The following is a 72,089-nucleotide window of genomic DNA, read 5'->3' as shown; positions in this document are numbered from 1 at the left end:
AGTGACATATAGTTATATAACAACAACGTAATATGTTATTATTGAATAAATTGATATATTTAATTAATGTGTGATATGTATTAGATAGAATAATAAGTGAATCATTGGTGTGTATATATATATAATTTTATTTAAATTTTAAATCATAAATTCTTAACCAAATTATTCTCTTTAAATTTAAATTTTAAATGAAATAATATTCAAAATTATCGATGAATCTTAATTAATTTTATTCTAACTTACAAATAAATAAAAGTAATGGGTTTATTTAGACAGGAAAGATATATTAACAAGTAACACATTAATTGCTATTTTTAATTTATCTACAAAATATTAAAATAATTATTAAATGAAAGTAGTGCTAATATAGGAATAGTATCGTTTCTCTCATTCATTACCTTACGAATAGTTTTCTTATCCTAATGAAATACTCAATACAAATCTTTATATCTTACTTTTTCAAGTCATCTTTTATTTAAAAAATAATTACAAAAAATCTCGCTATTAAGGAAAAAAACCGCAATTTGACCCAACATTTATAACTTCAAAATTGGATTCTAGGAAACATATCTATTAATTAATGAACTCATCAATAAAAACACAACAATTTTGAATTCAATAAAAATATATAATAAATGCATTCATCACACAAACACACACATAAAAACGCGTAAAAATAAATAAATAAAATGCATGAATAAATAATAAATGTGGTGATAGTTTCATAAAAAACATTAATGAGTAAACTTAGAAATTTTTTTATAAAAGGAGATTGAACCAAAACTAAACACATTATCATAAACCATGAAGTCTACAATATCCCTCACTCCCTCTTTCTTCCTTCTTTTCACTTCCAACTTTCTTCCATTAGCATTCTCTAGGGTTTCTGAACAAGTCCGTGACTCAAATGGTTTACCCATTTCTCCTTCTGTTCAATACCGTCTTTCAGATCTTAATCGTCATGGTCCACAAGGTGGTGGAGTAACGTCAGATTTTGGTCGGAACTCAGTATGCAACGTTGCTGTTACAAGTGAATTTGATCTTGGGGTCAATCTGAGATTCAACATAGAAGGAAGAAGCTCAGGTGTCATACTGACAGAGACACCATTAGAGATTAGATTTGGTTTTATTCCTTATTGTGCTGAATCCTCAGAGTGGGTGGTAGTTGATGATTTTCCTAAAAAATGGATTGCTATAGGTAAGAATGGAGACCATCTAGGGAAGCAGATCTTAAGTGGAACGTTTATGTTTAAAAAATATGGTGAGGGATATAACTTTGCATTCTGCAGCAACAACACTAACCACAACACTTGTTTTAGTATTGGGAGAACTAATGATCATGAAGGAAGGCATCTTGTTTTGATGGATGATTCTCACACTAACGTTCCCTTTAATTTTCAACTTATTAATATTGGTTGAAGAACCTTCACAAGGTTTAATAAAATGTTCCTATTAAATATTAGATATATGAGTGTTGTGGTAGAACTATTTCGAAGTTATTTTTTTATATATATAAATTCGTTTATTAAGAAGTGTATTTGAAGTTTGATTCAATTTTCTAAAGTCTGTTTCATTACGATAAACTTTGAAGGACTCTGATATATTATGAAGTATATTTTAAGTTTAACTCAATTTTATACAAACCACTAGTGGATTCTTTAAAATTAAAAAATTATTTTCTAATAGTATATTGATTAGGTAAACTCAAGCTTCTTACCACTAAAGAAATTTTGGATGTATAAAAATCTCTCTTAATTTTAAAAATTCATCATAAAAAATAAAGAAAATTTTAACCATGGGTTTGTGCTGTTTTATTTCTTTCGAAAGTTATGATATCTCTATTGTTTTTATTATTTATGAGTATCCTTTAATTATTAAATAGTTAATTAAATGATGAAATACTACTTTGGTATGATATTGTGTATTCTTTAATTATTTTTTTATGGAATATGTTTCTTATTATTTAGATAACTTTTTCATATATGGATGCGTATTTTTTAGGTATTAAAAGTTTTGAAGGAATATTTCAATTAAGTTCAAGTTATTGACATGTAGAAGATGTTCTTTTCATATACCATTGAAAATATAATAAAAAATTAATATATATATATATATATGTGCGCGCTAATCTAATTATTTTCACTACAATGAAAAATTAATACATAGTTAATTTAAGAAATTTGTAGATAAAACTTAATAATCTCTGATATACCAATGAAAAAGAATTTGTAAGTAAAATACTTGAGGATTTCTAATGTGTAGGTAACTACATGTGATTTTATTCGCATATATAATTGGTTACATATAAATTCATAATATAATTATCTACATTTAAATTTATATATTATTAGATGTGGATGGATCTATACAGGTAATTACATATAAGGATCTTATAATAAAAGGGACGTTGCATAGGTTTTGTTTGAAAATTACAAATCAACTACAGATAATAACATTTTATAGTATGTAAGTGAGTGCAAACTTCACTTTATAAACCGATTATATAAGGTTGAGTTAGACATAAAGTGTATTTCTTAATAGTTTCATTGAAGTTGTATAGAATATCCTAAAGTGGTCCTATGTGGGTCTAATACTCTTTGAAGGAAGACTGTGGTTCATGGAAGCATTTTCCAATTAAAAAATTTAAATGTGTTTCTAAAGACTAAAGGAAATTCACTAAATATTTTGAGAGATGAAGTCTAGTTTGCCACGAATACTAAAACGCTAATGAAAACAAAAGAAAAATAACTCCACCTAAGTCTACAGTAATACCTCTCGGATGTTAACATATTTAGTTTTTCTGTTTTATGTTATTGGGCTTTGTTTGGGCTTTGTTTGTTTGACCTAACTTTCCTTCTCTGTTTCAGCTAAGTCTTAGTCTTTTTCTTATATATACACCATGTATTTTATTCTCATATGCACAAGTAAATAAGAATTTCTTTTGTATTTTCTTTTCTCTATTTTTTCTCTTTTATGCTTAAGTCATTGTCTCTTTTTCATTTGCAATTAGGGTTCATGAGAACCTACCTTTCTTCATTGCGGTTACGTGCGATTACGTGTGCTCCATTTGATGCACCACATCAGATAAGGAATATTCATCTTCATTGAGTGTAATATGGTATCAGAGCTCTTCGAATGAAGAGTTCTGTTGCGCTTTTCTCTTATCTTTATTTCCTCATTTGTTGTTCTTAGGTATCTTTTCTATTCTCTTTCAAAATCTTGATTGTGATTCAAAATCTCTTAGAAAATGTCTAATGAAAACCCTAGTCTTTGTAGTTTTAATAGTAGTCACACTATTACATGCAATTTTTATGGTAAATACGGTCATATTGAGGCTATTTGTTTTCGCAAAGTGGGTTTTGCTTTTGGTAATGTTAAAACCTCAAAGTTTTCTTCTACTAGAAAAGTCTGCACTTTTTGTAATAGTCTTGGCCACACCGTCGACACCTGTTATAAAAAGCATGGGTTCCCTCCTGGCTACAAATTCACCAATTGGAGATCCCAAGCCAATAATATGATTACTACTGACACTTTTTCTGAGCTTTTTCCTAGAGAACAGAATGTAAAGGGAATTCAACTTAGATCACATCAGTGTCAATTCCTGACCAACATTTTGCGTCAACAAAACCTTGAGAATCCTTCCCCTCACACTCAAATTAATCAAGCCGGCACCTTCTCTGCGGATGAAATCCCCAATACTGAGCAATCTTCAATAGGTAAGTTTCTCTCTTCACTATCTGCTATAAAAGAATCTTGGATTATTGATTCTGGTGCCACAGATCATGTTTGCAACAATTTGAACGTTTTTACTACTTATACAAAAATTAAACATGTTTTAATTAGTCTTCCAAATAGTCAAACTATTTATGCCACATATTCTAGTTTAATACGTTTTTCTGATAAGTTTTATTTGTCTGATGTGTTATATTTGCCTCATTTTCAATTAAAGTTAATATTTGTTTCTAAACTCACACACCAACTTAAATTCACTTTAACATTAACTTTCACTTCAACCCACTGCATTATACATGACAATCTCACCCAAGAGAGGATTGGTACGGTTAAAACCACTGCTGACTTGTACCTTGTCAGTACCTTGCCTACTTCTAGCTGTTCTAAACCGCATTATTTTGCTCCTTTTATTAATTGTAATATCACGGACAAAACATTGTGGCATTATAGACTAGAACACCCTTCACTTGAAATATTACATGTCTTAAGGAAACAATACTATTTTATTACGGTTGATACTCATCATGTATGTGACACTCGTAGTCGTGCAAAACAGAGAAAACTTCCTTTCACTTTAAGCAATACTGTTACTTCTTCCATTTTTGATCTTGTACACTTTGATATTTGGGGACCATGTTCCATAATTTCTATGCAAGGTTTTCATTATTTCTTGACTATTGTTGATGATTACTCATGTTATACTTGGAGCATTATGTTGCATAACAAATCTGAAGTGCGTCTAGCACATCACTAACTTCACTATTTTCATTCAAAATCATTTTAAAACTAATATCAAAACGATTCGTACTGAAAATGATGTTGAGTTTGCTATGTCAAATATTTAACCACGGGTTTGATGCTGTTTCATTTCTTTCGAAAGTGATGATATCTCTATTGTTTTTATTATTATTGTGTATCCCTTAATTATTAAATGGTTAATTAAAGGATGAAATACTACTTTAATACGATATTGTGTATTCTTGAATTATTTTTTTATGGAACTTTACGTTTCTTAATATTTTATAATTACGTTAAGATAATTTTTTTCATCTCCATTATATGGATATGTAATTTTTTTTGGTATTAAAAGTTTGGAAGGAATATTTCAATTAGGTTCCAATATATATTAACATCTTATTGACATGTAGAAGAAGTTGTTTTCATATACCATTGATAATAAGAAAAACATATGTTTTAATCTTATTAGTTTCACAACAATGAAAAATTAATACATAGTTAATATAAGAAATTTGTAGATAAAACTTGTAATGAATTACCAATGAAAAAGAATTTGTAAGTAAAATACTTGAGGATTTCTAAATGTATGGGTAAGTTCATGTGATTTTATTTGCAAATATAATTGCTTATACAGATAAATTGATAATATAATTACTTACATATAAATTCATATATAATTACATGTAGTTGGATCTATAGGTAATTACTGTTAGAATATATGGCCTTAAACGAGAGGGGGGGTGAATTGTTTAAGAAGGATTTTTGAAAACTTTTAAACTTAGAATGAAACTTCTTTGATAGAATCTTGATTAAGGATTCAGTTTTTCCAAAACAAATAGCAAAAGCACAAAGCTGGAAAAACAATCGGTTGTTTTAGCGAAACAATAGGTTGTTTATACCAGTTCCAAAATATTAAAATTGAATGAAAGAGATAGCGATAGAGAAATTGTACACAGTTGTTTATATTGGTTCACTCCAATCCAGAGCTACATCCAGTCTTCTCAGAAACCCTGAGGAAATCCACTAAGCAATCACCACTTGATCACTTACACTACAACCAAGAGAATGACCTTGAACACCTCAAGAAACACACTCTCATTGGCCAACACTAAGATTGCTGATCTTGAACACCTCAAGAACACACAGCCAATCTCAGCAACACACACAAACGAATTGTTCAGCAGTTTACAAAGATTACACTTGTTACAGATGAATTTCTTAAATCAATACAAGTAGAATCCTATTAAGCACCTTGATCAATCTCTCAACTCTTTTGCAATCTTAGAACTCTTTGAAAAACTCTTAGATCAAAACTTTGTTTCAAGATACTTAAAACTCCAAAAACAGTTTTTCAGAATATATCTAAGAATATAGTTTGTTATCAAATCTTAACAAACTCTTAATTGCATTTAAAATAGATTGGTCAAAACATTTAATGACTGGAGCGTATTCTGTTAAAGCATTTAAAGCTCAGTCAAAGAAAACAGTTTTTCTGTTATGGTTTCAAAACAAACAATCGATTGTTTCCTCGAATCAATCGATTGTTTTGTTACTTAACAAAATTCACCATTCAAAAACAGTTTTCAAACTTTCACAAAACACCCAAGTGTAAACAATCGGTTGTTTCGACAAAACAATCGGTTGTTTCAACTTAGTTTAAAAAACATTTTGCTTTGTTAAAATTGAGATGCTAATTGCTTTGAGATTTAATCTAAATGTTGATGACAACATTAAACTACCCCAGAACAAGGCTTAAACCAACACAGCAGCATCAAGCAAAGCAGAGGCTTCATCATCCTTCAAAGAATTTGGATTCTTAAAAACATTGAACACCACTTCGTTCAACAATCTCCCCCTATTTGATGAAGACAAATCCCTGGTGCTTGTGTTGTACTGATTAAATCTGAAGCAGTTCCTGCAGAGAAAGCATTCATACTATCCAAAGCTTCTTACAGCAGCAAGTTAGATTTCAACTTATTAAGCATAATAAACAATCGGTTGTTTACACGAAAAAATCGGTTGTTTCTATCAGCAGCAACAGAAAGCAATTTTATATTCAGAGATTTAAACATTTTATGCATATAAGACATAGATATACAGGAACCAATAATTCTCCCCCTATTTGTCTTCACAAATAGACTTTAACATGTATCAAAGACAGATTTAAGAAAGATTATTAAGATCAATAATACCTAACTCATTTCTCAAGAAGAAAAACCTTTCTTTTGGCAAGGGCTTTGTGAAGATGTCAGTTAGCTACAGTTTGGTCTCCACAAACTTCACTTCACTGTTCCCATTTTGCACATGATCTATGATGAAATGATGTCTTATTTCAATATGTTTGGTCCTTGAGTGCTGGATTTGATTTTTGGTAAGATTTATTGCACTTGTGTTATCACACATCAAAGGAACTTTGCTGATTTGTAAATCAAAATCTGCAAGTTGTTGTTTGAGCCATAGAATCTGTGCACAGCAGCTACCTGCAGCTATATATTCTGCCTCAGCAGTAGAGAGAGCAACACATGCTTGCTTCTTGCTATGCCATGAGATTAGGCTTGAGCCAAGAAGGTGACAAGTGCCACTTGTGCTCTTTCTATCTAGCTTGCAACTTGCAAAGTCAGAATCTAAATAACCAATTAAATGTATTGGAGAATGAGAAGGATACCATAGTCCTACAGAAGATGTTCCTTTGAGATATTTCAGAATTCTTTTTGCAGATGTACCGTCCCGTACCCGGGCCTTGACGAAGTTAAGGTCAAAGTCAGCGTCGAGGTCAAAGTCAACATGAGGCGTCGCCTAGGTGAGGCGACGCCAAGTACAAGCATCGCCAAGGCAAGGCGTCGGCACGAGGCAGCGTCGCCAAGTTAAGACGTCGCCTAGAGCGGGCGTCGCCAAGGTAGGGCGTCGCCGAGGCAAACGTCACAAAAGCAAGACAACCACAGTGTTGCTCCCCGATACCCATGGGTAGGAAAGACCATGCAGGGAGTGACGCCATGGGAAGGCCTCAAACCCGATAACCCGGGGTAGCGATAAAGAGAAGAGAAAGGTGGCTTCAAGGCCATAGTGATAGCGCTAGCGGAGAGCAATCTGACTCGTGAAGTGCCCATGTCGCCCCAGAGAATCCCTTGGGATAGTTACGACTAATGAAAAGGGTCATGCCCAGGGGTAGCCAGGTGCAGGGTACGAGAGGAAGATAAATACGCTCTCAAAGCGAGTGACTAGAGGTTTGGGGGCATGAGTTGGCACCCAAAAGGTCACCCCTTGCACCTAATGCACTCCAAGAAAGGAGGACTCACGCGACGAAAATACCCCTAAGTTGGGTCGCCGTGCTGTGAGGCCCTCCACGTGTGATAGCAGCCAAGTCAGAATAGAAACATCAATTGGTCAGGTACATGGTAATTAAAGCTATTGAAGTTAAGGTTTCTGTTTCGAGCGTTTAAGGTACTTTAAATGCTCCAAGCGGTTTAAATGTCTTAAAGGCGCTGAACGTTTCATAACCTTAAATGCGCTTTAAGACGCTTTAAATGCTAGAATCGTTTAAATAGAACCTTGGATGTTGGAAACGGGGTTGGAACTTTTGGCGAATTTCCTGAGAGGATACTCTAGTTGTTTGCTCAAGTCTTGAGACTACGGACAGGGGACTAGAGAAAGGTTGTTTGCCAGAAGGAGAAAAAGATACACAATACACAATTTCGTTCACCACCTTCAGAGTGCCACTCACGGTGCTCAGATACGAAGGTGCAAAGTTTTTGGTGTTTCTTGCTAGCTGACTTGAGCGTCAGAGTGCAAACGGTCGCTAGTGCGCCCTTTTGTCCTTCTTTGTAGATCCACAGGTAGCCAGAGGGAAGGTGTCCCTAGCTGACGGGCAAAGGTTGCGCACCAAGACGTCCCAGGTCAACCGGCCGGAACATTTGGCGCCCACCGTGGGGCCCAATTTAAAACATCAGCCCCATTACAGTTCAGAGGATCTATCGGAGCTACCATAACGTCAGCAAAAGTTTGAAGGAAACAGTGAAGAATGAGGGGCACTAGAAGAGGTTCCGCACGCCCTGCGAATGAGGAAATGTCCATGCAGCGGGTCATGGAAATGATGCGGGGGCTGCAGGATGAGATGGCGGAATCGAGGATGGAACAAGAACGCATGAAGGCGGATCTCGCAGCCTCGCATGCGAGAAACGAAGAGCTCCATCGTATTAATAAAGAGTTGCACCGGGGTACGGGCAATAACCAAGGGCAGACGCACGCCGACACTCTTGAAAACCACCTGGTAGAAATAGAAGAAGGGGACCCCCTCGTTGGCCCGTTCGTCCCCGCACACCGGCTCCCCTAAAGCGCAAGGAAGCATGATGATGTCGTCATCATGCCTCTTCGCGAAGGCACAATGATCGTAGGAGCACGGATCCCCTTTGTGCTCCCTTATGGCCCTGGTAGACAGTAAGCATGAGCACTCGTCAAGGAGCTCACGCGAGGCCCATGTATAAAGGTCCTTGGGATTGACTCTAGCGGGAGGGGGATGGGCAGGCATGTTGGAACAGTATCTGGGGAGGGGTTGGAAGGTCGAAGGAGAATAACGCGCTAGAAATGTGGAAGTAAAACACTGACTAGAAGGAACGCAGGAAGAACTCTTTGTGAGGAAGAAGAGCGGTGCAAGGAGGTTGTGAAAATGATGAGTGCAGGTGTAAGATTTCAAAGACCCAAATGTTATAGTTGGAGCGCCAAACGACGCAAAGGGGAACACCGTCCGATCATGCCACGTGTCAGGGGATGAGAGGATGACCCTGGCGTCACTGGCTAACAGTCAGAAAAACGTCACATCGACAGAATGCCCAAGGGTACGATGCGCCATCAAGATGGGAGCATCTTGTCAAAAGCTCAGAAAATGTCAAGATCAAAACACGGAAGGGAACATCCCATCAGCCATAGGGGAAATGCCACGTGGATGGTGCTGGGAAACCTTAAACTTTCCACTACGGCAATGACCTCGCCTTCAGGCGTCGACCGGAGTCGAAGTCAAAGTCAATGCCAAGGTCAAAGTCAACAGGTTGGTCGCACTAGGCATCGCCAAGACGCTGAAGGCGTCGCCAGTATAAGACGCTGAAGGCGTCGCCAGACGCTGAATGCGTCGCCAGTATAAGGCATCAGCAGCGTCGCCTCCCCGATACCCACAGGTAGGAAAGACTGTGAAGGGAGGCGAAATCGCTAGAAGTCAAAACAAGTCACCAGCGACGTCGCCTCCCCGATACCCACAGGTAGGAAAGACTGTGGAGGGAGACGAGATCGCCAGGAGCCGAGTGAGCCACCGGCAGGGTTGCTCCCCGATACCCATGGGAAGGAAAGACCATGGAGGGAACGACCCCATGGGGGGCTTCAAGCCTTCCCGGGGCTTGGCGTCTCTAGACACCCTGAGGACGATACGGTGCTGCTGTAGCAGACCTCTCCTTAGGCGTGAGCGCCAAACACCCAGAATTAGGGGGCAGATCGCCTTCGTGTTTAAGACACTCCATGGACGATACGACACTGTTAGATAGGCCTCTCTATGGGCGTGGTCTCGACTTTTGCGTTTGCAACAATAGCGGTGTGGCCAGCGCCTCCACGAGGCAGAGACCTCATAGATACGAAGGCGGAACGGGTTTTGAAGGGCGCGTTGGAAGTGAGGCGCTGCATGTACGGGATCACCCAACACAGCGAAAGAAACAGGTAAAGGTACAGGTAAAGCAATTGAAGCATACAAAATAAAGAACGGAGGTGAAGCCAACCAAACAGTGCTCAACGCCTCAGAAGTATGCCATCGTTATACAAAACCCGTTGTTCAAACAAAGTGCAAATGGTTCAAAATGTTTACAAGTTTATCAAAGGTTAGCAAGAACGAATAAAAAGCACAAAAGGTAAAGGAGGCAGTTGAGAGTTGGTGTTTCAATCATCCAATTCGAGAGGCACGACTTGTCCTTCGACGACATGGTGGGTGGGATCGCAGTTAGAAACATTGATCCCCGGGTTCTCGCAGGCGGCCTGGGCCAAAGCCTCCTTGAATCCCTCCTCGAAGGTGTCGGCCATGTCATCGATGAGTGCCTTCTTGACCTTCTCCAACTCCTCGATTGTAGAGTCCCCGGAGGCCACCTGCTTCTCCAGAGCCTCCTTCTCAACTCGGAGCCTGTTGACCTCAGTTTGCAGCTTGCCATGGTCAACCTGGAGAAGGCCCAATGCCTCAGCCTTGGTAGCCATTTCCTCCTCCATCCACTCTAGTCTTTCCGCCTGCCCGTAGCACTGATCCTGGAAGTCCTTCTGAAGCTCTTCGGAGGCCTCAGCCATGTCTCGGAGACCCGTTATTTGAACTTGGAGAGACACTTCCCGGACGTAGATATCTCCCTGAAGTTCCAACGCCTCACCAAGTTGCCTGTCAACCTCCTCTTTGGCCTCTTGGGCCAACTTCAGAGAGGCTTGATAGGCCTCATTTTGGCGTTCCAAAGCTTCTTTCTCCTCCTTCAGAGCGGCCACTTCCTCTTTCAGAGCCTGGAGGGCTTGTGTGTTCGAAGCGGCGTTTCTAGCTTGGGCGCGCCAGTCAAGGGCCACGACCAAGAAGGCCCCCAAGTAGAAAGGCATTCCCTCTTTCCTGTCGGAGCTTTCTGGCATCAATCCTCCGTTGAAGCCCCTCATCAGATGCATGATTGGAGGAGGAATGACAATAAGCTCGGGGGCAGCAGAAACGGAGGCGGGAACAGCAGAGACCTTGCTGGTGGTGGAGGTGGAGCAGACTTGGCCCCTTCGCCTTTTTCCTCTTGGACTATTGTGGGTTGGGGAGAGGTAGCGCTAGGGGGATTGTCCCTGAAGGACACCCCTCTCTGGGAGGATGTTGCTGGTAGGATGGGAACCCTAGCAGCCTTTCTCCTCTTGAGGACTACCCCACCGTCAGAGTCTTCGTCATCGGAGAGAACCTCCAACACCTTTTTCCCTTTGTCAAGGGGAGCTGGAGCGGGTGATGAGGCCACAACCAGTGGGACTGCGGCGATGGGCGGAGGTGAATGGGGTGTTTGAAGTGTTTGGGGGCTACGAGGGGGTGGTGAAGATGGGCCTAGTGGAATTTCAGTGGTGGTTGGCGTTGGTGAGGGTGAGGATAATGGGGGGTTTGGGTTAGCAGCGGGGGTGGCGGAGGCGCCAGCCTTGGAGGCACGAGCGACCTTCAGTGCTCTCGCCAAGACCATCCTTTTAGACGAATCCATCACTGATCCTGCATTCAGACAAACCAAAGAACAGAAGTTAAAAGCCACACCAGACCAAGCACAAGGCGTCAGTTACACACAAAGCACAGAATGCCAATCCCCCCGCCAACGCAGTTACACGGATCCCCAAGGCACGCAGGTAAATGAAATATAAAGAGTAAAAATGAACACTTAGCAACGAGGGAAATAGGTGGAGAAGGCCAACAGTACAAGCATGATGTAATAAAGCACAGATAAGAAAGGAAGGACAAAGGGCAATAAGGAATGAGCCTCCCTACCAAAATAGCTGGACAGGGTGTGTGCGTTGTACTCACACGCTATGAGCTTCAGCGTGTCAAAAACAATCCCCAGGCCAGCCAAGGCCTCACATACCCCCCTATCAACGGAAGACAGTTCATCTAGGGCCTTAGGCTTGAGCAGCTTGGGGTGCTCCGTCCAGTATAAGCGAAAGCCATCCAAGGCTGTGGGGTCCTGTTTGGCACAGCACACCCTAAAGAACTTCCCTTTCCAGCCTTTGTATGAGTTCTGGAAGAGGGAGAGGATGATCCTACCGGCGATCCCAGAAAAGCTCACCCAGAGGCTTTTCCCTTGCTTCTTCACCTCGAAGAAATGTAGAAAGACGTCCACAGAAGGAAGAACGCCCAGATATCCACGGAGAATTTGAAAGGCCCGAACGAAGGCCCAGCTATTAAGGTGTAGCTGGGCGGGGGCCGTGTTGATCTCCGTGAGGAGTTCCCTCTCGAAGGGTGTAAATGGAAGGCGCACACCAACGCGTTTGAATACAGTTTGGTACATGAAGAAAAAGGGGGCCCTACCACTAGGTCTATCATCCACACAAACGGGTTCCCCCGGTGTGCCATGGCGGACGGAGATGTGGGCGTCGTGGGTGCGACAGAAGGCGTTGAAGTTGTATAAATGAGGGTCACCCTGATGGTTCTCCACATCCTCGATGGTTGTCAAGGTGGTGCATTCATTTAAGAGATCGTCAGAAGCCCATTTATAGAAGGCCTTGTAGTCGATCTTGGGGGGAGAACTGGACTTCGGTTTCGAGCGCACCATGATGCAAATAAACAGATGAAGAAAGAAGAAAGGAAAAGGGTTTTAACAAGCGATGCCAAGGCAGAAAGGGGAAGAGAAACCCTAGAAAATGCCACCCACGCGAAGAAACCCAGAAAGGGGAAGAAGAGAGCGTAGAAGCACGAGGAGAGAAAGAAATGTGGAAATACAGAAGCACAGACAGTCCCAGGCAGTTCATACACAGCAATGCAACGCAATGAAGAAGAAGAGCCATGGAGGTAGAAAAATCATACCTTTGAACGTGTGGGTCGGTGGTTGTTGGGAAGCGCCAAGGGAGCAGCGGTCGCTGGGATTTAAGAGAAAGAGAGATGAACAGTAGCGCACAATGCGAAAGAGTGAATAGAACAGTGTTTGGGGCGCGGGATTTCGAAGTCTTAAACGTTACATTTGCAGCCCAAAAGGCGCTAATTTGGGACCGCGCGATTGAGCCACGTGTCGAAGGATTAGGCACTCGCTGGGAGCGTAAGAGGCTTGTGAGGCTAACCGCGTGATGAACCACGTGGCAAGCGATTAAGCGTGGCCCCAAAAAGTGTTGCTCTCCCCGTTTCAGAGGATGTCCAATCAGCCATTAAGAGCACCCCAATGGTTTAGAGAATGTGACGTCAATAGTTTGAGGAGTGTCACGTCAGCAAGAATGACATGTCACCAGGATGCCACGTGGATGGCGTGGGCGAGGCCTTAGTCTTTTCGCTGAAAACAAGTCATCAACTTAAGACTGGGGGGCTTGTGTACCGTCCCGTACCCGGGCGTTGACGAAGTCAAGGTCAAAGTCAGCGTCGAGGTCAAAGTCAACATGAGGCGTCGCCTAGGTGAGGCGACGCCAAGTACAAGCATCGCCAAGGCAAGGCGTCGGCAAGAGGCAGCATTCCCAAGTTAAGACGTCGCCTAGAGCGGGCGTCGCCAAGGTAGGGCGTCGCCGAGGCAAACGTCACAAAAGCAAGACAACCACAGTGTTGCTCCCCGATACCCATGGGTAGGAAAGACCATGCAGGGAGTGACGCCATGGGAAGGCCTCAAACCCCGATAACCCGGGGTAGCGATAAAGAGAAGAGAAAGGTGGCTTCAAGGCCATAGTGATAGCGCCAACGGAGAGCAATCTAACTCCTGAAGTGCCCATGTCGCCCCAGAGAATCCCTTGGGATAGCTACGACTCATGAGAAGGGTCATGCCCAAGGGTAGCCAGGTGCAGGGTACGAGAGGAAGATAGATACGCTCTTAAAGCGAGTGACTAAAGGTTTGGGGGCATGAGTTGGCACCCAAAAGGTCACCCCTTGCGCCAGATGCACTCCAAGGAAGGAGGACTCACGCGACGAAAATACCCCTAAGTTGGGTCGCCGTGCTGTGAGGCCCTCCACGTGTGATAGCAGCCAAGTCAGAATAGAAACATCAATTGGTCAGGTACAAGGTAATTAAAGCTATTTAAGTTAAGGTTTCTGTACCGCCCTGGTAGTCGGAAGTGTTGACGTGGCATCGAGCTATTATAAAGGCGTGTTAAACGGGACACCTGGCTAGCAGAAGGGAAGGAAGTCGGGGGGGCTCGTGTAGTCGCCAGTTATTAAGTTGGCGTGCTCCGATCTCCAGCATACCTAAACCGGCGGTCACCGGTTTGAAGATGAAGTCGCCAGATGTGAACCCAGGCAACCAAGTGATTAGAGATCGCCGAAGATGAAGGCAGATAGTCATTTCCCAGCTGGCCAGAGGATGAGCTCGGGAGACAGCTTACTTGAACATACACGGGGAAGCAGGTAGGGCAGATCATGAAGACGGTCGGCGAGACCACAGGGAAGGTGTGTACGAAGGCACCCGAACTCGCCACCCAGAAGAGATCACGCTCCAAGGCATCTATGCACTGAGTATATCATGCATAAGTAACTTAGCCAAAAAACCTGAAGAGTAAGAAGTAGCGCCCAAGTCAAGGATGCTCCAGATGATGGCACGTGTACAGCTGGATACGAGCCACGTGTCCAGATGTGTAACTGCCAGGAGAGAGAAAGTGCCCAGGTATATAAGAGTTTCTAACGAACTTCTGAGGTACGCACGTTCAGATTGTTTCTCTACACTTGCGAGTCTTGAGTACGCTGAGAGAGAATTTGTGCACGATTCCTTAGAGTTCTTGAGTTTTTTCTTAGTATTTGGTGGTTCAGTCGCTGACTTGGACGTCGGAGCGTGATCGACCGCAGCGGCGCCGTTCTGTCTTTTGCAGGTTCTTGAGGTGGATCGCGGTGAAAGACGGAGGCTAACACGGCGCTGAAGTCGATCCAGGTTTGATGAGGCAAGGCTCCAGCGTTTTGGTCAACAGGCAGGATCATCAGGCGCCCACCGTGGGGCCGTGTAAAACCTGTTCCCATCCACAGCGTGAGTTCTTGGAAGTTTCTGCGGTTTCTGTGTGGTTGTGTGCTGGTGCAACCATTTTCCGCTGTTCATCTAAGTTTTGTTCGGTAGTTTCGCGTTTTCCACCGTTCGTTTGAGTTCTTGTTCGGTGAGGTGAGGTTCTTCGCTGCTTACGCGAATTTCAATCGGTGAAGATCTAAGTTTCGCCGCTCGTATAGATTTTCGCGGAGGAAGCGTTGGTTCGTGGTGGAGTCGCGAATTTCTGTGAAGGTTTTGCTGTCGAAGTTGTGTTCTTGAAGTTCTTCAGAGTTTAGCGAAGTTCTGACCGATTGTTCGTCGAATCGATCGTCGCTGAGGAAGGCGTTGTTCGTCGCTCTTTGTGATCTGTCAAGTTTTCATGAGAAAGATGAGAAGCAACCGACCAAGTCCAGTCGCGCCCGTTGCTGCTGAAGGCGCCATGACTATGGCGCAGATGGTGGAAATCATGCGTTCGCTGCAGGCGAATGTGGAAGCCTCGCGTATAGAGGAGGCGAGGATGCACGAGGACCTGGTGCCTCTCAGGCCAGGAATGAAGAGCTTAGCAGAGTGACTGAGGAACTGCGTCAAGCTCTTCAGGAGCAGCGAGGGCGTCCAGTCGCTGAAGAGGCTGGGCCGTCAACGCCGCCCCGCGTTTTCCCTATGCCTTTCGCTCAGGCGATTACAGACACGCCAATCCCTGCGAGTGTGGTACCCGTGAAGGCTGTTTTTACCGGCGTGGAGGATCCTGAGGCACATCTCACCACGTTCCACACACAGATGATGCTATCAGGGGGATCGGACGCCGTGTACTGCAAGATGTTTGTGAGCACACTCCAGGGAACGGCGCTGGAATGGTTTGTGAGCCTGCCTACAGGTCACATAACCAACTTCCAACAGTTTTCGAAGATCTTCGTCGAGCAGTATATAGTGAACAAGGCGCCGCCTAGGGTGTCTTATGACCTGTTCGACATAAGGCAGTACCAGGGAGAATCCCTCAGGGACTACTTGAATCGTTTTGGGGCGCAGATGGTCCGCTCGCCAGCCAAAGACGAAGAGATGCTGGTTTACGCGTTCAAGAAGGGCGTGCTGCCGGGACCCTTCTGTGAGGCGTTGATTAGGGCTCACCCCGCCACGTTTGCTGAGGTTCGGCGACTTGCGGTGGCCCACATCGCCGATGAAAGTGAGGTCGCTGAGAAGAGGGGAAGCGTGGCCCCCGCTAGGATCCAGCCACAGAGGGTGCTGGAGACAGCGGCGGCCAAGAGGGATCAGAGGACTCGCCATCCTTATGATCCAAGGAAGAACAAGGGTAGGGGCCCAGGGCGTTCTGAACCAGCACGTCGGGAGTACAATCGCCCACCAAAGCATAAGTTTGTCATGGGGTTGGCGGATTTGATCGCCATTCCCAATATATCAGCTAGGCTGAAGGCACCCGAGAAGGTGGGCGACAAGGTGTTGGGACCAAAGCCAGACGCCTGGTGTGAGTTCCACCAGGGCTTTGGCCACACCGTGGACTCATGTTTGGCTTTAGGATACCAGCTCGACGACCTGGTCAAGAGCGGGTTCCTAAACGACTACTTGCTGGATAGAAGGACGGGGGGCGCGTCGAGCTCCCAGCCCGCAGGTGGTGAGGCTCAGCAGCACGAGATGCCCACTCACGGAGAGATCCACACCATTGCAGGAGGTTTCTCGAGTGGTGGATGCATCGCGTCACAGAGGAAGAAGTATGCGAGGTCTGTGATGACGGTGGACATGTTCGAGGACCACTCGCCGGATGTGGACATTACGTTCACAAAGCAAGATCTTCGGGACGTTGTGCCTCATGACAACGACCCCATAGTCATCTCGCTGATTACGGCAGGAAGGAAGGTCCACAGGGTGCTGGTGGACCAAGGAAGCTCGGCAGACGTGATGTTCTGGCCGACTTTCACGCAGTTGGAGCTACCCCTTGACCAGCTGAGGCCCTATGGAGGGTGTTTGTATGGTTTCGCTGGCGACCAGGTGGAGGTCAGGGGGTACATTGAGTTAAGGACTACGTTTACAGATGAGGCGGGCTCGAGAACAGAGAAAATCAAGTACCTCGTCGTGAACGCTCCTTCAGCATACAACATTCTGTTGGGAAGACCCACGCTCAACAGAATAGGCGCTATACCTTCGACCCGGCACATGAAGGTGAAGCTGCCATCTATGGAGGGGGTGGTGATCACCATCAAATCCGACCAGAAAGAAGCAAAGAAGTGCTATGAGAATAGCCTGAAGAACAAGAGGTCCGTGAGTTACGTGACAACCACCCCGCCTCCCGGTGTGAAGCCCAGGCCAACAGTAATAGAGGAGACCGCCGGAAGCGACGTGGTGATGGTGGATGCTGAGTTGGGGGAGGAGAACGCCGGTCTAGAGGAAGAAGAGGTGAGGAATCGCCCTGAGGAAGCGAGGGAGCTGGGAATCGCCAGAGCGGTGATCGCCAGAGAAACCAGACCAAAACCCGTCGAGTAGTGGCTCGAAAGGGAGATCGGGGGAAAAATATTCAAGCTGGGAAGATCCCTGGAGGTTGAGCTCCAGGACCAGATCGCCAAGGTGATAGAGCGGCATCTGGATGCGTTCGCATGGTCCGCTTCGGACATGCCCGGGATCGATCCCGACTTCTTGTGCCATCATTTGGCGATGGACAACCAGGTCAGACCGGTACGACAGAGGAGAAGGAAGTTCAACGAGGAGAGGAGGCAGGCGATTAGAGACGAAACCCAGAAGCTCCTCGCTGTAGGCCATATCAGGGAGGTGCAGTACCCTGAGTGGCTGGCCAATGTCGTGCTGGTAAAGAAGAGCAATGGGAAGTGGCGCATGTGCGTTGACTTCACTGATCTGAACAAGGCCTACCCAAAGGATTCATATCCTTTGCCAAGTATAGATGCCCTGGTCGACAATGCTGCGGGGTGTAAGTTGCTGAGCTTCCTGGATGCCTTCTCGGGGTACAACCAGATAAAGATGCATCCTAGGGATGAAGAGAAGACCGCCTTCATGACCGAGAGATCGTGCTACTGTTACAAGGTGATGCCATTTGGGCTAAAGAACGCGGGGGCCACGTACCAGAGGTTGATGGATCGGGTACTTGCACCAATGCTGGGAAGGAATGTGCAGGCCTACGTGGATGACATGGTCGTAACCTCGCCAGAGAAGAGCAAGCACGTTGCAGACTTGGAAGAGTTGTTTACTACGATCGCCAAGTTCAGGTTAAAGCTGAATCCCGAGAAGTGCATCTTTGGCGTGGAAGCTGGGAAGTTCTTGGGGTTCCTCTTAACTGAGAGAGGAATAGAAGCCAACCCTGATAAGTGTGCAGCCATCTTGGCGATGAGGAGCCCGACAACTGTGAAGGAGGTGCAGCAGCTCACGGGTCGGATGGCCGCCCTGTCTCGTTTCGTGTCGGCTAGTGGAGAGAATGGCCATCCGTATTTCTAGTGTTTAAGGCGGAATAACAAGTTTTCCTGGACGAAGGAGTGTGAAGCAGCCTTCGTCAAGCTTAAAGAGTACCTGGCGAGCCCGCCGGTTTTGTGCAAACCGCTGATGGGGACCCCTCTCAGGTTGTATTTTGCTGTAACTGAGAGAGCGGTGAGTGCGGTGCTCGCCCAAGACCAAGATCAGGCTCAAAAGCCTATTTATTTTGTCAGCAAGGTGCTGCAGGGCCCAGAGGTGAGATATTAGGCATTGGAGAAAGCTGCACTGGCAGTGGTTTTTTCGGCGAGAAGGTTACGCCACTATTTCCACAGTTTCACGATCCTGGTGATGACCGACTTGCCCATCCAGAAGGTTCTGAAGAAGCCCGACGTAGCTGGGAGGATGGTGAAGTGGGCGGTGGAGCTGTCGGAGTTCGACATCAAGTATGAGCCCCGAGGTCCGATTAAGGGACAGATCTTTGCAGATTTCGTGGTCGAGCTCTCGTCAGAAGCCACACGAGTTGAGGGGGATGACTTTCGTTGGGTGCTTTCGGTGGATGGATCGTCAAACCAGCAGGGCAGTGGTGCTGGAGTCATCTTGGAGGGGCCCAACGGCGTGCTGATCGAGCAGTCCCTGAGGTTTGCCTTCAAAGCCAGCAACAACCAAGCAGAGTATGAGGCGCTGATCGCCAGAATCTTGCTGGCCAAGGAGATGGGAGCTAGGGTGTTAATGGCTAAGAGTGACTCGCTGTTGGTCACGGGACAAGTAACAGGCGAGTTCCAGGCTAAAGATCCACAAATGGCGGCTTACCTGGAGTATGTGCAGGAGTTGAAGAGTTCCTTTGTCTCCTTCGAGGTAGTGCATGTGCCCAGAGAGCAGAATGCCCGAGCTGACTTGCTAGCTAAGCTCGCCAGTTCAGGCAAGGGGGGTAGGCAGAGGACGGTGATTCAAGAAACTCTGAAGACGCCTAGAGCATTTGTGGCAGATCACCTGGTTCTTCAGATAAGCAAATCGACGGAGAAAGCGGCGAGGAGTCACAGGTCTTTGACTCAGGAGACCTTGAGGTCGCCCAGAATAAGAGCATGTCGGGGAGAGAAGGTGAACGTGGCACAGGTCTGCGCTACCCATGAGCCAGACACCTGGGTAACACAGTACAAGTGATGCCTGGCGGATGGCCTTCTCCCGCTGGATCCGACGGAGGCTAGGAAGATAAAGAAGAATTCTAGCAAGTTCACAATGATTGATGGCGAGCTGTATAGGTTTGGGTTCACTCACCCACTCCTGGAATGTGTGCACGGGGAAAAATGTATAAGAATCATGGCCGAGCTCCATGAAGGGATATGCGGAAGCCACGTCGGGGGTCGAGCTCTGGTCGCAAGGACTCTCCGTGCAGGTTACTACTGGCCAACAATGAGAGAAGACTGCAAGAAGTATGCGCAGTGCTGCAAGCAATGTCAGCAGCACGCCGATTGGCACAAGGCGCCTCCCGAGGAGTTGAAGTCGATTTACAGCCCTTGGCCGTTTCATACATGGGGGATCGACATCCTGGGACCATTCCCGCTGGCGATCAGGCAAATGAAGTACTTGGTGGTGGCGATTGAATATTTCACCAAGTGGATCGAAGCAGAACCAGTGGCCCAGATTACCGCACACAAGATCGAGAGTTTCGTGTGGAAGAACATTGTGTGCCGGTTTGGTGTGCCCAAGCGCCTGGTGTCGGACAACGGGACTCAGTTCGCAAGTCACCTGTTGAAGAAGCTGTGCGAAGGGGTGGGAATTCAACAAGTATTTGCATCTGTCGAGCACCCTCAGACGAATGGCCAAGTAGAGTCAGCCAATCGGGTGTTACTAAGAGGTTTGAAGAGAAGGCTAGAGAAAGCCAAAGGAAGTTGGGCTGAGGAGGTACCCCGTATAGTCTGGGCGTACCACACCACCGAGCAGTCAGGAACCCATGAGACCCCGTTCAGCCTGGTCTATGGATGCGACGCAATGATTCCAGTGGAAATCCAAGAGAGCTCGCCGAGATTCCAGAACTTTGTAGCGGAAGACTCGAATGAGGAAAGAAGGCTGAATCTGGATTTGCTGGATGAGGTTAGGGAGGAGGCAAGAGTGAAGGCTGAGGCAGTGAAAAGAAGGATTGAACGAAGGTATAACTCGAAGGTGATGCCAAGACAGTTCAGAGAAGGCGACCTGGTGATGAGAAAGGCCCACCAGTACGAGATGGAGAACAAGCTGTCGCCGAAGTGGACGGGACCGTTCAGGATAACCGAGGCGCTCGGGAACGGCGCCTACCGCTTAGAAACGTTGGAAGGAGGGGCGATTCCTCGCACTTGGAACGCCACGCACCTCAAGTTATATTACAGTTAAAAAGCTTTGTAAGTAAAAACAAACACGAAGAGTTTGCAAGTTTTCTGTTAAAACAGTTTGAAGGGGACACTCTTTTTTTCCTAAGGAGGGTTTTTAATGAGGCCACCCAATAAAGAAGAGTTTTCGAAGTTTAAAGTTGTTTAGATTGCATGCTTGTCGTTATTGCGAAAGTTTTGAAGAAAAAACCTTGTCACTCGAACGTGATCTAGGGCAAGTTTTGAAGTTATGTTGCATGCTTTCTAAAAAGTTTCTAAGTCCCCATCGTTTTTCGGCGATTGGCGGCATCAGTTAAAGTTTAAAGTCCTCATCGTTTTTAGGCGATCGGAGGCACCAGTTAAAAGACCTCAACGCCCTCGCGCGTCCTGAGGCGAGAAAGAGATAAAGACCTCCTCGCCGTCGAGCGAGTGCAGGCGAGTTAGAGTAAAAAGTCCTCAGTGCTTCCAGGGGAGAGAAGATGTAACCTCTGGGGCAATGTAGAGGCACCAGTGAAAAGTCCTCAGTGTTTCTAGGGGAGAGAAGATGTAGCCCCTGGGGCAATGTAGAGGCACGAGTTAAAGACCTTCTCGCCGATGAGCTAGTTCAGGCGAGTTAAAGACCTTCTCGCCGTCGAGCGAGTTCAGGCAAGATAAAATCCTTCTCGTCTCGAACGAGTTCAGGTATGGTGTAAAGGGTGGAAGAAGTTCAGAGGGTGGCTAAGGTAGGTTCGAAGAGAGCGCCCAGCCACCCGGTTCCTTGTTCTGAAGCTCAGGGAGGTAGAGAAGGATCCGAAAGGCGCCTCTACCCCCAGATGAGGGAACAATGGCCAAGTTATGAGGGCAAGAGGAGGCCTACATCGCCAAGACCCTCTGGCGATCAGATTCGGGCGGTGGCACGAGCAAAGGCCCATTTGATGGAGCAGATGAGGTAAGCTACGCCTTAAGCCGTCAGTTGAAGTGAAACTTGCTGTTTAGTGAGTATCTTTACGACGAAGTTCGCTGCTTTTAAAAGTTCATGAGTTATTAGAATGTTGTTATTAGAAAGTTGATAGTTTGAGCAGCAAGAAAACAAGTTGTGCCCGCAGAATTGCTAAGTTAATTTCGTTTGAAGCGAATTGTACAAGGAGAGATAAGGCAAACAGAGAAGTTGTAGGAAGAGGCATAGAAAAACTTGATAATAAAGGGGTATCAGTTCAGAATACATATACAAAAGAGGAAAGTTATTACAAGAAGTTTGCGCAAAGAGAAAACAGATGAATAAGTGAATGGAGGGAATCAGCTAGTCTTCAGAAGGAACGATCTTCCCATCCACCACTTCGTTGTTTAAAGACACCATAGAGAGGTCCAGATCAGGGTATTGGCAGGCGAACTGCTCCAAGGCGGCGTCAAACCCAGCAGCGAGGATTTGGGCAGAGCTCAGCTCGAGTTCTTCAATCTGCTTCTTGAGCCCCTCGTTCTGCTATTTTAGTTCTCCAGCCCTCTCCCGAGCTTGAAAAAGGTCTTCAGTAACCCTCTTATTCTCCGCCTGTGCTTGGACCAGATCTGCGGCGATCCCTTCGTTTTCCTTTTTGGCCTCAGCGAGCTTAGCCATGGTGTCATCTCTCTCTTTTTCAGTTTTCCCCAAGAGGACCTCCCGATCTACGGACCTCTTCTCAAGGTTTTCTACCTTGGCGGCATCTGCTTTAATCGACGCCTCCAGGCCAGCCACCTTGAGACGATAGGGGACCAACTTGCTCTCCAGCTCGATCTTCTCTTGAGCTAAGAGGTGCACCCTATGGCGTAGATCGGTGGCCTCCTTGCGCGCCACCCGCAGCTCGGTGCTCATAGCATCCTCCACTCGCGAATGATCGATCTCCGCCAGCATAAGGTTGCAGGACAACTTCTCCGCCTCGATCCTTATTAGGCGATTCTCCTCTTGGAGCACGGAGATGTCATCCTGGAGTTTCTTGCTGGAACTCTCCATAGCTTTTGATATGATGGAGGGGAAATCCTCTGCCATCATCTTGAGTTTTGCTGAGAAGGGTTCCCACACCCTTTTGACCTCGAGGGAAAGGTTTGCTCGTGGAAGCACTGGGGGAGCCTGTTGCTGGTTCTCGCCACCACCTTCTTGAATTGGCTGGTGAGTTGGAGCTTCTTGGCGTGGTGGTGACGAGGGGGACTCGGTGATGATGATGGGTGAGTTGTGAGCCCCTTCATCCCCGCCTGGTGCAGCTCCCGCAGTTGAGGCTGTTGAAGGAGGACCCCCTCCAGCAGATACAAATGGCGTGGAGGCGCTCGGGGGGTTCTCCGTGAAGTTAGGCTCAGTAGCCTCAATCACGGGGAGTGCAGCCTCCAAGGGAACTGCTTGAACCGGCGGTGTCGCAGCTGGCGGAGAAGTCGGTATCGGAGTGGGAGCTGGTGGTGGGGACGGTGTTGATGTTGGAGGAGGAGGTGGAACAGGTGGTGAAGAAGGCGCCACCCTTCTTCTCTTGGTGATGAGGCCGTCCTCAGTCGCCTCATCATCTTCTTCTTCATCCTCATGGACCACCTGAGGGGTTTTCCTCTTTGGCTTCCTAAGGATGAGTTTCTTACGTTGTGGGGCGGGCAGGGCCTCTGAAGGAGCTGGGCCTTTAGGGGGCGATCTGCCCTGGGCAGCGGCGATCTCCACCACCGAGTTGGGCACAGTCTGGGAGCCCGACGCCAACCCATGGGCTCGGGCGAGCGCCCTCAATTCAGCCAGTTTTCCTTTGCCCAACATGAGATCTGCATAATACAAAGGTGTACAGGTCAGCTCAAAGAGAAAGATAAACACATGAGTAGATATGCAAATGAGGCGAACAAGTGATGCAGAAAATAAAAACCAAGTCTTGTGCACAACAGACAAGACGCCCAGCAACAGTTAACAGAGGTACAGCACGGGGCAATGACTTAGATGTTAAGGTAAGCACTAACCTATGCGAGCCTCGAGTTGGCCCTCGAAGAACTCAAAGGAGATGATTGCAGAGGTAAGAAAGGTAATGTTCGCGGCTGCCACACTCTTCCAGAAGAGGCACAGGTCTTTGTCCAAAGCGCCCATGTGGTCGGGGCTTCTTGGCTTCCTGAAGCTTCCCTTGGAGTCTTTGTTTCCCTTGTTTACCCAGTACAAGGGAAAGCCGTCGAGCAGCGAAGCGTCCTGGTCGTTTTGGCACACTTGGACAAATTTGCCCTTCCAATCCTTGTAGGACTGCTGGAAGATAGAGAGGATCGACCTCCCAGCAATCCCGTTCAGGCTCACCCAAAGGCGATCCCCAGGGTTCTTGGCCTCGAACAGAAAGAGGAACACGTCTACTGAGGCCGGTAGTCCCAAGTGCGCGCATATAATCTGAAACGCCCGCACGAATGCCCAGCTGTTGGGATGGAGCTGGGCGGCGGTGATGTCGAGCTCGGTTAGTAGCTCCCTTTCGAAACGAGTAAAGGGAAACCTAAGTTTCACCTTCTTGAACAAGGTGGTGTATACAAAGCAGAACAACTCGCCGTTGTTCCCTTTGTCGTCTGCACAGACTGGCACGTCGGGGGGGCTAGGTAGCACCATCAGCTTGTCGTCATGCTCCTTGTGGAATGAAAGGTTGGGCTCGTCCCCTTTCTTCAATCGAAGCACCGCCAGGGGAGAGTTTACTGAAGAAGTCTCCTTCAGAAGAGTCGAGGTGGCCCATGGGTATAGCTTCTTGTAGTTTGGGGAAGGAATGGAGGCACCTCCGGCGATGGGTGGAGTTGCCTGAGCAAGGTTGGGATGAGAGGTTGCAGGCCTCTCAGCCTGGGAGGAGGAAGCACCAGGTGCTCGCGGTGGGTTATGAGCTTGAGATGGAGGGTTTCGTGACGAGGGAGGAGGATTCGGGGTGATCTTTGACCGAGCCATCGCGGAAACTGCAAAGGAAAAAGAAAGGGAAAGGTGAGCGAAGGTTGCGGAGGCTGACTCGATTGTGAAAGAAGGATGAAAAACGAACGAACGGAAGTTCGTTGTAATGGAGACGAAGCCCTAAGTTACGAGAAGGGAGAAACAGAGGAAAACAACCCACAGCGTATGCACCAGGCAGTTAATGGATGATGCGAATCGGTTAAAATGCAGAAAAACTCAACAGAAGAAGTAAAGGGAGTACCTTTCGATGATCAGAAGAACGCTGAAGGAAGTTGAGGATTCAGAAGGTTGAAGAGCGTCGTGGGTCTTTGCAGAAGAAACTCAGAGCGTTTGAGGAGGCAAAGAGGTGATGGAACAGTAGAAGTGAAATGGGTTTAAGGGTTTTTCAAATGATTTTTGGAAGCGCAAACGACAACTAAAGACAACCGTTGATGAAGCCACGTGTCGGACGATTGGGAGAGTATTTGGTGGAGCGTCAGGAAAGCAGAAAGTACAAACGTTTGGAATTCTGCGCCAGCACCACGTAGATCGGTAGTGACGTGACTCCTTTAGTCTTTTCGCTGGACAAGTCTTCGCTTAAGACTGGGGGGCTTGTGTACCGCCCTGGTAGTCGGAAGTGTTGACGTGGCATCGAGCTATTATAAAGGCGTGTTAAACGGGACACCTGGCTAGCAGAAGGGAAGGAAGTCAGGGGGGCTCGTGTAGTCGCCAGTTATTAAGTTGGCGTGCTCCGATCTCCAGCATACCTAAACCGGCGGTCACCGGTTTGAAGATGAAGTCGCCAGATGTGAACCCAGGCAACCAAGTGATTAGAGATCGCCGAAGATGAAGGCAGATAGTCATTTCCCAGCTGGCCAGAGGATGAGCTCGGGAGACAGCTTACTTGAACATACACAGGGAAGCAGGTAGGGCAGATCATGAAGACGGCCGGCGAGACCACAGGGAAGGTGTGTACGAAGGCACCCGAACTCGCCACCCAGAAGAGATCACGCTCCAAGGCATCTATGCACTGAGTATATCATGCATAAGTAACTTAGCCAAAAACCCTGAATAGTAAGAAGTAGCGCCCAAGTCAAGGATGCTCCAGATGATGGCACGTGTACAGCTGGATACGAGCCACGTGTCCAGATGTGTAACTGCCAGGAGAGAGAAAGTGCCCAGGTATATAAGAGTTTCTAACGAACTTCTGAGGTACGCACGTTCAGATTGTTTCTCTACACTTCCGAGTCTTGAGTACGCTGAGAGAGAATTTGTGCACGGTTCCTTAGAGTTCATGAGTTTTCTCTTAGTATTTGGTGGTTCAGTCGCTGACTTGGGCGTCGGAGCGTAATCGGCCGCAGCGGCGCCGTTCTGTCTTTTGCAGGTTCTTGAGGTGGATCGCGGTGAAAGACGGAGGCTAACACGACGCTGAAGTCGATCCAGGTTTGACGAGGCAAGGCTCCAGCGTTTTGGTCAACAGGCAGGATCAGTTTCTGTTTCGAGCGTTTAAGGTACTTTAAATGCTCCAAGCGGTTTAAATGTCTTAGAGGCGCTGAACGTTTCATATCCTTAAATGCGCTTTAAGACTCTTTAAATGCTAGAGTCGTTTAAATAGAAGCTTGGACGTTGGAAACGGGGTTGGAACTTTTGGCGAATTTCCTGAGAGGATACTCTAGTTGTTTGCTCGATTCTTGAGACTACAGACAGGGGACTAGAGAAAGGTTGTTTGCCAAAAGGAGAAAAAGACACACAATACACAATTTCGTTCACCACCTTCAGAGTGCCACTCACGGTGCTCAGATACGAAGGTGCAAAGTTTTTGGTGTTTCTTGCTAGCTGACTTGAGCATCGGAGTGCAAACGGCCGCTAGGGCGCCCTTTTGTCCTTCTTTGCAGATCCACAGGTAGCCAGAGGGAAGGTTTCCCTAGCTGACGGGCAAAGGCTGCGCACCAAGACGTCCCAGGTCAACCGGCCGGAACAGCAGCTTTGAAGTGTGACTCTTTAGGATTTGCTTGATATCTTGCACATAGACACACCACAAACATGATGTCCGGCCTACTTGCTGTTAGATAAAGCAATGATCCAATCAAACCTATGTATTTTGTTTGATCTATACTCTTTCCAGCAGCATCTGCATCCATGTAGCAGCTTGATGGCATTGGAGTGGTTGCCTCTTTGCAATTCTCCATTTCAAACTTTTTGAGAATTTCCTTGCAATACTTTGATTGACTTAGGAAGATTCCATCCTTTGTTTGTTTAACCTGCAATCCAAGAAAGAAAGATAGTTCTCTCATCATAGACATTTCAAACTCACCTTTCACTGCAGCCACAAATTCTTCACACAACCTATCTTGTGTAGCACCAAAGATGTTGTCATCAACATAGATTTGTACAAGAATTATTTCTGCATTTGACTTCTTGATGAAGAGAGTCTTGTCTACCATTCCTCTTTCATAACTATGAGATAGCAGAAAGTTGCTAAGCCTCTCATACCACTGCCTTGGAGCTTCTTTCAGTCCATACAAAGCTTTCTTCAACTTGAAGACATGGTTGGGATACTTGTGATCTTCAAAACCCGGTGGTTGATCTACATAGACTTCCTCATTGATGTAGCCATTCAAGAAGGCACTCTTTACATCCATTTGGAAGAGTTTAAAACCACTCATACAAGCAAAGGCCAGCATCAGCCTCACAACCTCCAATCTAGCCACAGGAGCAAAGGTTTCACCATAGTCTATGCCCTCTTCTTGATTGTAGCCTTTGGCAACTAGCCTTGCTTTGTTTCTAGTGATCACTCCATCCTCATCTAGCTTGTTCCTGAAAACCCATTTTGAACCAATAATATTTATTTCATTAGTTTTAGGGACAAGAAACCATACCTCATTTCTTTCAAATTGGTTTAGCTCTTCATGCATAGCTTCAACCCATTTCTCATCTTTGAGAGCTTCTTCAATTGACTTTGGTTCAATTTGAGAAACAAAAGTTGTGTGCCTGCAGTAGTTTGAGATGGAGCTACGTGTGGAGACACCTTCCTTTATCTGCCCTATGATGTTATCCACTGACAGATCTTTAGGAATCCTCCACTCTTTGGGCAGCTCACTCTGTTGCAGAATTTCAATCGGTTGTTTCTGCGAATCAACCGATTGTTTTTCTGCACAGATATCTAGCTTTTCCAAACTGATGCTCTGTTCGTCTTCCTCAGCACTGATCAGTGGGTTCTCACTGGTTCTGCGATCTACCTCATCAAAGACTACATGAACTGATTCTTCTACAGTCATCAACCTTTTGTTGTAGACTCTATAAGCATGGCTTGTGAGTGAATAACCAATGAAAATGCCAAGATCAGCTTTTTCATCAAACTTTCCCAAGCTTTCCTTTCCATTGTTGAGAACGAAACAGCTACAACCAAAGACTTTGAGGTGACTGATGTTAGGCTTCCTTCCATTGAAAAGTTCATATGGAGTTTTCTTCAAAATGGGCCTTATAAGCACTCTATTCATTACATAACAAGAGGTGCTCACTGCATCTGCCCAAAAATACTTAGGAAGTGATGACTCACTAAGCATTGTCTTTGCAAGCTCTTCAAGAGATCTGTTCTTCCTCTCAACAACTCCATTTTGCTGTGGTGTTCTTGGAGCAGAGAAATTATGTAGAATCCCCAACTTCTCACGCAACTTTGCAAACTTCTCATTTTGGAATTCTCCTCCATGGTCACTCCTTATGGAGCCTATGTTGTTGTTCTTTGTGTTTTGAAGCCTTCTTGCTAGCTTTTTGAATGCAGCAAAGGCATCACTCTTTAATTCCAAGAACAAAGTCCAAGTGTACCTAGATAAATCATCAACAATAACAAGAGCATAATAGTTTCCACCAAGACTCATAGTTCTAGAGGGTCCAAAGAGATCCATGTGAAGGAGTTCAAGAGGTCTCAATGAAGAGACAAGATTTTTGGTTTTAAAAGAACTTTTCACTTGTTTCCCCTTTTGGCAAGCTTCACAAATGTGATCCCTCTCAAACTTGAGTTTTGGCAGCCCAATCACAAGATCTTTTGATATTAGCTTGTTCAAATGATTCATGTGAATAGGTTATCAAGCATTGAACACAGCAACATTTAATACACAGTAGCATCAAGCAAAGTAGAGGTTTCATCATCCTTCAAAGGATTTGGATTCTTCAAAACATTGAACACCACTTGGTTCAACAATTACATACATATGGATAGGTTATAAGCGCATTTTATTGGCTGACACAAGTGAGGATCCTAGAATAAAAGGGACATTGTATAGGTTCATTGATAGTATGAGGGGTGTGCTTAGGGAGAATTTTTGTATACGGATTAAGGTTTTCCTTAAATATCTCATATTTATTCATTTGTTTTTTTTTTTTTGATAAAAAAATATTTAATTCATTTTTTGTTGTGAGTTCTTTTAATGCATTGATTTGATCATATGTCTAGTTAGAAAACATTCTAAAGAAGTATTGGACTTTTGAATTTTCGAGTAATGTTTTACTAGATTAAAATACGTTTTTAATATGATAAAATATTTTTGTTTTGCTGGAAAAACTTCAAGAAACGTGATCATGCTCTAAATCTTTATATCTCTCATTTAAAAATCAAATTGTTTGAAATCAATTGCATTATTTTTAAATTAATTTACATGTTAAGAGGGACTAAGACTCGAATAAAACATTGTGTTTTATTCATCTTATTATTTGAACTCTTTTATATCATTACCTTGCCACAATAAGAACATTTTGAGTAATCACCTAAGTATGTAGTTATTTTATTATATTTTATTTTTTCTCTAGGTGATTGTATTTTTGTATTGATTTGTTTTTCTAATAAAAGTTTAAAATTAGACAAGATTTCCAAGTTGTTCTTACAGTCTTTTTCATCTCAACTTTTAGGATTGACATTTAGACTTATTTATGAAATTCGCAAGGAAGGAAGGTACAACAGGTAGGATCTTCCGATACATCCTTGGAATTTAAATTAAGGTGGAACAATTATTTCCTCAGATATAAAACTAGTTTTGGTTGGAAATTTTGTATAAGAGTTAAAACACCTCTAAATTTTTTATTTTATTTGATTAATTCATTATTAATAAAAAAATATCAACTAATAAGATGTCATAAGAGGCTCAAGTATTGTATGACAATAATTCTTGGATTTCTTTCTTATTTTTTTATTGCTAGTACAACTTAAAAGTAATAGTAAATAAAATTAACTAAAGTAATTGAAAAATACTATATGTATCCTTGGTGTTCTTTTTCCTCTTAATCTTCTTTACTTGATATATTGTTAATTCCCTTGTTCTTTTGAATTTATTTTTCTCTCCACGTATAATGTGATCTATTGATATCTCGTTCAAAAAATTTGACCAAAACTTTTGTTTTTCACTTTTGAAAATTGGTAAAAGTTCAATTACCATTCTCTCTTTCTAGTTGAACTCAATCCTATAATTTTAAATTAAAGACCCTTCAAAAACATTTCAGATTCCTATAACATAATTGATACTTCCACTGACTAATTATATTTGGAATTAGAATATTCTTATTATTATACTTGGTATTATAGTTTAGGCTCATAATTTTTCTAGTTTTACTTTAAATTATTTTTAAGGTTGCGTTTGAATTGAGCAGTCAAAGTATGAATATTTGAGGGAATGAATGTGTTAGATTTAAGAGAAAAGTGTGAAAGAAGTGATTGTGTTTGGATTGATGTAAAGAATTGATTGAGATTTTTTAGTAATGTAATGATTGATAGAATATTTCTAATTTTTTTAAAGATATAATATAAATTTACAATTTTACCTTTGTAATAAAAAAAATTATAAATAATAAAATATGAGTGATTTATGTGTATAAATAATAGTTAATTAAAATTTTTAAATTATTGTGTTTCCATTAAATTGTGAAATTTAAAATTGAATATTCAATTAACACAATATATTTAAAAATTGAAAAACATTCCAGTAAGTAATTCACGTTTAAAGAAATAGTCACTACAAATATTTTTATCTTATTTTTCTATTCATCTTTTATTTAAAAAATGTTACAAAAAATATCGCTATTAAGGATAAAAACGCAATTTGAACCAACATTTATAACTTTAAAATTGGATTCTGTGAAACATATCTATTAATTAATGCATTCATCAATAAAAACACATCAGTTTTGAATTCAATAAAAAATATATAATAAATGCACATTCATCACACAAACACATATACACAAACTCGTAACAAATGAAAATAAAATGCATGAATAAATAAGAAATGTGGTGATAGTTTCATAAAAATCATTAACACATTATCTTAAACCATAAATCATAAAGTGCTTTTTGCTGAGGGATCTTCTGTCAATAGACCACCTATGTTCAATGTAATGAATTATGCTTTTTGGAAAATTAGAATGAAGATTTTCATGGAATCTATTGACGCGTTAATTTGGTAGGCTATGGTCCATGGACCCTATGTGCCAATGCAGGTTGTCAAGGATGAAGAAGTGGCAAAGCCAAGATCTGAATGGAATGAGATTGAAAGGAAGAAGGCTCAATATGATCTTGTAGCCAAGAACATCATAACCTCCTCATTAACAATGGATGGGTTCTTCAGGATATCCCAATGCAGTTTAGCTAAGGAGATGTGGGAGGGCTTGGAAGTCACTCATGAGGGTACTGAAGATGTGAAGAGATCAAGAAAACATTCTCTCATCCAAGAATATGAATTGTTTAGAATGCAACCCGAGGAGAGCATTGCTGATGTGCAGAAAAAGTTCACTCATATTGTGAATCACCTTACTGGTTTGGGGAAGGAATTTGACAGAGAGGAACTCAACATAAAAGTGTTGAAGTGCCTCAACAGAAGCTGGCAACCCAAGGTGACTGCCATATCAGAAAGTTGTGATCTGTCAAAGCTGTCAACTGCTGCACTCTTTGGGAAATTAATGGAGCATGAGCTGGAGCTCAAGAGACTCAAAGAGCAGGAAAACCCAAAGGACTTGCACTGAAAGCAAGTGAACAAAATGAGATCAATGAGGAAAAAGAACATGCTGAACATGATGAAACAATCAGCCCACTTACAAAGAGGTTCAACAAATTCCTCTAACTACACTTGCTTTGGCTGTGGCAAAACAGGGCACATCAAAATGGATTGTCCAAACAATCAATCAAAGGACAAATCTACCAGCAAGAAGGTTGAAAGGAGCAAGGAGAGAAGAGCTTACATTTCGTTGGAAGAAAATGAAGTATCTTCAACCAGCAGCTCTTCAACTGAGAGTGAGGAAAACAATTTGTGCTTCATGGTGAAGGATGAATGGTCAATCTCTGATTCAGTAAGTGAATTCTCTATAGAATCTTATAACTATGATCAATTGCTTGCTGCTTTCAAAGAAACACATGATGAAGCAAATAGGCTAGTTGAAATATGCCGTAAGTTGCAAAAGGTAAATAATGTGCTTGGACCTAAAGTAAAAACACTTGAGGAAGAACTGCATAAGGCCAAAACAGATATAGCAAGCCTTGAACTAACATGTTGCATGTCTCTATTAAAACCTGTGAAAACTGCAAAAAATTGGAAAAAAAAGTAGAGTATTTGCTAAAAACCCTTTCCAATTTCACCAAGGGAAGAGAGAACCTTGAGTCTCTCCTTGGATCAGAGAATGTTTTCAACAAGAATGGTATTGGTTATAACCCTGGAAATGTAACCAATGAAAAAAAGCTTTCAAGTGTTTTTGTTCCAGCAAAATCTGGTTTCTCAGCTTTTAACAGTGGCAAAAAGGCATCTCATGTAACCTGTTTTTACTGCATGAAATCTGGTCATATCTCTAGGTCATGCATTGGTAGAAAGCATCTTGTTCCTAAGAACTTAGCAAAATGGTTACCAAAGGGAAGGTTTTCAGCCCCTAGGACACCCCAACAAAACGGTGTAGTTGAAAGGAAAAACAGATCATTAGAGGAACTAGCTAGAACCATGTTAAATGAATCTAAGCTTCCTAAGTATTTTTAGGCAGATGCAGTCTATATTGCAGCTTATGTGTTAAACAAAACCTTAATTAGACCCATTCTTAAGAAAACTTCATATGAATTGTATAAGGGCAGAAAACCTAGTGTGAGTCACCTTAGAGTGTTTGGGTGTAAATGCTTTGTATTGAATAATGGCAAACAAAATTTGGGTAAGTTTGATGTTAAATCTGATGAAGGTGTGCACATTGGTTATGCTTTGAATGGTCATGCATATAAAGTCTTCAATAAAAGATTGCTCATAGTAGAAGAATCAATGCATGTTGTATTTGATGAAGCTGATCAGAGCATATCTAAAAATATTGCAGATGACCTTGACTGTAATGAATTTAAATCTTTTTTAAATCAAAATGAATCAATTCATATTGATATTGCTGACTCACATGCTATCCAAGAACCTACTGTGTCTGCAGGTTTTCCAAAAGAATGGAAAACCCCAAGAGACCTAACCCTTGATAATGTCATTGGGAACATTGAGAAGGGAGTTTCAACTAGGAAATCCCTGAATAACTTCTGTGAAACAATGGCCTTTGTATCTCAAGTGGAACCCAAAAATCTGAATGAAGCCATCAAGGACAGTAACTGGATTCTGGCCATGCAAGAGGAACTAAATCAATTTGCTCTCAATGAGGTCTGGACTCTTGTTCCTAGAATACCTGAAATGAATATCACTGGAAAAAAATGGGTATTCAGAAACAAGATGGATGAGCATGGGGTGATTACCAGAAATAAGGCTAGATTAGTGGCTAAAGGGTATAATCAAGAAGAAGGAATAAACTATGATGAGACATATGCACCAGTGGCTCGGCTAGAAGTTGTTAGATTACTACTTGCCTTCTCCTGCATCAAATGGTTCAAGCTATTCCAAATGGAAGTGAAGAGTGTTTTCTTGAATGGTTATATAAATGAAGAGGTATTTGTTTCACAACCACTAGGTTTTGAAGACCATTAGCATCCAGGACACGTGTTCAAACTCAAAAAGGCTCTCTATGAGCTCAAGCAAGCTCTTAGGCAATGGTATGAGAGGCTAAGTGATTTCCTCACCTCACAAGGCTATGACAGAGGCACATCATATAAGACCTTGTTCATTAAGAAGAAAGGAGATGACACAATTCTAGTACAAGTATATGTGGATGACATCATTTTTGGATCAAACAATGGAGAATTGTGTGAAACTTTTGTGGAAATCATGAAGAGTGAGTTTGAAATGTCAATGATGGGTGAGTTGACTATTTTCTAGGCTTGTAGGTCAAACAACTCAAGGAAAGGCATATTCTTGAATGAAGCCAAGTATTGCAAGGATCTGTTGAGAAAATTTGAAATGGACAAGTGCAAACCAATCAGCACACCCTTCTTAACTAGTTGTCACTTGGATCATGATGAAGCTGGAATTCCTGTTGATGAAACTAAATACAGAGGACTCATAGGATCTCTACTGTATCTAACTGCCAGCAGGACTGACATAATGTTTGCAGTGTGTATGTGTGCTCGGTTTCAATCTACTCATAAAGAATCACACTTCAATGCTGTCAAAAGGATTTTGAAATATTTGCAAGGAACTAAAGAAGTTGGCTTGTGGTATCCAGGTAACATTTTGATCCTGCCTGTTGACCAGAACATTGGAACTTGCCTCGCCAAACTTGGATCGACGTGCGCACCGCTTCAACCTCCGTCCTTCGTCACGATCCACCTCAAGAACCTGCAAAAGAACAGAGCGGCGCCGCTGTGGCCGATCGCACTCCAACGCCCAAGTCAGTGACTGAACCACCAAATACTTCAAGAGCAAACACTCAAGAACTCTCAAGGAACCGTGCAATGTTCTCTCTCACAGTATGCTCAAGAACTCGCAAGCGTAAAGAATACAATCTGAACGTGCGTACCTCGAAAGTTCGTTGGGAAACCCTTTTATACCTGGTCACTTTCTCTCTCCTGGCAGTTACGCAGCTGGACACGTGGCTCGCATCCAGTCGTACACGTGCCATCATCTGGAGCCTCCTTGACTTGGGCGCTGCTTCTGACTCTCTTTTGGCTAAGTTACTTATGCATGGTACTGCCCAGTGCATAGCTAACTTGGGAGCGCGATCTCTACTAGAATTGGCGAGTTAGGGTGCCGTACACCTTCCCTGTGGTCTCGCCGGCCGCCTTCATAATCTACACCACCTTCATCTTCGGCGATGTGCTTGCTCTGGCGATCTCCAATCCCTTGGTCGCCTGAGTTTACATCTGGCGACTTCATCTTTAACCCGGTGATCGCCGGTTCTGGTATGCTGGAGATCGGAGCACGCCAACTACATAACTGGCGACTACACGAGCCCCCCGACCTCCTTTCCTTCTACCAATCTGGCGTCTTGTCAACACGCCTATACTGTAGCTTGATGCCACGTCATTACTTCCGACTACCAGGGCGGTACACAAGCCCCCAGTCTTAAGCGAAGACTTGTCCAGCGAAAAGACTGAAAGAGTCACGTCAATACCGATCTACGTGGCACTGGCGCAGAATTTCAAGCGGATGTACTTTCTGCTTCTCTGAAGCTCCACCAAACACCTCACCCATCGCTCGACACGTGGCTTCATCAACGGTTACCTTCAGTTAACGTTTGCGCTTCCCAAACCCATTTCGAAAAACCCTTAAACCCATTTCGCTCCACTGTTCCATCACTTTCTTCGTATTCTCAAACGCTCCAACTCTCTTCTGCAAAAAAGCTCTCAACGTTCTTCAACTTTCTGAATCACCAACTTCCTTCATCACTCTTCCGATCATAAAAAGGTACTTCCTTTCCTTCTTCTGCTGGTTTTTCCTGCATTTTAACCGATTCGCATCATCCTTTAACTGTCTGGTGCATACGTTGTGGGTTGTTTTTTCCATTTCTCCTTTCTCGTAACTTAGGGCTCCGTCAACGTCACAACGAACCTACGTTCGTTCGTTTTTCACCCTTCTTTCATGATCGAGTCAGCCTCTGCGAACCCTGATCATTTTTCCTTTTCTTTTTCCTCTGCAGCTTCCGCAATGACTCGCTCAAAGATCACCCCAAATCCTCCTCCTTCATCACGAAACCCCTCCTCACAAGCACACAACCCACCGCGAGCACGCGGTGCTTCTTCTTCTCAGGCTGAGAGGCCTGCACCCTCCCGCCCCAACTTGGCTCAGGCCACTCCACCCGTTGCCGGAGGAGCCTCTGTTCCCTCCCCAGACTTCAAAAAACTGTACCCCTGGGCCACCTCGACTTTGTTGAGGGAAACGTCTTTTGTAAACTCTGCTGGGGCAGTTCTGCGACTAAAGAAAGGGGACGAGCCTCACCAATCATTCCCCCGACCTGCTAGTTTGCGCCAACGACAAGGGGAACAACGGTGGACCCTTCTGCTTCATTTACACAACCCTGTTCAAGAAGGTGAAACTTAGGTTTCCCTTCACTCGCTTTGAGAGGGAGCTTCTTACCGAGCTCAACATCGCCGCCGCCCAGCTCCATCCCAACAGCTGGGCGTTCCAGGTCATGTGCGACCATCTGGGGTTGCCAGCATCAGTGGATGTTTTCTTATTTCTTTTTGAAGCCAAGCACCCAGGAGATCGCCTATGGGTAAGCTTGAACGGGATTGCTGGGAGGTCGATCCTCTCTATCTTCCAGCAATCCTACAAAGACTGGAAGGGCAAGTTCGTCCAGGTGCGCCCCAATGACAAGGACGCTTCTTTGCTCGACGGTTTCCCCTTGTATTGGGTAAACAAGGGGAACAAAGAGTCCAAGAGTAGCTTCAGGAGGCCAAGAAGTCCTGATAGCATGGGTGCCTTGGATAGAGACCTCTGCTTCTTCTGGAAGAGTGTGGCAGATGCCAACATCACCTTCCTCACCACCACGCTCATCTACTTCGAGTTCTTCGAGGACCAACTCGAAATTCGCATAGGTTAGAACGTCCAAGTCTTTATTCTAACATTACCTCTGTTAACTATTTCTGGGCGTCTTGTGCGTTGTGCGCAAGACTTTGGTTTTATTTCTCTGTACCATTTATCTGCTTTGCTACATGCTGCCTTATGCATTTATTTTCTCTCTGAGCTAACTCATGCATTTTTGCTTTATGCAGACCATATGTTGGGTCAAGGCAAGCTCACTGAACTGAGGGCACTCGCCTGGACCCACGGGTTGGCATCGGGTTCCCAAACCGTGCCAAACTCTGTGGTGGAGATCGCCGCCGCTCAGGGCAGATCGCCACCCAAAGGCCCAACTCCTCCCGATGTCCAACCCGCCAACCAACGTAAAAAGCTTGTCCTCAGGAAACCCAAAAGGAAAGCCCCCCAAGTAGTCCACGAGGAGGAAGAGGAAGACGACGAGGCAACTGAAGATGGCCTCGTCACGAAGAGGAAGAGGGTGGCACCTTCTTCACCATCTGCTCCACCTCCTCTTCCAACATCAACACCACCAACTACCCCTGCCCCGCCTCCTACATTGCCTCTTCCACCAGCTCCCGCCTCTCCAGTCCAAGCAATTCCATTGGCATCTGCGCCACCTGTGGTTGAGGCCCCCGAGCCAGACTTCATGGAGGACCCCCCGAGCACCTCCACGCCTTACGTATCAGCTGGAGGGGGTCCTTCTTCAAATGCCTCAACTGCAAACGTTGCTGCAATCGGGGATGAGGTTGCCCACAACTCTCTGATTCTGATTACTGAATCCCCGACGTCGCCACCACGCCAAGAAGCACCTGCTGAGCAACCAAGTAAAGAAGGTGGCGGCGAGAACCAACAACGAGCCCACCCGGTGCCTCCACAAACAAACCTCTCCCTTGAGGTCACGAGGATGTGGGAGCCTTTCTCAGCGAAACTAAAGATGATGGCGGAGGATTTCCCCGCCATTATATCTAAAGCTGTGGAGAGCTCTACCAGGAAGCTCCAGGATGACCTCTACGCCCTTCGAACTGAGAACAGCACCATAAGGATTGAGGCGGAGAGGTTATCCTGCAATCTGACACTCGCGGAGATTGAACACTCCCGAGTAGAAGATGCAATGAGCACCGAGCTCCGGGTGGCGCGCAAGGAGGCCACCGATCTCCGCCATAAGGTACAGCTCTTGGCTCAAGAGAAGATCGAGCTAGAGAGCAAGCTGGCGCCTTATCGCGTGAAAGTGGCTGACCTGGAGGCCTTGATCAAAGCTGATGCCGCCAAGGTGAAGAAACTGGAGCAAAGGTCAGCCGATCGGGAGGTCTTCCTGGGGACGGTGGAAAAAGAAAGGGACGATACCATGGCGAAGCTTGCTGAAGCCAACAAAGAAAACGGGAAGATCACTGCTGAATTGCGCCAGGTGCAGGCAGAATCCAAGAAGGTTGCTGAAGACCTTCTTCAAGCTCAAGAAACCGTCGAAAAACTCAAGAAGCAAGCTGAAGAGCTGGAGCAGCAGAACAAGGGGCTGAAGGAACAAACTGAAGAACTCAAGAAACAGATTGAAGAGCTTAATCTGAGTTCTGCCCAAATTCTTGCTGCTGGATTCGAGGCCACGCGGGAACAATTCGCCTGCTTGTTCCCCGATCTGGATCTTAGCATGGTGTCCCTCAACAACGAGGTGGTGGATGGGAAAGTTGTTCCCGCTGAAGACTAATTGATTTCCCCTCATCCACTACCTTTATGCTTTCTCTTTGCAGATAAATGTAATAAACTTTATATTTTCCTGTATATGTGTTCTTGAATCTGATACTCACTTTAATGACAAAGTCCTTGTATTTCTTCTTATAACTTCTTTAGCTGCTTTAACTTTCCTTGCACAATTTGCTTCAAGAAATTAACTTAACGATTTCGTAAGCGCGATCATATACTTAACTGCTTCGAACCACTTCAACCTCAAATAACAACCACTTTAACAACTTGTAATCTCAAGGTAATGAACCTTAGCGTAGAACCATTCTTCAAACAACGAACTTTAACTCAACTAATGGCTTAAAACATCGCTTCACCCGATCTGCCTTATCAAAACGGGTCTTAATTTTCTTGCCATTGCTTGAGTTTTTCCTGGTCGCCAGAGACTCTTGACGATATCAGATTCTTCCTGGCTTCATACCTTGGCCATTGTTCCTTTATCTGGGGGTAGAGGCGCCTTTCGGATCCTTCTCTACCTCCTTGAGCTTCAGAACAAGAGACCGGGTGGCTAGGCGCTCTCTTCGAACCTACCTTAGCCACCTTCCAAACTTCTTCCGCCCTCTACACCATACCTGAACTCGTTCGAGACGAGAAGGATTTTATCTTGCCTGAACTCGCTCATAGGCGAGAAGGTCTTTAACTCGCCTGAACTCGCTCATAGGCGAGAAGGTCTTTAACTCGCCTGAACTCGCTCACAGGCGAGAAGGTCTTTAAATCGTGCCTCTACATTGCCCCAGGGGTTACATCTCCTCCCCCCCAGAAACACTGAGGACTTTCGCTGGTGCCTCTACATTACCCCAGGGGTTACATCTTCTCGCCCCCAGAAGCACTGAGGACTTTTCACTGGTGCCTCTACATTGCCACAGGGGTTACATCTTCTCGCTCCCAGAAGCACTGAGGACTTTTCGCTCTTCCTCGCCTGCACTCGCTCGACGGCGAGGAGGTCTTTATCTCGCCTCAGAACGCGCGAGGGCGTTGAGGTCTTTTAACTGGTGCCTCCGATCGCCGAAAGACGACGAGGACTTAACTTTAACTGATGCCTCCGATCGCCGAAAGACGATGAGGACTTAAAACTTTTTAGAAAACATGCAATATATCTTTACTTGCCTTAAATCACATATAAGCGACAAGGTCTTTCTTCAAAACTTTCTGAAAACAACAAGTATGCAATCTAAAACAACTTGAACTTTGAAAACTTCTCTTTATTGGGTGGCCTCATTAAAAACCCTCCTTAGGGAAAAAAGAGTGCCCCCTTCAAACTGTTTGACAAAGACATTGTAATATAACTTCGTGTTTGTCTTTACTTACAAAGCTTCTTAACTGTAATACAACTTGAGGTGCGTGGCGTTCCAGGTGCGAGGAATCGCCCCTCCTTCCAATGTCTCTAAGCGATAGGCGCCGTTCCTGAGCGCCTCGGTTATTCTGAACGGTCCCGTCCACTTGGGCGACAGTTTATTCTCCATCTCGTACTGGTGGGCTTTCCTCATCACCAGGTCGCCTTCTCTAAACTGTCTCGGCATCACCTTCGAGTTATATCTTCGTTCAATTCTTCTCTTCACCGCCTCAGCCTTCAATCTTGCCTCTTCCCTGACCTCATCCAGTAGATCTAGGTTCAACCTTCTCTCCTCATTCGAGTCTTCCTCTACGAAGTTCTGGAATCTCGGCGAGCTCTCCTGGATTTCTACTGGAATCATTGCATCACACCCATAGACCAAGCTGAACGGGGTCTCGTGGGTTCCTGACTGCTCGGTGGTGTGGTACGCCCAAACTATGCGGGGTACCTCCTCAGCCCAGCTTCCTTTGGCTTTCTCCAGCCTTCTCTTCAAACCTCTTAGCAACACCCGATTGGCTGACTCTACTTGGCCATTTGTCTGAGGGTGCTCGACGGATGCAAACACTTGTTGAATTCCCACCCCTTCGCACAGCTTTTTCAACAGGTGGCTTGCAAACTGAGTCCCATTGTCCGACACCAGGCGCTTGGGCACACCGAACCGGCACACAATGTTCTTCCACACAAAACCTTCGATCTTGTGTGCGGTGATCTGGGCCACTGGTTCTGCTTCGATCCACTTGGTGAAATACTCAATCGCCACCACCAAGTACTTCATCTGCCTGATCGCCAGCGGGAATGGCCCCAGGATGTCGATTCCCCACGTATGAAACGGCCAAGGGCTGTAAATCGACTTCAACTCCTCGGGAGGCGCCTTGTGCCAATCGGCGTGCTGTTGGCATTGTTTGCACCACTGGGCATACCTCTTGCAGTCTTCTCTCATCGATGGCCAGTAGTACCCTGCACGGAGAGTCCTTGCGGCCAGAGCTCGACCCCCGACGTGGCTTCCGCATATCCCTTCGTGGAGCTCTGCCATGATTCTCGTGCACTTCTCGCCATGCACACATTCCAGGAGTGGGTGAGTGAACCCGAACCTGTACAACTCGCCATCAATCAATGTGAACTTGCTAGAATTCTTCTTTATCTTCCTAGCCTCTGTCGGATCCAGCGGGAGAAGGCCATCTGCCAGGCACCGCTTGTACTGTGTTATCCAGGTGTCTGGCTCATGGGTAGCACAGACCTGCGTCATGTTCACCTTCTCTCCTCGACATGCTCTAATTCTTGGCGATCTCAATGTTTCTTGCGTCAAAGACTTGTGGCTTCTTGCCGCTTTTTCCGTCGACCTGCTTATCTGAAGAACCAGGTGATCTGCCACAAATGCTCTCGGCGTCTTCAGAGTTTCTTGAATCACCGTCCTCTGCCTACCCCCCTTGCCTGAACAGGCGAGCTTAGCTAGCAAGTCAGCTTGGGCATTCTGCTCTCTGGGCACATGCACCACTTCAAAGGAGGCAAAAGAACTTTTCAATTCCCGCACATACTCCAGGTAAGCCGCCATTTGTGGATCTTTAGCCTGGAACTCGCCCGTTACTTGCCCTGTGACTAGCAGCGAGTCACTCTTAGCCATCAACACCCTCGCTCCCATCTCCTTTGCCAGCAAAATCCCGGCGATTAGCGCCTCATATTCTGCTTGATTGTTACTGGCTTTGAAGGCAAACCTCAAAGATTGTTCGATCAGCACGCCGTTGGTTCCTTCCAAAATGACTCCAGCACCGCTACCCTGCTGGTTCGACGATCCATCCACCGAGAGTATCCAACGGAAGTCGTCCCCTTCAACTCGTGTCGCCTCAGACGAGAGCTCGACCACGAAATCTGCGAAGATTTGCCCCTTAATCGGGCCTCGGGGTTCATACTTAATATCAAACTCTGACAGCTCTACTGCCCACTTCACCATCCTTCCCGCAACGTCAGGCTTCTTCAAGACCTTCTGGATGGGCAGGTCAGTCATCACCAGAATTGTGAAGCTATGGAAATAGTGGCGCAACCTCCTCGCCGAAAATACCACAGCCAGCGCAGCCTTCTTCAGGGCCTGATATCTCGTTTCGGGGCCCTGCAGCACCTTACTAACAAAATAAATAGGCTTTTGAGCCTGACCTTGATCCTGGGCGAGCACCGCACTCACCGCCCTCTCAGTTACAGCAAAATACAACCTGAGAGGGGTTCCCACCAGCGGTTTACACAAAACCGGCGGGCTCGCCAGATACTCCTTCAGCTTGACGAAGGCTTCCTCGCACTCCTTCGTCCAAGCAAACTTGTTATTGCGCCTTAAGCACTGGAAGTAGGGATGGCCCTTCTCTCCGCTAGCTGACACGAAGCGAGACAGGGCGGCCATCCGACCTGTTAGTTGTTGTACTTCCTTCACGGTAGCTGGGCTCCTCATCGTCAAGATGGCGGCGCACTTATCCGGGTTGGCCTCTATTCCTCTTTCAGTCAAGAGGAAACCCAAAAACTTTCCAGCCTCCACGCCAAAGATGCATTTCTCTGGATTCAGCTTCAACTTGAACTTGGCGATCGTCGTGAACAATTCCTCCAAGTCTGCGACGTGCTTGCTTTTTTCTGGCGAGGTCACGACCATGTCATCGACGTACGCTTGCACATTCCTTCCCAGCATCGGTGCAAGTACTCGATCCATCAACCTCTGGTACGTGGCCCCCACGTTCTTCAGCCCAAACGGCATCACTTTGTAGCAGTAGCACGATCTCTCGGTCATGAAGGCAGTCTTCTCTTCATCCATGGGGTGCATCTTGATCTGATTATACCCCGAGAAGGCATCCGGGAAGCTCAACAACTTACACCCTGCAACACTATCCACCAGGGCGTCTATGCTTGGTAAATGATATGAATCCTTTGAGCAAGCCTTGTTCAGATCAGTGAAATCAACGCACATGCGCCATTTCCCATTACTCTTCTTCACCAGCACGACATTTGCCAACCATTCAGGGTACTGAACTTCCCTGATGTGGCCTGCAGCGAGGAGTTTCTGTGTTTCGTCCCTAATCGCCTGCCTCCTCTCCTCGTTGAACTTTCTTCTTCTTTGTCGCACTGGTCTCACCAAGTTGTCCATCGCCAGATGATGGCACAGGAAGTCGGGATCGATCCCGGGCATGTCCGAAGCGGACCATGCAAACGCATCCAGATGCCGTTCTATCACCTTGGCAATCTGGTCCTGGAGCTCAACCTCCAGGGATCTTCCCAGCTTGAAGATTTTTCCCCCGATCTCTCTCTCGAGCCACTGCTCGACGGGTTTTGGTATGGTTTCTCTGGCGATCACCGCCCTGGCGATTCCCAGTTCTCTCGCTTCCTCAGGGCGATTCCTTGCCTCTTCTTCCTCCAGACCGGCATTCCCCTCCCCTAGCTCAGCATCCACCATCTCCACGTCTCTTCCGGCGGTCTCTTCTATTACCGTCGATCTGGGCTTCACACCGGGGGGCGGGGTGGTCGTTACGTAACTCACCGATCTCTTGTTTTTCAGGCTATTCTCATAGCACTTCTTCGCTTCTTTCTGATCGGATTTGATGGTGATCACCACCCCCTCCATAGACGGCAACTTCACCTTCATGTGCCGGGTCGATGGTATAGCGCCTATCCTGTTGAGTGTGGGTCTTCCCAACAGGATGTTGTATGCTGAAGGAGCGTTTACAACAAGGTATTTGATTTTCTCCATTCTCGAACCCGCCTCATCTGCAAACGTAGTCCTCAACTCTATGTACCCCCTGACCTCCACCTGGTCACCAGCGAAACCATACAAACACCCTCCATAGGGCCTCAGCTGGTCAAGGGGCAGCTCCAACTGCGTGAAAGTCGGCCAGAACATCACGTCTGCCGAGCTTCCTTGGTCCACCAGAACCCTGTGGACCTTTCTTCCTGCTGTGATCAACGAGATGACTATGGGATCGTTGTCATGAGGCACCATGTCCCGAAGATCTTGCTTGGTGAATGTAATGTCCACTTCAGGCGAGTGGTCTTCAAACATATCCACCGTCATCACAGACCTCGCGTACCTCTTTCTCTGTGATGCGGTGCATCCACCCCCTGAGAAACCCCCTGCAATGGTGTGGATTTCCCCGTGCGTAGGCATCTTGTGCTGTTGAGCTTCTCCACCTGCTGGTTGGGAGCTCGACGCGCCCCCCGTCCTTCTATCTAGCAAATAGTCATTTAGGAACCCGCTCTTGACCAGATCGTCGAGCTGGTATCCTAAAGCCAAGCACGAATCCACTGTATGGCCAAAGCCCTGGTGAAACTCACACCAGGCGTCTGGCTTTGGCCCCAGCACCTTGTCGCCCACCTTCTCTGGCGCTTTCAACCTAGCAGATATATTGGGAATGGCGATCAGGTCCGCCAATCCCATGACAAACTTGTGCTTAGGCGGGCGATTGTATTCCCGGCGTGCTGGTTGCTGGCGCCCTTGGCCCCTGCCCTTGTTCTTCCTTGGATCATAAGGGTGGCGAGTCCTCTGATCCCTTCTGGCCGCCGCTGTCTCCAGAACCCTCTGTGGCTGGATCCTGGTCTGGGCGCGTGGCCTAGCGGGAGCCACGCTTCCTCTCTTCTCGGCGACTTCACTCTCGTCGGCGATGTGGGCCACCGCAAGTCGCCTAACCTCAGCAAATGTGGCGGGGTGAGCCCTGATCAATGCCTCGCAGAATGGTCCCGGCAGCACGCCCTTCTTAAATGCATAGACCAGCATTTCTTCATCTTTAGCCGGCGATCTGACCATCTGCGCCCCAAAGCGATTCAAGTAGTCCCTGAGGGACTCTCCCTGATATTGCCTTATATCAAACAAATCGTAAGACACCCTGGGCGGTGCCTTATTCACGATGTACTGCTCGACGAAAATCTTCGAGAACTGTTGGAAGTTGGTAATGTGACCGTTAGGCAGGCTCACAAACCATTCCAGCGCTATTCCCTGGAGTGTGCTCACGAACATCTTGCAGTATACGACGTCTGATCCTCCTGACAGCATCATTTGCGTATGGAACGTGGTGAGATGAGCCTCAGGATCCTCCACGCCGGTAAAAACAGCCTTGACAGGTACCACACTCGCAGGAATAGGCGTGTCAGTAACCGCCTGAGCGAAAGGCATGGGAAAAACACGAGGCGGCGTTGACGGCGCGACCTCTTCAGCAACAGGACGCCCTTGCTGCTCCTGAAGAGCTTGACGCAGCTCTTCGGTCACCTTGCTAAGCTCATCATTCCTGGCCCGGGAGGCGGCCAGGTCCTCATGCATTCTCGCCTGTTCTATGCGCGAGGCTTCTACAGTTGCCTGCAGCGAGCGCATAATCTCTACCATCTGCGCCATGGTCATGGCGGCGGCGCCTTCAGCAGCAACGGGCGCAATTGGACTTGAACGGTTGCTTCTCATTTTTCTCATGGAAACTTAGCAAATCGCGGAGAGTAATGAACAACACCTCCTTCAGCGACGATCGACTCAGCGATCAATCAGTCAAAACTGCGCGAAACTCCGCAAGAAAACTCAAGAACACAGCGAACCTCCACAGAAACCTGCAACTCCACCGGAAACTACCGCTTCTCCCACGGATAACGAAACGAGCCAAAGAACTCAAACTTCACCGAACAAATCTCGCGTAAACAGCAGAAAACTTCACTTCACCGAACAAAAACCCAAACGAACGGTGGAAAATGCGAAATCACCGAACAAATCTCAAACGAACAGCGAACAATGGTTGCACCAGCACACAACCACGCAGGAAACTACGAAAACCTCCAAGAACTCACGCTGTGGATGGGAACAGGTTTTACACGGCCCCACGGTGGGCGCCTGATGATCCTGCCTGTTGACCAGAACGTTGGAACTTGCCTCGCCAAACTTGGATCGACGTGCGCACCGCTTCAACCTCCGTCCTTCGTCACGATCCACCTCAAGAACCTGCAAAAGAACAGAGCGGCGCCGCTGCGGCCGATCGCACTCCAACGCCCAAGTCAGTGACTGAACCACCAAATACTTCAAGAGCAAACACTCAAGAACTCTCAAGGAATCGTGCAATGTTCTCTCTCACAGTATGCTCAAGAACTCGCAAGCGTAAAGAATACAATCTGAACGTGCGTACCTCGAAAGTTCGTTGGGAAACCCTTTTATACCTGGTCACTTTCTCTCTCCTGGCAGTTACGCAGCTGGACACGTGGCTCGCATCCAGTCGTACACGTGCCATCATCTGGAGCCTCCTTGACTTGGGCGCTGCTTCTGACTCTCTTTTGGCTAAGTTACTTATGCATGGTACTGTCCAATGCATAGCTAACTTGGGAGCGCGATCTCTACTAGAATTGGCGAGTTAGGGTGCCTTCGTACACCTTCCCTGTGGTCTCGCCGGCCGCCTTCATAATCTGCACCACCTTCATCTTCGGCGATGTGCTTGCTCTGGCGATCTCCAATCCCTTGGTCGCCTGAGTTTACATCTGGCGACTTCATCTTTAACCCGGTGATCGCCGGTTCTGGTATGCTGGAGATCGGAGCACACCAACTACATAACTGGCGACTACACGAGCCCCCCGACCTCCTTTCCTTCTGCCAATCTGGCGTCTTGTCAATACGCCTATACTATAGCTTGATGCCACGTCATCACTTCCGACTACCAGGGTGGTACACATTTCATTAAGTTTGACTGGCTATTCTGATTTAGACTTTGCAGGTTGCACAATTTATAGGAAGAGCACCAGTGGTACCTGTCACTTGCTTGGATCAAGTTTGATCTCATGGCAATGCAAAAAACAGGCATGTGTTGCTCTTTCCACTGCTGAAACAGAGTACATTTAGCAGGGAGTTGTTGTGCTCAAACCATATGGCTAAGACAACAATTGAATGACTTTGGTATCTTACTTAACCATATACCTTTGTTGTGTGACAACACAAGTGCCATCAACATAACCAAAAATTATGTCCTGCATTCAAGAACCAAACACATTGAAATTAGGCATCACTTTCTAAGGGAACACATATCAAATGGAACATGTGAGATTAAGTTCATTGGTACAGATTTACAGCTTGCAGATTTGTTTGCAAAACCATTGGCTAAAGATAGGTTTAATTTTCTGCTCAATGAATTGAGAATTATAAATGTTAATTGTGCCTCGTAGTGTAAAATTAAATATGGTTATTCACAATTAAATGTGTTTATTTTTGGTACTGATATGGTTTGATGACTAGGAAAGAGAAAGTGAACTTTGACTTATTGACTGACTTAGTGGGTATTAACCATTGTACCTTTGACGGTTTTGGTCATGGTTATGTAACTGATTTGATGCATTGGTTGCTCAATGAAGGTGTGATATGTGTGCATCGTGACCCCAAATATTTGTTGCATATTTTCAAAGATTCTCTGCACATTTTCAGAGAATAAAATCCTTGTGCATATCTGCTCTTAACTTCTCTATCAACCTATTCATTCCTCAATATAAACCTGTGTGAAATTGCTACCCACATTGACTGCCCATATTCGTTGCTCACCATTTAAATCACGAGAAAAATTCTGGTTCAACCATGGCTTCCTCTTCAAGACAAAAGAAGAAAAACCAGGACATGCAAAGCACCTTTCAAGGAGTGCTAGAAGGCTGGTTCGCTGGAGATGAAGAAGGTATCAATGCCTGCATTCACGAGATGAGCAGAAAACATATTAACATACCCAAGGTGTTGGATTTCAACTGGCTGAAATCTGAAAAATTGGCTGAAACAAGGTCTGCACTGAAGCATCAGAAACTGAAAAAGCTGTTGGAATTAACTGGTAATGTATACCCTGACTTGGTTAAGGTGTTTTACACAAATCTAACTCTGGATGGAAAGAACATTGTATCCTATGTGAAAGGGATCAAAATGAAAGTCACCAGTGAAGTCTGGAATTCAGTGGCTGGAATCAAGTACTCTGGTCTAAAGGTTGGAAAAGGAAACACAAGTGGGATTCAGGAGTTCAAAAAAATTCAGTATTACAGAAGTTGTATGAGGAACCCTGCCCAGAGCATAAGCAGATTCCATGCAGGTAATCTGAACCTAACACCACAACTTGTTGCCTACATAATAGCATGACAGCTCATCCCTAGAGGTACGCATCATGTTGTTCTACATGAAGAGGATTTAATCATTTTATACTGCATCATGAATCTGATCAAGGTTAACTGGGTGTATATCATCAATGAGCATATGCTGAAATCCAAAAGATTAACTTATTATCGCTTTCCTTATGCTATACTTGTTTCAAAACTGATTGACTACTTTGGCATTGACACTTCTAATGAGCAAAATGAAACCATCAAAGCTGTGAGTGAGATTGATAACTCAACTCTCACAAAAATGGGGTTTCATAAAGTGGAGGACAGCTGGGTGATTCTCAAAGGCAAGAATCCTCAAGAAGAACATGGAGCCTCAAACCTCAACAATGAAGATGGAGATGACGTTGTTCTCATGGAAGATGACACTATTCAAGCCGCAGAACATTCATGCTATGTTATCCATCACTCCTACAGGCAAGAGCCATCTGCTGATCATGATGGAAGTCAAAAGATTAGTTCTCCATTTATAGAAATCAGAGGAGATTCGCCTGCTCCCCAATCAATGCATGAAGAGGCTGCTGCAACTCATCAGAATGTTATTGTTGCCTATCAAACCCCATAGTACAGAGGTGAACCCTTATCCATGTTTGAGAGGCAAGTTCTGTATTGCCTTGATGCCATGACAGCATAACAAAGAGCATATTTTGAGACAAATCAAGCAAGGTTTCAGCACCTTGATGATCAAATTGAAGGAGTTCAGTTGCAGCTTGCAGAGTTATATTACAAAGATTAGAAGTATCTTGCTTTCCATGCTTTCCTTTCATCAGTTTATATTTTTGTAATGTTGAACAATTTGTATTTGTTTTCTGGACTGTTATGGTTGTGTTTCTGTTTTTATCTTTCTCTATGCTTAAATGTTGTTTGATGAATCCAAAGGGGGAGAAAAATAGTTCACCATGCTAGGTGAAGATAGATGAAACAGGAAGTTACATTCTGCACCTTAAAACTCATTCACATGTTATGCAATGTTTCAATTTTCTGGTTTGGTATTTGGTGCAGTACAAGTTCTTAAAGCAACGGAGCTGTGGGGATTTGTCTCCATCAAACAGGGGGAGATTGTTGAAGATGGTTGTTGCCCCTTCAAAACATGTGTTTGATGAAGCCATCTATGTAAATTTCATTTGTATTTACATTTGCTTTAAGAATGTCTTAGGCATAGTTTAGATGTTGTTTAGAGTAGGCTTTTTGCTAAGTAACTCACCTCTTAACCCCTGACCATGTGATAAGAGCAAGCACAAGTTTTCTAAAACTGTTTTTCACATGTTTTGCAAAAATACCCTTACTGCATAAAAAATGAATCTATTCTTTTCTAAATGAATAGATTCTTTTTTAAACTGATGCATTGACTAAGTCTTTTTAAAATCATGGTTTGTGCATCAAGTATTTTAACTAAATCCTCATTCCATCAAAACGACTGTGTTTTACTTGTTAAAAATTTTCTGATATCGTTTTGAAAAATAAATCTGTTCATCTGTAAATGAATAGATTCTTTTTAGTCTGGTGCTATGTTTACCTTAAAAGGTTTTTTCATTTTATCCTTGCACCAGAGTGTTTGACTAAGTCCCCTTTACATAAGAGATTCGCTTACTGCTTTTGAAAATAAATTTGTTCATTTTATTTTCAATCTGTTCTTTTTATAACAGCTTTAACGGTTTTTTGAAAATCTGTTATAAGTTGTTTTTCTATAAAAAGAGATTTTGTTCTTACGTTCAAAGGTGAATCATACAATTCAGAAAACAAGTTTTACAACAGAGAATTAAGGATTTACAGAGAATTAGCATGTGTTCTTGAAAGATTTTACAAATCAAAAGTGTGCTTGTTCTTGGATGGCTCTAAGGCTTGGTTAAAGGTGTTGTTATTGTGTAAGCAATATGTTCTACTGGTCTAAGGTAGATTTCTGCATCCTCTATCAGGTGTATTCGTTTCATATTTCATTCCTTGTAAAAGTGTGGTTGTAAACTCTTCTTGATAGGGTTTCTTGAAGAGTTGTGTGTGCTGGAATAGTGTTTTTCAGCAAGGTTTGTCATGTTCTTGTAGGGTTCAAGAACTGTGGTGTTTTGTAATTGTTTGAATTGTGTTTTAGTGAATTTCACCTTGGATTAGGTGAAGACTGGATGTAGCTCATTGGAGTGAACCAGTATAATTACTTTGTGTTCATTCTCTCATAATCCATGCACTCAATAACTGCTGAATAAAATAAACTACCAAGAAATAAATTTGTTCAATTGTAATTGAATATGTTCTTTCTGGGCACGTATATACTGTTCTTGTTTTTCTAAAGAACTTCTTCATAAATCCATATGTGGTGAAACATTAGTGAATTTCATGCTCTGTGAAAGATAATACAATCTGACAAGTGTTTTTAAATAACAAGTATTGGCTCTGTATTCAAAGATTAGGATTAACTGCTGAAGCTCATTGTTTTAATTCTGCAAAAATTAATTTGAACCTTGCATGCAGATCACCTAACTCGATCATAAAATAAAAGATTATTCAATAGCCATAAACGCCTTAAAGTACATAAACAGTATAAAAATAAATTTGTTCATTGCTAAATAAATCAATTTATTTTTTGTGTACTGTGACAATATCTGATTTTGTGCGAAACTTATAAAAGGTCAATTCACCCCCCCTCCCCCCCTCTTGAACTTTGACACTATTGAACCCAACAGTAAGTAAAATACTTGAGGATTTCTAATTTGTAGGTAACTTCATGTGATTTTATTCGCATATATAATTGTTTGCATATAAATTCATAATATAATTACCTACATATAAATAAATATATTATTACATGTGGATGGATCTATATAGGTAATTACATATAAGGATCCTAAAATAAAAGGGACGTTGTATAGGTTATGTTTGAAAATTACACATCAAATAGAGATAATGACATTTTATAGTATATAAGTGAGTGCAGACTTCACTTTATAAACCGATTTTATAAGGTTGACTTAGACTTAAAGTTTATTTCTTACTAGCTTCATTGAAGTTGTATAGAATATCCTAAAGTGGTCCTATGTGGGTCTAATACTCTTTGAAGGAAGACTGTGGTTCATGGATGCATCTTCCAATAAAAAAAAATTTAAATGTGTTTCTAAAGACTAAAGGAAAGTCACTAAATATTTTGAGAGATGAAATCTATTTTTCCACGAATACTAAAACGCTAATGAAAACAAAAGTAAAATAGCTGCACCTAATTCTAAAGTAATGCCTCTTGGACTCTACAAATTCTCCCATATCCACCGCCCCTTGGACTTTGTGCTTGGTCTCCCAAGGATCCAAATAAGCTATGACTCTATCTTGTAATAGTGGACCATTTTAACATTTTACATTCCATAAGAGAGGATAGTCTTTTTCGTGATCACTTCTTCTTTTTTAATCATTATAGCCATTAACCTTATGAGAGGCCCAATGTGAATTCTCCTATATGCTTCTCCATTAATAGTTTTATGTGGTCTAACATTATTTGAGAAGATTGCAGTGCTCCTCTTGCTTTCTTTGTTTCAAAGTTTTGCATTGTACTCCAATTGATTAAGACCACCATTACTACATGCGAAATGGTGATATGTATAGACTATATACAAATGTATTTGATGATTCTAACCAATTGATAAAGACATATATATGGGTAAGGAATGAGAATTTTGAGTGAAAAGATATTTTGTCACAAGATTTAAGGGATGAAAATTCAAGTCAAGATTGGTTGTTGTGTGATTAAATCATGTGTTCCATGCTTAATTTTTTGTGTAAGTCCTTTTTATGCCTTGATTTGATCATATGTCAAATTAGGAAACTTTTTGAAAGAAGTATTGGGCATTTTGTGATTTCAAGTATGTTATGATAAAATATTTTTGTTTTGCTGGAAAAACTTTAAAAAACATGATCATGTTCTAAAACTTTATATCTCTCATTTAAAAATCTAATTGTTTGACATCAATTGCATTATTTTTAAATTAATTTACCTGTTAAGAGGGACCCATGCTCGAATAAAACATTGTGTTTTATTCATATTATTGTTTGAACTCTTTTCTATCATTACCTTGCTACAACAAGAACATTTTGAGTAATCAACTAAGTATGTAGTTATTTTATTGTATTTTATTTTTTCTCTAGGTGATTGTATTTTTGTAATGATTTTTGTTTTTCTAATAAAGTTGTAAAATTAGACAAGATTTCCAAGTTGTTTTTACAGTATTTTTCATCTTAACTTTTAGGATTGACATTTAGACTTATTTATGAAATTCTCAAGGAAGGAAGGTACAACAGGTAGAATCTTCCGATACATCCTTGGAATTTAAATTAAGGTGGAACAATTATTTCCTCAGATATAAAGCTAGTTTTGGTTGGAGATTTTGTATAAGAGTTAAAACACCTCTAAATTGTTTATTTTATTTGATTAATTCATTATTAATAAAACAAAATGTCAACTAATAAGATGTCATAAGAGGCTCAAGTATTGTATGACAATAATTCTTGGTTTTTTTCTTTTTTTTTTATTGCTAGTAAAACTTAAAAGTAATAGTAAATAAAATTAACTAAAGTAATTGAAAAATACTATATGTATCCTTGGTGTTCTTTTTTCTCTCAATCTTCTTTACTTGATATATTGTTAATTGTCTTGTTCTTTTGAATTTATTTTTCTCTCCACGTATTGATATCTTGTTCAAAAAAATTGATCAAAACTTTTGTTTTTCACTTTTAAAAATTGGTAAAATTTCAATTCCCATTCTCTTTTTCTAGTTGAACTCAATCCTATAGTTTTAAATTAAAGACCCTTCAAAAACATTTCAGATTCCTATAACATAATCAATACTTCCACTGAATATATTTCGAATTAGAATATTCTTATTATTATAGTTTAGGATCATAATTTTTCTAGTTTTACGTTACATTATTTTTAAGGTTGTGTTTGAATTGAGAAGTCAAAGTATGAATATTTGAGAGAATGCACGTGTGAGATTTAAGAGAAATGTGAAAGAAGTGATTGTGTTTGGATTGAGGTGAAGAATTGATTGAAATTTGTGAGTAATGTAATGGTCGATAGAATATTTATAATTTTTTTAAAGATATAAAATATAAATTTTCAATTTTACCTTTGTAATAAAAAAATTATAAATAATAAAATATGAGTGATTTATGTGTATGAATAAATAGTTAATTTAAATTTATAACAAATTTTTTTTTTATTCTTACTATGACCATGAATCTTATTGATGAGCATATATTTATTCACACTCACTAGCCTTATTTATAGATTATTGGACTATAATAATAAATAAATCCATTGTTTTAATTAATATTCTTATAATTGGGTTTATTTAGGCCTTAACTATTATTATTTTTAATTTTGTGTTTTTAGAGTAAATTATCTGGAGGAAGCATCTACCTTTGTGAATGGGCCAAATATGCAAAAGTCCAAGTTGTTTCTTGAACCAAAACAGAAAACAAATTCTGAGGAGAAGAAAGAGAAAATAAAATCTACAATATCCCATAAACAGAATTGCAAGCAAATCTTCTGCAAAATAAAAAGAATTATGGAAAGTGGAAATTGTTAACAAAATATAAACTACAATATTTTCCCAAGATCCTTGGAGCAAAAAAGCCTATAAAAGGACACAAGCATCAAGGAGAAGAGGAGAGCTTCATAGGATTTTCTTAGTTTATTTTCTTCTTAGTAATTCTTTTCTTTTGCCTCCGCATGGAAGGCTAAACCTTTTTGGTTGATTCTTTTGTAATTCCCCATTGAGTTTTGAGGTTTTGTTCAATAAAAGTTTCGATTTTTAATTCTCTATAACTATTGTTTTTATTGTCTAATCTCCTGGAAAACTGGTTTTTGTGAGAGGTTGTACTTGAACGCATGATTGAGAGTCTTCCTTATCTTAAACTTTGGTTTCTTAGTTAGTTCACATTGTTCTAATTAATTTCTTGGGCGCATGATTCAAGGGAGAGGAGGTAAGCATTGCCATGGAGTATACGCATGGAACAAAGTGGGTATTGATTAAACTAGTAGACGCATGCTTTACTGGTGAGTTTTAGTTGAATCAGATCGGCGCATGTTCAATCTGGTTTAGCTCTGTTGGAGGATTGAGAAAAGATTAATCTTTAGAGAACCTGTGAAGAATTCAATGGTGGAAGAACTTGGGATCAACCGTTTTTTATTTGCTATTTTAATCTCTTTTATATTTTTTGCACAACTATCTCAAAACCCCTTTTCATCTTTATTGTTATTGCTAACTTTTATTGCTTGCAGATAGATTTTAAACCCTGATCAACTGATTTTACTATTGGATTCGTTGGGAGACGACTTGGGGACATTTGTCCACAATTATACTATCATCTCTCTAGTGTTAGACAAGTCTACGTTAGAATCATATTAATTTGACAGCAAAACGACAGCTATCAAATTTGGCGCCGTTGTCAGGGAATCCAATTTGATTTTGGTTATCAGGTTTTTCTTTCTTATCTGCATAATTTATTTTTCCTAATTTTTTTTCTGCATATTTAACCTTTGTTTTCTTCCTTTTAGTTTTTATTTATTTATTATAGCAATAAAAAAAACGAAAAATAAAATAAAAAAATATAAAAAATAAAATAATAAAAAATCTAATATTTAGGATATCTCTTACCTTTATTTTATTTTGATTTGTTTTTATTTTCTTTCTATATATCTTTTATCTTTATTTTGTTTTGATTTGTTCTATTTTCTTTCTTTATATCTCTTATCTTTATTTTTTGTTCTGATTTGTTTTTATTTTATTCCTTTATATCTTTTTATCTTTATCTTATTTTGCCTTTATTTTATATCTTTTATGTTTTTAGTTATTTCTTTTATTTTGTTTTGTCATCTTTATTTATTTCTATTTTTGTTTTTGTTTACTATTTTTATTTTCTATATTTTATTTATTTCTTTATTTATTTTAACATAATTTTTTTCTCTACATTTTTTTTAAGCATTAAGTGTAGCATTTGCATTAGTTTTTTTTTATTTTTTATATAGGATCTTGCATTTAGGGTAAACACTTTAGTTGCTACTCTTTGATTTTTTAATATTGAAAGCAATTCAGGGAAGACTCTGGTTAGGAAAGACTTGGTTTCTAAGTTTGTCCACTTGTGACTCACCTCTCTTTCCTGAGAGTTTACTTGGTTTGCTTTTCAATTTGAGAAAAGAGTTTGCTCTAAGGCGTCTAATAGGTGTTGGTGTCCATAATATACATCCTCTGTTTTCAATTCTAAAATGGAACGGAAATTAGCTGAAGAAATTTACAATTATGATATTCATTATGAGCCATATTTGCAGCAACCTTCACAATTTTATGACCAGCCTCTACATTGTGAACCATATTTTCAACAACCTCAACATTTTAATCCATATTATCAGCCGTCATATGAGCAACCTTAACAACAACCATATTATCAACAATACTATTTTGATGAAAGGCAAACACCTTTTCAACCATTTTTGCAAACTGATAATATTCCTCATAATCTGGAAGAGCCATCTTTAGAGGAGCTGGTGAGACAATTAGTGATAAATACAATGAAATCTCAACAAAGCATAGATGCTAGTCTATTAAAATTAGAAGAGAAAGCTAGTCAATTGGCTAGACAAGTTGAAGATATTGCTAAGAATTTTGATGATACATGTGCAACATGTGTTGAGATGAACAAATGCATATCGTCTGATGATATGATTTGCACTGCAGACGCTAATATTACTACACCAACATTGTTTTTTATGTTGACCCAGTTGATTTGCAGGTTGTTAGGATCTCTGAACCATTACCAACTAATTTCCAACCTCCACTGATTGAGGAAAAATCATTGCTTAATCAAGAGGCATTAGATTCTATGACACCTGCTGATAAAAATCATTTTGTGCATCATATAAACACTGAGGATGAAAATGTGCTTGAGCTTCTAGGAGATTTTAACTTCTCCAATCCAGTTGAATGTACAAAGGATGAGATAGATGAGTTCTTAGAATGCACTAACCCTTGTGATGCATGTCTTGATACAGAAGTTGTTGATGTTGTTATACTTGTTGAATCTACTGAAAAAGATAGCGCACTAGCAGATGGCTCTAACAGGGTTTTGGAGGTAATACAATAAGAGGAAGAGCAAACATTACCCATCTTTCAAGTAAACACGGCTAGTGGAGAAGAAGATGACATTATTCTTCCATCCTTAAAGCTTCAAAGAGTACAACCTCCACTATTTAAGGTGAAGCCCATATCACTCATTCCATCATCTCCACTGGCTACACCTTCTATCATAATTGGAACGTTTGAAAGCAGCCTTTACCAGCCACCACCACCTCCTAACTTACATTTCATTCCATCTCCCATCCCAACTAGACCGTCTACCCTAGCTAGATTGTCTAGCCTTAGACCACCACCCTTAGACGATCCCCAAACAGTTAACCATATTAGATCGTCTATATTGAATAAATTTACATCTTCCATATATACTCTGGAAAATACCATCATCCATCCATGAAAGAAACTGTACCATTTCACACGTCCTCCAGACCTACCCCAGTTCCATCCACTATTTCAAGGCTTCTTCATCATAATATTTTTGTTACATAGTTTAACAAGGTACTGCATGCTTTGGTTAGACACTCCAGCTGATAGTGTTTCTACACCATTATGGATGAAGAGTTTTGGCTTATACTATAGAGGGGATGGTTGAAACAACTACAATAGTTTGATTGCTCAAGCGAGGATCATGACAATGGTACATGCACTCTAGAACATATGAGACCATACAACTATGCTCCAAGAATCAAGTGATGACATGATGCTTCAAACACTGGTGAAATAAGATGTTGTGTTGTTGAAACTTTTTGGAAGAGACATAACAATTACAACACTCAAGCGTTGTGAGAACCCTTAAACATTGTGAGAACATTCAAGTATTAAATGGGTATTTGAGCAAACAAGAGACATAATTAATTCTACTATTTTGGACTTGTCTCGTCAAACAATATGAGACTACTCAAGAAATAAAGTTTTCTTCAATTGTAAGAATCAAGAATGTTTAACTAAAAGAATCCCGTTCATGTGACACATAGTTATATAACAACAACGTAATATGTTATTATTGTATAAATTGATATATTTAATTAATGTGTGAATAATAGGTGAATCATTGGTATATATATATATATATATAATTTTATTTAAATTTTAATTCATAAATTCTTAACCAAATTATTATCTTTAAACTTAAATTTTAAATGAAATAAAATTCTAAATTATTGATGAATTTTAATTAATTTTATTCTAACTTACAAATAAATAAAAGTAATGGGTTTATTTAGACAGGAAAGATATATTAATAAGTAACAAATTAATTGCTATTTTTAATTTATCTACAAAATATTAACATAATTATTAAATGAAAGTAGTGCTAATATAGGAAATAGTATCGTGTCTCTCATTCATTACTTTACTTTTTCAATTCATCTTTTATTTAAAAAAAATTACAAAAATTCTCACTATTAAGGAAAAAAGCGCAATTTGATCCAATATTTATAACTTCAAAATTGGATTCTATGAAACATATCTATTAATTAATTAACTCATCAATAAAAACACAACAGTTATGAATCCAATAAAAATATATAATATATGCATTCATCACACAAACATACACATAAAAACGCGTAAAAATAAATAAATAAAATGCATAAATAAATAATAAATGTGGTGATAGTTTCATAAAAATCATTAATGAGTAAATCTAGAAAAAGCTTTATAAAAGTAGATTGAACCAAAACTAAACACATTATCATAAACCATGAAGTCTACAATATCCCTCAGTCTCTCTTTCTTCCTTCTCTTCACTTCCAACTTTCTTCCATTAGCATTCTCTAGGGTTCCTGAACAAGTCCGTGACTCAAATGGTTTACCCATCTCTCCTTCCACTACAAAAAAAAGTGTATATTGTGGCGGTTTTTTTCGTATAAAGTGGCGTTTATAACCGCCACAATATACGCTTGTGGCAGTTTCCCAAACCGCCATAGAACTGGCCGCCACAAAGTTTAATGTGGCGGTTTTATGTTACCCGCCGCAACACCCGCCACTTTAAACATAGTGTAAGTAGTGGCGGTTTTTATCTGTAAGTAGTGTCAGTTATAACTGTCGCAATTTACAATCATTGAAGAAGATTCTGACACCATAATATTCGTAAGTAGTGGCGTTTTTAACTGACGTAATTTTATTACTGAATAAGGAAAATTTAACCACTTTTTTATAATCTTTTTTATAATTTTTTTTATAATCTGTTTTATACAATTATAAAATTTAACCACCACTTTTCTATAATCTTTTTTATAATCTGTTTTATACAATTATAAAATTTAACCACCACTTTTTCAAAATAAAATAAAATAATGTATAAAGTTATAATCATCCATTCATTTCATTAAAAATTAAAGCACACATAATAATGTTCAAATGTTTATATGTAATTGAAAGTTAAAACACACATAATAATGTTCAAAAGTTTAAAACACATAAAAAGTTCATACATCCCTAATTAAGTTTAAAATTCCAACACATAGTTGTTCAAAAGTTCATACATTCCTAGTCAAGTTTAAAATTAAAACACACATCTCTAATCAGTTTTGCTTCCGGCACTTGATCCTATTACTTGATTAGGTGATGGAGCACCACTTCCATAATCTGATGCCTGAAATAAATAATTTTAAGTTAATGAATTTGTATGTTTATAATTATAAAATAAAAGACACCAATAAATATTTAAATATATTAATACCTCATTGGTGGATGCATGAACCAAATTAGCTGCTATTGCAGCAAAATGTTCTGGAACGTCTTTTCTTGAAGCAATATAAGCAAGCAAAGTGTTCATTTGATTTTTCACAGTTGCAAGCTCATTTTCCATTTGAGTTATCTTGTCCTCCACATTTGATGAAGTTGAACTAGAGGAAGCATGGTTCATACCACTTAGCCTTGTTGTGGATCCTTTGAAAGCACTCAGAAGTTGGTTGTGCAGGTGCAGATTCAGAAGTTGCTGGAGGTACAGATTCAGATGATTCAAGATTTTCAGATTCAGTCTGTGGTTGTGGAACTTGTGAAGCTTGTGATTGTGGAACTTGTGAAGTTTGTGATTGTGTAGGTTGTGAGGTTTGTTGATGAATAGATTGAGAAGCTTGTGGTAGTGGAGATCCAAATGGACTTGCAGAAGTAGTTCTTGTCTGGTCCTGTGTAGTAAAAGGCGTAGCATTAATGTTTACATAGTTGGCCACAGATTTGTCTGAACCAGCAACTGACTTAAGCAAGTTCTTGATCCTTTTAGGTTTAGGCATATCTGCACATAAAATTGAAGTAATCAACAACATAATTTAAATTTGAAGATATATTAAAAGTGGAGATATATTAAAAGCTTCATACATGCACATAGTAGATGAATGAACATATTAATAGTGCAGCTGAACCAAGGTTATTATTACTCTGACATTGAGTCATTTTCATGAAGTTCATCATCATTGTTGTCCTCATTTAGTAATTCATCATCTTCATCCTCCCTAAATAATGCCAATTGGTCAGAGTTGCTGAAAAATTCATGTAAGTCTTGTTGTGGACACGGTTCTACTTCACAAACTTCACCATCTCCTTCTCCCATATCATACAAGTCTCGTGGTTTCAAATGGACAACAATTGACCATTCCTTATTCACCTCATCATCTATATAATATACCATTCCAGCTTGTGAAGCTTCAATGTATGGATCATGCTCCTCACGATCTCCCGTGTGAATTAACCTTGAAAAATTAATACAAGTGAAACCCCAAGGATCCTTCCTCAACCCACAGTCCCTTGTGGTGTCAGCCCATTTACATTTGAACAAGATAACCTTAAAATGACCATAGTAATTAAGCTCAATTATATCTTCTAATTTTCCATAATATGCCAAATCTGCTTGTCTAATATTTTGATCCACACCACTTACAACACATGATGTTGAAGAAGTTAAGAACACTCCACAGTTTTGGGTTTTTAGGTCATGTTCTCGACTTTCAGTTCTAAATTTGAAACCATTTACATTAAAGGCAGAAATTCTTCTAGCATGTGTTGTTGGACCTTGAGCTAGATACTTAAGATCATTTGCAACTGTACTTGAAATGTCTGTGTTATTAATCTACAAAAATAATGCTTGTTGTCAGTATATCTTTGAAATTGACATTTTAAACTTGTAAAAACATATTGTACCTACCCTTTGAGGAAACCAATTCATGAAATCCTTATTGATAATCTTTTCTAGCTCTGTATTTGGAATTCTTCTCCCTCTAGACCTTCTTCGTAAATGTTGTCTAAATTCCCTAAGAAAAAATTTGAAACCAATATATTACTAATAATTCCATAAAGGACAACTTTTCAACATAATTAGATTTATATTGAGTGTTAATACTCACTCAATGTAAGGTTGAACTTGAGGGCAATTAAATAACACATATCGATGTGCTTGTGTTCTCTCAATAGTTGACATCTCAAAAGTTGAAGCAGCACTTACAACTCTACCAATTGGTGGAAATAGGGTATTCAATTCTGAAATATTTGTGTTGAAAGAGTCATCTACACGTGAAGGTCTATTAGTTCTTGTTTTCATCCCTTCCATATATTGAGAACAAAAGGTCAAAACCTCTTCAGCTAGGTATCCTTCAGCAATAGAACCTTCAGGTTGTGCCTTGTTTCGAACATACGATTTTAAGTGTCCCAAATACCTATAAAATTCTTTCGCAATTAGAATAATCAAACTTTGAACTTAAAAAAAGTACAAAGGTTCGTAGGAAATTTACCTTTCTATGGGATACATCCAACGGTAATGTACCGGTCCTCCAAGTTTTGCCTCACCAGCTAGATGACATGTTAAATGAACCATGATTGTAAAGAAGGTAGGAGGAAATAACATTTCCAAGTGGCAAAGAGTTTGAATCATGCGAGACTCAAGTTTATTAAGATCAAATTGACTTAAACTTTTCCCACATAATTGTCGAAAAAATGAACACATTTCTACTATCACGGCAGTCACATTGTTTGGTAGAACATTACGTATGGCAATAGGTAGTAATTGTTCCATAAGAATATGACAATCATGACTCTTGAGTCCAAAAATCTTTCCACCTTTCAAATCTACACACCTTGCAATATTACTTGAGTATCCATCTGGCATTTTAGCCTTTTTCAACGTCCGCAAAAACGTTTTTTTCTTTGTTTTTGACAATGAAAATACACTTGGTCGAAATCTTCCTTTATCATTTGGCCAAAGCTCTTTCCTTATACCCATTTCTTTAAGAACCTTTCGGGCTTTGAGATTATCTTTGGACTTCTTAGGATCATTAAGTAATGTGTACAAAACATTGTCACAAACATTTTTCTCAATATGCATCACATCTAGACAATGGCGTAACAAGTTGGTCTGCCAATAAGGAAGTTCAAAAAATATACTTCTCTTTCTCCATTGCTCTGCTCCAACTTGAACAACATTCTTTCCACTAGCCCTCTTACTTGTATCTATAGGGTCTAATGGTTTTCTAAATGTAACATTCATACCCTCAATTTGATTCCATATGTCTGACCCTAACAAAGGTTTTGGTGCATCCCTTAGTTCATTTGTTCCATCAAAAAGATGATTATTGAATCTGAATCTGTGCTCTTTATTTAAAAATCTACGATGTCCCATAAAGCAGAATTTGCCCCTGTACAACCAAGAAGAGTCGGTTTCAAAGTTACAGGTAGGGCAAGCAAGACCAGTGTGCGTGTTCCATCCAGACAAATTACCTAGCCCAGGGAAGTCACTAATTGTCCACAACAAAGCTGCTCGCAAAGTAAACATTTCTTTTTTTGAATAGTCAAATGTTTGCACTCCATCAAACCATAAATCCTTCAATTCGCTTATGAGTGGTTCTAAGTAAACATCAATGTCATTTCCTACCATTTGTTTTCCAGGAATTATCATGGAGAGGATAAAAGATGTTTGCTTCATACACTGCCAAGGGGGGCGATTGTATGGGATGAGAACCACTGGCCATATACTATGGTTTGTACTCATGTTTCCATAAGGATTGAAGCCATCAGCAGCTAAGCCTAATCGTACATTTCGAGGATCATTTGCAAATTCTAGATGCAATAAATCAAATGATTTCCAAGCCTCGGAATCTCTAGGATGCCTCATCAACCCATCTTGATTATCCTTTGATGCATGCCATGTCATAGACTCAATCGTCTTAGAACTCATAAACAATCTTTGCAAACGCGGTTTTAATGGAAAGTAACGCAAGATTTTTGCGTATTGCTTCTTATCTTTATTTTTCCACTTAGATGTTTTGCATCGTTTACATTCTTCTAAGCCTTCATTGTCTTCACCCCAATATAGCATACAGTCTTTTGGGCAAGCTGGTATTTTGACATAGTTAAGTCCAAGTTTGCTAATCACAGTTTTCGCCTCATAGAACGAGTTAGGAAACTTAGCATGTTCAAATGCGTCCTTTAGCAACTCTAGAATCATGGTCATTGCTTTGTCACTCATTCTACTCATGCATTTGATATGGTACAACTTCAACATGAATGATAATTTTGAATACTTTGTACAACCTTCATATAAGGGTTCATTATTGTCCCTCATCAATTCATCAAAGTTTGTCTTTCCTTCATCACCCACCATATTAGTTTGCAGATCATCAGCTTCAGTATCCTCATCATGCCCCGCAAACCCGAATGCATCATTCAACATGTCTTCCATCGGATTTTGAGATTCCAATAAATCTTCAATGACATGCGCACTTGTGGCGACCATTGACTCAATTACACTTGATCCTTCACCATGCAAATACCAAGTTTTGTAGTTCTGAGGGAAAGCTGTACATGTTAAGTGTTCTTGAACTACATCCCTTGTTTGCCACTTTTTGAAACCACATTTTGCACATGGACACTTAATTACAGGACCATTAGCATGTTGAAATGCAATATCCAAAAACACATTCAACCCATTTGCATACTCAATGGTGTTTCGTGGTTTACAAATCCACGATTTATCAATTGGCATGACTACACCAAAACAGCAAAATAGAACATTACTTATCTAGTAATGTGTACATATATTATATATTAAACTGAAGTAAAAAAAGTTAACTAAAACAAACTTACTTGGAGTGATGTTTGTGAAGTTGTGAAACTGCTAGATGATTGTGAAGCTGGAAATTGTAATATAGTAGGTTTTATCCATTAATTGAGTCATAATATAATCAATCTTCACAATCTAAACTACATTTTATTCTGGCAAATCCATAATTTAAAATGGATGAAAATAATATTATATAATTTAGAAGGAATGTAATTTTTTTAAGATCGAAAACATTTTTTGACACATCTAAAGCTCAATAACTATGATAATTATATTTGGCCTTTCTTAGGAACTATTAGATTGGGTATCTCTTTTCCCCAGAAAGGATATAAAAATAAGCTAAAGTAACTTTTGCACAGGCCTGAAAGTATTTGATTAGATTAAATTGACATTTATATTTTGTTTAATAATCAACCAGATTATAATTCAATTAAGTTAGGTCAAGTTATCAAATTCATTAATTTTAATTATAAAAAATTTATCCATTCAAAATAAAATTTAACGTTCTTTAGTATTGGCAACATGTTAAGAATATGATATACAAATAATTAATATTAATATGATAAAACATAAAAACAATTGTAAAAGTATTAGATGTTATGAATTAGGTTAACTAAAAAATTTAATACAACTCACTCAATCTAAAATAAAATAATAAACTATATAAACAACATATAATAAACTATATGAATTGTATTAAGCAATATTCAAAATACATTAATTTATAAAATCTGATATAATTGGTGAGTAATTTGTCTTTGAACGTACCCTTTTGGGTGCTGCCTTAAGAGCAATTCTTGTCCTATGATTCCTAATTATCAAAGAAGTCCTGATTCACAAAATGATTCAGATTAGTACATAAAATACAATAATCACCTTACACACTATATTGATAGCAACATGAACTTAAAAGAGCAGGGTAAGAATATTCCAAACAAGTGACATCCAACTTAAATAAACTTAAGAATTTTTTATGGCAAAATAGAATTTTACGAAAGTCATACAAGATTGCTTTTGCATAAGCTAGTTTTAACATTTGAAAAAACTTATTTTATTTTTTCCTCTTATTTTTCTTTTGTAGACTTATATAGATAAGTTTGGTCAATCAAATACACAAAATATAGCAAATCAGAATAGTCACTCAATCAGGAGAGCATAGTCACCATCACCAAAGCATCAAGAGGGACAAGTTATGGGCATCATAGTGAAAACTGAATTCTAAAAAGAGTTGTGAAAACTCAATTCTTAAAAATAATCTCAGCACATTAAAACAATGATTTTAAATTTTTGGGAAATGAGAATTAAATAGAAAACTAAAAAAATTAAAATATAAACTCACTTTTATATAATCTTTTAGTCATGATTAAGGACTTAATAAAATCCCTTGACTTGACTTCTTTAACAATTTCCATAGATCCAATGCTTAATACAGAAAAGCAGTTTCTACAGCAAACCAAATCCTTCTCTGTGTGATTCATCAACAGCTTTCAGAATAATAATGCACTATAATTGTGGCATTCACTTTTAAATCAATTTTCAAAACAGTTATTAATTAGGAATCATTTAGATTCTGGTATTTAATATTTGTTTTTGTTGAACATTAGTATTTTTAAGTATATTAAAAATTATTGTTGACTGAAAAAACTGAAGACGTTGTAATGTGGTAATTCTGGAATGGTTATGACTATTTAAAAGGAAGGGAAGGGCACAGCTCACACACAAAAGTTGCTTACACCCCACACATTATGAAAGCATATTAAGAAGAGAATACTATAAATAAATGGTACAATCACATTCAAACTATTAACTTTTGCTTTTTCTCATATATATTCCATGCATATATATATAAAAAACTATAATCTACAACTTCACATTTGCAAGAGACAAATTCAGTAAAGAGGTACCATCAAGCTAGTAGCCATTTTTATTGTTTGCTTATTAATTATACCAACAATGTGAGAGAAAAAAGTCTTAGTTTAGTTGGAAAGAAAACAAAAGGTGGATTAAAAATGGGGTCCACAACATACATGCACCTATATTAAGAATATGGAGTTATAGCTAGCATGTTCAATTAAGCTGACAGTAATATTATTCATATATCACTCATATTTTATATTTTTTTAAGGAAGAAGGACAGAGAAACAAAACACATTCTTCCTTTCTATTTTCTCTGTCATAAACCTGAGGTTTAAAATAAATTTTCAAATAAAGAAAGCGTATAATTATTGTGCGTGTGATAATTAGCATAAAAGTGAGAAGTCCCTAGCACAGGTCAAACAGTTAACATAATCACGAGCTAGCTAGTCAGAGACAGACAGAGAGGTAGATTGATTTTTACAACTGTCAAGGGAGGGAGAGTAAATCTGATATTCAAACGTACCCTTTTTTGCTATAACTCCAAATTATCCAAACTTCTCTTTTCTCTTTTCTCTTTTCACGACCTTCTTCTTTTCTTCACCCTTCAACCATTGCTGAAAACACTGCTAACACCACCTCCAGAAAGTGTTGGGATTTTCTACTCAGAATGGCGGTTTTCCAAAAATGTCCTGATTCACAAAATATTCAGATTAGTGCATAAAATACACTATATTGATCTTTGATTATGGTAATCCCAGCTCAGAGTTTGGGAATCCCTTATATAAGTGCATATCTTGATTCCCATGGCACCAACTTCTCACATGGTGCATATCTTATACTTATACTTTGCATAAGTATAAGGAATGCACAGCAGGTTAATTACCTTCAAATCGGTTCCGTGTAGAGGCAGAGAGTGCTAGGGTTCGTGTTGAGGCGAAGAGCGCTAGGTTCGTGTGGAGGCAGAAGAGCGTTAGGTTCGTGTGGACGCAGAGATCGCGGGTTCGTGTGGAGGCAGAAGAGCGCTAGGTTCGTGTGGAGGCAGAGATCGCGGGTTCGTGAGAGCGTTAGGGTTAGGGTTCATGTGAGGCAGAGAGAGGGACGAGAGTGATGAGTGTTAGGAGTTAGGGTTTTTCCAAACTGAAATTCAAAAAAAATTATTTTCTTAAGTTTTCAAAAAGAAAATCAATTTTCAAGTTAAAATCTGAAGGATTTTTAAATCAAGTTAAAAATGTAAATATAGGAATAAAGGAATAAAAAGTTTTCTCTGAAAGAAAATTATGACAGTTGAAAATGACATAATTTGAAAGTTAATTGTGGTGGTTAATGAAATGACGTATTATGCTGAAATTTGTGGCGGTTATTAATAACCGCCATTTTTTACACATTTTTTTGTAGTGTTCTAATCAATACACTCTTTTGCATCTTAATCGTAATGGTCCACAAGGTGGTGGAGTAGAGGTAGGTTCTGGTCCGATCGAAAGATGCAAAGTTGTTGCTACAAAAATTAATTATCGTGGGAAAGGTCTGATATTCAACACAAAAGGAAGAAGCTCAGGTGTCATACTGACAGAGACACCATTAGAGATTAGATTTAATTTTATTCCTTATTGTTCTGAATCCTCCAAGTGGGTGGTATTTGGTGATGATTTTCCTACAAAATGGGTTGGTATTGGTGAGGGTGGAGACCATCTAGGGATGGAGTACTTAAGTGGATCGTTTATGATTAAGAAATATGGTGAGGGTTATAAGTTTGCATTCTGCAGCAACAACACTAACCACAACACTTGTTTTAGTATTGGGAGAATTGATGATCATGAAGGAAGGGATCTTGTTTTGATGGATAATTCTCACACTAATGTTCCCTTTAATTTTGCACTTATTAATATTGGTTGAAGAACCTTCACAAGGTTTAATAAAATGTTCCTATTAGATATATGAGTGTTGTGGTAGAACTATTTTGAAGTTATTTTTTTATATATATAAATTCGTTTATTAAGAAGTGTATTTTAAGTTTGATTCAATTTTCTAAAGTTTGTTTCATTACGATAAACTTTGAATGAGTCTGATATATTATGAAATATATTTTAAGTTTAACTCAGTTTTATACAAACCACTAGTGGATTCTTTAAAATTAAAAAAATATTTTCTAATAGTGTATTGATTATGTAAACTCAAGCTTCTTACTACTTAAGAAATTTTGGATGTATAAAAATCTCTCTTAATTTTAAAAATTCATCATAAAAAACTAAAGAAAATTTTAACCACGGGTTTGTGTTGTTTCATTTCTTTCAAAAGTGATGATATCTCTATTGTTTTTATTATTTATGAGTATCCTTTAATTATTAAATAGTTAATTAAATGATGAAATACTACTTTGGTATGATATTGTGTATTCTTTAATTATTTTTTTATGGAATATGTTTCTTATTATTTAGATAACTTTTTTATATATGGATACTTATTTTTTTGGTATTAAAAGTTTTGAAGGAATAATATTTAAATTAAGTTCAAGTTATTGACATGTAGAAGATGTTGTTTTCATATACCATTGATAATATAATAAAAAATTTAATATATATATATATATATGTGTAATTTAAGAAATTTGTAGATAAAACTTAATAACCTATGATATACCAATAAAAAAGAATTTGTAAGTAAAATACTTGAGGATTTCTAATATGTAGGTAACTACATGTGATTTTATGCGCATATATAATTGGTTACATATAAATTCATAATATAATTACCTATATATAAATTCATATATTATTAGATGTGGATGGATCTATATAGGTAATTACATATAACGATCCTAAAATAAAAGGGACGTTGTATAGGTTCTGTTTTATAGTATATAAGTGAGTGCAAATTTCACTTTATAAACCGATTATATAAGGTTGAGTTAGACAAAAAGTGTATTTCTTAATAGTTTCATTGAAGTTGTATAGAATATCCTAAAGTGGTCCTATGTGGGTCTAATACTTTTTGAAGGAAGACTGTGGTTCATGGAAGCATATTCCAATAAAAAATTTAAATGTGTTTCTAAAGACTGAAGGAAATTCCCTAAATATTTTGAGAGTTGAAGTCTAGTTTGCCACGAATACTAAAACGCTAATGAAAACAAAAGAAAAATAACTCCACCTAAGTCTAGAGTAATGCCTCTTGGATGTTAACATATTTAGTTTTTCTGTTTTAAGTTATTGGGCTTTGTTTTTTTGACCCAACTTTCCTTTTCTGTTTCAGCTAGGTCTTAGTCTTTATCTTATATATACACCATGTATTTTATTCTTATATACACAAGTAAATAAGAATTTCTTTTGTATTTTCTTTTCTCTATTTTTCTCTCCTTTATGCTTAAGTCATTGTTTCTTTTTCATTTGCAATTAGGATTCATCAGAACCTACCTTTCCTCATTGTGGTTACGTGCGATTACGTGTGCTCCATTTGATGTACCACATCAGATAAGGAATATTCATCTTCATTGACTGTAATATGGTATCAGAGCTCTTCGAATGAAGAGTTCTGCTGCACTTTTCTCTGATCTTTATTTCCCCATTTGTTGTTCTTGGTTATCTTTTCTATTCTCTTTCAAAATCTTGATTCTGTTTCAAAATCTCTTAGAAAATGTCTAATGAAAACCCTAGTCTTAGTAGTCTTAATAGTAGTCACACTATTGCATGCAATTTTTGTGGTAAATACGGTCATATTGAGCCTATTTGTTTTCGCAAGGGGGTTTTCCTTTTGGTAATGTTAAAACCTCAAAGTTTTCTTCTACTAGAAAAGTTTGCACTTTTTGTAATAGTCTTGGTCACACCGTCGACACCTGTTATAAAAAGCATGGGTTCCCTCCTGGCTACAAATTCACCAATTGGACATCCCAAGCCAATAATATGATTACTACTGACACTTTTTCTGAGCTTTTTCCTAAAGAACAGAATGTAAAGGGGATTCAACTTACATCACATCAGTGTCAATTCCTGACCAACATTTTGCGTCAAAAAAACCTTGAGAATCCTTCCCCTCACACTCAAATTAATCAAGTCGGCACTTTCTCTGCGGATGAAGTCCCCAATACTGAGCAATCTACAATAGGTAAGTTTCTCTCTTCACTTTCTACTATAAAAGAATCTTGGATTATTGATTATGGTGCCACAGATCATGTTTGCAACAATTTGAACGGTTTTACTACTTATACTAAAATTAAACCTGTCTTAATTAGCCTTCCAAATGGTCAAACTATTTATGCCACATATTCTGGTTTAGTACGTTTTTCTGATAAGTTTTATTTGTCTGATGTGTTATATGTGCCTCATTTTCAATTAAACTTAATATCTGTTTCTAAACTCACACACCAACTTAAATGCACTTTAACTTTAACTTTCACTTCAACCCACTGCATTATACATGACAATCTCACCCAAGAGAGGATTGGTACAGTTAAAGCCACTACTGGCTTGTACCTTGTCACTACCTTGCCTACTTCTAGCTGTTCTAAACCGCATTATTTTGCTCCTTTTATTAATTGTAATATCACGGACAAAACATTGTGGCATTATAGACTAGGACACCCTTCACTTGAAAGATTACATGTCTTAAGGAAACAATACTATTTTATTACGGTTGATACTCATCATGTATGTGACACTTGTAGTCATGCAAAACAGAGAAAACTTCCTTTCACTTTAAGCAATATTGTTACCTCTGCTATTTTTGATCTTGTACACTTTGATATTTGGGGACCATGTTCCATAATTTCTATGCAAGGTTTTAATTATTTCTTGACTATTGTTGATGATTACTCACGTTATACTTGGGTTATTCTGTTGCATAACAAATCTGAAGTGCGTCAGCACATCATTAACTTCACTATTTTCGTTCAAAATCATTTCAAAACTAATATCAAAACGATTCGTACTGACAATGGTGTTGAGTTTGCTATGTCAAATTTTTAACCACGGGTTTGATGCTGTTTCATTTCTTTCGAAAGTGATGATATCTCTATTGTTTTTATTATTATTGTGTATCCCTTAATTATTAAATGGTTAATTAAAGGATGAAATACTACTTTAATATGATATTGTGTATTCTATAATTATTTTTTTATGGAACTTTATGTTTCTTATTATTTTGTAATTACGTTAAGATAATTTTTTCATATATGGATATGTATTTTGTTTTGGTATTAAAAGTTTTGAAGGAATATTTCAATTAGGTTCCAATATATATTAACATCTTATTGACATGTAGAAGAAGTTGTTTTCATATACCATTGATAATAATAAAAACATATGCCTTAATCTTATTAGTTTCACAACAATGAAAAATTAATACATAGTTAATATAAGAAATTTGTAGATAAAACTTGCAATGAATTACCAATGAAAAAGAATTTGTAAGTAAAATACTTGAGGATTTCTAAATGTATAGGTTCGAAATGTATAGGTAAGTTCATGTGATTTTATTTGCAAATATAATTGCTTATACAGATAAATTGATAATATAATTACTTACATATAAATTCATATATAATTACATGTAGATGGATCTATAGGTAATTACATACATATGGATAGGTTATAAGCGCATTTTATTGGCTGACACAAGTGAGGATCCTAGAATAAAAGGGACATTGTATATGTTCATTGATAGTAGGAGGGGTGTGCTTAGGAAGACTTTTTGTATACGGGTTAAGGTATTCCTTAAATATCTCATATTTATTCATTTGTTTTTTTGTTGATAAAAAATGTTTAATTAATTTTTGTTGTGAGTTCTTTCAATGCCTTGATTTGATCATATGTCTAGTTAGAAAACCTTCTAAAGAAGTATGGGACTTTTGAATTTTCGAGTAATGTTTTAATAGATTAAAATACGTTTTTAATATGATAAAATACTTTTGTTTTGCTGGAAAAACTTCAAGAAACATGATCATGTTCTAAAACTTTATGTCTCTCCTTTAAAAATCAAATTGTTTGACATCAATTGCATTATTTTTAAATTAATTTACCTGTTAAGAGGGACTGAGACTCGAATAAAACATTGTGTTTTATTCCTCTTATTGTGCCACAACAAGAACATTTTGAGTAATCACCTAAGTATGTAGTTATTTTATTGTATTTTATTTTTTCTCTAGGTGATTGTATTTTTGTATTGATTTGTTTTTCTAATAAAGTTGTAAAATTAGACAAGATTTTCATGTTGTTCTTACAATATTTTTCATCTCAACTTTTAGGATTGACATTTAGACTTATTTATGAAATTCGCAAGGAAGGAAGGTACAACAGGTAGGATCTTCTGATACATCCTTGGAATTTAAATTAATGTGGAACAATCATTTCCTGAGATATAAAACTAGTTTTGGTTGGAGATTTTGTATAAGAGTTAAAACACCTCTAAATTATTTATTTTATTTGATTAATTCATTATTAATAAAACAAAATGCCAATTAATAAGATGTCATAAGAGGCTCAAGTATTGTATAACAATAATTCTTGGATTTTTTTTCTTATTTTTTTTTATTGCTAGTAAAACTTAAAAGTAATAGTAAATAAAATTAACTAAAGTAATTGAAAAATACTATATGTATCCTTGGTGTTCTTTTTCCTCTCAATCTTCTTTACTTGATATATTGTTAATTACCTTGGTTGATAGAATATTTATAATTTTTTTTAAAATATAAAATATAAATTTACAATTTTACCTTTGTAATAAAAAAATTATAAATAATAAAATATGAGTGATTTATGTATATAAATAATAGTTAATTAAATTTTTTAAATTATTGTGTTTGCATTAAATTGTGAAATTTAAAATTGAATATTCAATTAACACAATATATTTCAAAATTGAAAAACATTCCAGTTAGTAATTCACGTTTAAAGAAATAGTCACTACAAATATTTTTATCTTATTTTTCTATTCATCTTTTATTTAAAAAATGTTACAAAAAAATCTCACTATTAAGGAAAAAAGCGCAATTTGATCCAACATTTATAACTTCAAAATTGGATTTTGTGAAACATATCTATTAATTAATGCATTCATCAATAAAAACACAACAGTTTTGAATCCAATAAAAAATATATAATAAATGCACATTCATCACACAAACACATACACAAACTCGTAACAAATGAAAATAAAATGCATGAATAAATAAGAAATGTGGTGATAGTTTCATAAAAATCATTAACACATTATGATAAACCATGAAGATTACAATATTCCTCCCTCTCTCTTTCTTCCTTCTCTTCACTTCCAATTTTC

General features: G+C 40.6%; 3 protein-coding genes and 2 long non-coding RNA genes across 5 annotated transcripts; 2 read left to right on the top strand and 3 right to left on the bottom strand.

Annotated features, from left to right (window-relative positions):
- Positions 1-804: 804 nt before the first annotated feature.
- On the top strand, positions 805-1,419 carry LOC137838870 (kunitz-type trypsin inhibitor-like 1 protein). The gene has a single exon (XM_068648083.1). The coding sequence runs from the start codon at positions 805-807 to the stop codon at positions 1,417-1,419; it is 615 nt and encodes a 204-aa protein (XP_068504184.1).
- Positions 1,420-58,271: 56,852 nt separating this feature from the next.
- LOC137837762 (uncharacterized) lies at positions 58,272-58,812 on the bottom strand. The gene is made up of 2 exons (XR_011085513.2): positions 58,599-58,812; positions 58,272-58,511 (listed from the first exon to the last, which is right to left on the bottom strand). It is a non-coding gene; the product is annotated as an uncharacterized LOC137837762 (long non-coding RNA).
- A 248-nt stretch (positions 58,813-59,060) lies between these two features.
- On the bottom strand, positions 59,061-62,888 carry LOC137837761 (uncharacterized). Its single transcript, XM_090301057.1, has 5 exons — positions 60,643-62,888; positions 60,259-60,567; positions 60,060-60,165; positions 59,237-59,984; positions 59,061-59,153 (listed from the first exon to the last, which is right to left on the bottom strand). Exons 1-4 carry the CDS (start codon positions 62,886-62,888, stop codon positions 59,292-59,294), a joined length of 3,354 nt encoding a protein of 1,117 aa, XP_090157183.1. The 3' UTR covers positions 59,061-59,153; positions 59,237-59,291.
- Positions 62,889-62,989: 101 nt separating this feature from the next.
- Positions 62,990-65,395, bottom strand: LOC150028119 (uncharacterized). Its single transcript, XR_016520321.1, has 3 exons — positions 65,347-65,395; positions 63,735-63,795; positions 62,990-63,036 (listed from the first exon to the last, which is right to left on the bottom strand). It is a non-coding gene; the product is annotated as an uncharacterized LOC150028119 (long non-coding RNA).
- Positions 65,396-65,568: 173 nt separating this feature from the next.
- Positions 65,569-66,716, top strand: LOC137838868 (subtilisin inhibitor CLSI-II). Its single transcript, XM_068648081.1, has 2 exons — positions 65,569-65,697; positions 66,219-66,716. The coding sequence occupies exons 1-2, from the start codon at positions 65,569-65,571 to the stop codon at positions 66,714-66,716; spliced, it is 627 nt and encodes a 208-aa protein (XP_068504182.1).
- The last annotated feature ends 5,373 nt before the right edge of the window (positions 66,717-72,089 follow it).

Source organism: Phaseolus vulgaris, chromosome 4 (assembly GCF_051622355.1).
Source record: "Phaseolus vulgaris cultivar YP4 chromosome 4, ASM5162235v1, whole genome shotgun sequence".
NCBI classification, from domain to species: Eukaryota; Viridiplantae; Streptophyta; class Magnoliopsida; order Fabales; family Fabaceae; genus Phaseolus; species Phaseolus vulgaris.
The sequence above is the reverse complement of the archived record's forward strand: the minus strand, read 5'-3'. Positions and strand labels throughout refer to the sequence as shown.

Bases quoted from the DNA above. Each gene is read 5' to 3' on its own strand.
- LOC137837761 (XM_090301057.1), bottom strand. From the start codon at position 62,888: ATGCCAATTGATAAATCGTGGATTTGTAAACCACGAAACACCATTGAG. The intron at 60,166-60,258 runs GTGAGTATTAAC...ATTTTTTCTTAG, and splicing joins CAAGTTCAACCTTACATTGA to GGAATTTAGACAACATTTAC. The intron at 59,985-60,059 runs GTAGGTACAATA...TTATTTTTGTAG, and splicing joins TGAATTGGTTTCCTCAAAGG to ATTAATAACACAGACATTTC.
- LOC137838870 (XM_068648083.1), top strand. From the start codon at position 805: ATGAAGTCTACAATATCCCTCACTCCCTCTTTCTTCCTTCTTTTCACT.
- LOC137838868 (XM_068648081.1), top strand. From the start codon at position 65,569: ATGGTAATCCCAGCTCAGAGTTTGGGAATCCCTTATATAAGTGCATAT. The intron at 65,698-66,218 runs GTTAATTACCTT...ATTTTTTTGTAG, and splicing joins GTATAAGGAATGCACAGCAG to TGTTCTAATCAATACACTCT.